Source organism: Manacus candei, unplaced genomic scaffold (assembly GCF_025592945.1).
Source record: "Manacus candei isolate 608988 ecotype Guabito, Panama unplaced genomic scaffold, ASM2559294v1 h1tg000053l, whole genome shotgun sequence".
In the NCBI taxonomy this organism is placed as follows: domain Eukaryota; kingdom Metazoa; phylum Chordata; class Aves; order Passeriformes; family Pipridae; genus Manacus; species Manacus candei.
This window is the reverse complement of record NW_026138101.1, coordinates 1,811,058-1,881,843: the sequence shown is the minus strand read 5'-3', so window position 1 is coordinate 1,881,843 and position 70,786 is coordinate 1,811,058. Positions and strand designations below refer to the sequence as shown.

Here is a 70,786-nt window from a genome sequence, read left to right as displayed (position 1 = left end):
TCTGCTTTGGGGGGAGTTTGTGCTCACTCAGTCTCCATGTTGGCTTTACTGGAGACCAGTGTCCATCTTCTAATTTGACTGTGGTTGCTCCCCTTCTCTAAATTCATTCTAGGTGATGCATTTCTTTTCAAGTGCTGAAAAATTAAAAGTGATCACATTCTGGGTTTTAAATGTAGATGAACACTTTTCCTTTCCTCTCTGAGCAACTTCTGTCATAATCCTAGTGGTGTGATGTCCTCTTGCAGCCAACTGGACAAAATCGCTATTTAATTTGCATTTATAGTGTTTATTCAGTCACCTTCCTGGGTCTTCTATATCAATGCAAGTCTCCTGTAAATGCACAGAGGATGCTCAGAGGGCTTGGGCCATCTTTTTAATCTTTGCCCCAGTGGGGAAATCCCCCTGTCCTGTACATTGTGTCACAATTACTGCTTTTGCTACTGAGGTTTATCACCAGGCAGCTTTGTATCAGTCCCCTGATTACAGACTTTTGCTTTCCTTTGGGGAAGTGTGACAAAAAATGTTTTAAACTCAGAAAATCTGGGACTATTTCTCTCTCTCTCTGCCAATTTCTTCCTTTATCTATTTCCCTAATTTTTTATGTGTCAGCAGAAAGGCTTAATTAAAAAGAAAATATTTAGTGACTGCATGGCTGTGACTCTTTCTGTCTTGTCTGACTCTTTGTCCTTTTTGAGAATCAGGGCTGCATTCCCTCCCTTCCTGGGCTGCCCTTGGTCCCAGAGCAGGAGAGCACTGAGGAGGAATGTGGTGGGAGCTTCTCCAGGGAAAAGAGCCAAGATGGCAATTGGTGCCCTGTTTTGGCAGGACATGATCTCAGCTGGCACAGGGGCAGCTTGTGAGCTGGAAGGAAAGGAGAGTGCCATAATGGGTGGCAACCTCTGAATTGTGGCTGCCTTTGGGTGAGGGAACTTGCTGGCTGTCAGCCTATCTCTGTCTCCATCCTGGATGGAGGTGGTTGTTTTTCTCTTCACACCCAATTTACGTGTAAATTCTGTGGGCTGTAATTTTGCCCTTAGGTGCATTTTACATTATACAACCAAAATTCTCTTAGCAGTCAGTTAGCTGTTTTGCCTACCAATCTTCATAACAATCTTTAATTGTTGCTTTGTTATCTGGCTGTGGTTATAAAATGTAATTTTTTTCTCTCCCCTTGACTTTCTTAATGGGAATATTATCTTGCACGTTTCAGACATATTAAACTAGGCATTTACTTGGAAGTTTTGACTTAATTTTATTTTTTTTTAACTTTTATTTCCCAAGAAATTTCTATCCGGAATAGTCATTTTATATCTCTTCACCTAACTACAAAGATATTTTAGCAAACCTCAAACAACTGTGGTATCAAAAATTGCTGTTAGTTTTTTCCTACAGGGAATCTTACTTTGTGTTTTAAAGATAATTCTGTTGTAACACATTATCGAATTATGTGTCATTTAATGGGCCATAGTATTAGAAGTAGATTTCTTTTACTGAGGGCTTGTATTGCAAACAATCCCAACTGTGAGACTGGGAGAACTGCAGAATAAATCACATGTGTTTGTGGCCAACAAGACCCTGTGGATTTTAGAGCTTGTGCTCTCGAGGACAAATGTCTGGGTGTTATGCTCTTTCTCTTACCATAAAGGCTGATCTAATGCAAAGGTATTTTAGGGGTGGGAAGAGAGGATATTTAGTTCTGGCAGTGGAAACTGATGTATTAAAAACCTCAGATTAACTGCCACGGTTTGGGCCTATTTTCAAAGATAACATTTCTAAAAAAATGCATATGGTGTGAAGGAAAGCACCTGAGAAATTAAAGAAATTGACTGTGGCCCTAAAAAAGGACTACTAAATAATACTGTAAACCATCACCTAATGCCCCACACCAATCAAGTGTGTATATATTAAAAACACACATGTGTATATTTAAAAGGGCTTATAAACTGTGGAAATCACGGTTAAAGAGCAGGTTTTATACACATCCCTCTGATCCAGCCTCTGGAATGCAGGTTTGACCAAGAAGTAAATGCTGTCAGATGCTTTTTACCAAGCAAATCCCTGGCTGGTGTCCTGGGGCTCCCACTCTCCTACTCTGCATTCATTGCTGTGCCTGACATAGGTTCTTACTTCATGTAAAGAATTGATTTTAAGACGTGCAGCTTTGGTGAGACAGAAGGTGAGATATAAAGCAATTTGGTTTTATAACTTTTTTTTTTTTATTCTGGCTCCATTTGCCCTCTTTATGGGGCCCCTGATGACAGCCATGCCTAATGTGTGCTGCTAGCATTGCAAGCTGGGGAAGAGAGGTAAAATATTGTGCATTTTTGAGGTTGTGTCACTGGCTGGCCACGATGGGGAAGTTTTGGTGGTCACTTGCTAAGGGATCATCTCTGCATTTTGAGAAGTGCTAATGTGTGGGACTGTCCATGTGGCTGGAGGTAAGGAAAAGGGTTGAGGAAATGAGAGCTCTGACGGGGGGGGGGCGGCTTGGGTTGGATAAAAGTGATGGTGTAGGGGAATGGAGAGCTCCAGGTCACTGAAGGTTATGGACTCATGCAGGGACAAGGATTAATCCTAAAACTGCTTTCAAGCTCTGTAGGAGGTTGGGCAGACCCATTTCTCACCAGCAGAGGCCAAAAACAGGGATAGGGAGGAAGGGAATAGTCACATTGTCTAATTTAATGAGCATAAACAGGAGTTTAGTTATTTCTAAACTAAAGTATTTTAGATTTTGCCAGTTTGAGTCTGTGCTGCCTTCAGAAGAGAGGGATTAACTTCCATGTTCCTGTGAGTGTGTGCCCTGGCATGTATGGGGGTTTTTTTTGTTTACAGTTGCGTATGAAAAGCCATTATAATTTTTGTGTGTATTCTTTGTATCAAGAGGATGCTTCCAGGAAACTTTCAGATGTCAATGATGTCAAAACACGCTGCTCTTGCTGTAGATTTACCACCCTGGGCACAGCATTGCACAGGTACAACCAAAATGGGTCACATTGCATTTGCTCGAATCCAAGAGTCCACATCTAGCCATCAGCATCCATCTGTGCACCAATGGTATTTGCACCATGCTTGGGACAAATATGTGAGTTTGGACATCTTTCCTGAAGAGATTGGGCTTGGGAAATTTTTTTGGGGGCACAGTGTTGCCTGGTTTACCCCGTTTATGTCTGTGGTTTGGAAGTCAGCTGGATTCCTAAAACGATGCAACAGCAAAGTGGGTTGTGCGTCACGGAGTCATCCTATTTCTAGGAACACTCAAAGAAATTCCTTTGAAATAAAACTCAGGCAAGCTTCAAAGGAAAAGCGTTCAAACAAAAGATCCTGGCACTTACAGGGAATTCGGGCGGGGTATTTTTTCGCTTCTCAAAACTCCGAGGATACATAAATGGAAAGTGTTGCCACTGCCAGGAAACACCCTGCACAGTGGATCCTGGGATGCCTGAGCTACAATTGTTCCTGCAAAAACTTGTCAGCTGGTGCAGTGCTCCCTGCTGTGCAGACACCATCACAGGCAGTATTTCAATAGCCAGTGCTTTTGTCACTCAAGCTGAACATCAGAGCTGATGCTGTTCAATTATAGATGTATTCTGGCAACCTTGAGGCAGTGGGCTCTTACCATAGTAAGAGAGGTAATTGCTTTTACTTTTAAAGCATGACCAGACCATAAATCAAGAATCACTGACATCTCATGAAAGGAGGTGAGTTCTAAATCCCTTTAATAGCATAAATGGGTTTTAAGCATGTTGTATAGGTCATTGTAACCTAAGCTAATGAATCTGACTTTAACAACCTGTATGAAAGTAATTACAGTGATATAAACAGTCTGCACAGGTTTAATGCTTGGAATATGTAGATTAAACAATCCAAGTTTATGTCCCTGGTCATCTTGTAGCCTTTAGCTGTGGAAAGAGAACTGAACAAGCTGGAAACTAAATCCATGAGGTAAGAATTTGGATCTTGCCATCTGCCATGGGTGAGAAAAGCAAGGACAGCTCAGTGGTCAAAGGATGGCTCTCAAATCCTGGTGGGGCCAGCTTGGCCTCTGCTACTAGTCTGATAAATCAGCAGAGCTCTAGGAGGTGCAGAGTGTGTTGCTCTTTCTACAGAGCCTTTCAAGTGACCACTTGATTACACTTTGCTTCTATGAGTTTTGTATTCTGGACATGTTTCCTCTATTTGGGACTTTCCTTTATGGTATCAAAGGACATGTTTCGAATTTCAAAACAAGAGCTGAAAGATGAAGCAAAGATCAAAGGGTGTGAGAATGAAAGATCTAAAGAAAACAAAATGACATGAGGATGATGCTCAGGAAATGGGTTTGGGCAGGTTCAGCTCTGTTGACATGTCCCACTCTGGGTCATGTTAATCTACCTACTGCCTTCCACACCTCCTCCACCACCTCCCTCAACACCTGACTTTAAAAGGTGTTATTTAAGAGACTGTGAACTGATAATTACATTGAAGCCTTACTCATGTTACTTGCTCTTGTAGCATCCCATCCCATGAAACCCACGGGGGGGATGTGTGACCTGTTCCAACGTGGGGTGTTGTTCTGAGGATGGGGGTGGATGCTCCAAGCTTGACCTACTTTCAGTGGCTTTGGGTGGTAATGGGAGACACAGATCTCATATTTCCACACCCCTGTGACTGGGGAGATGATGGTGGTGAGGCAGTGCACATCAGTGCTCCCACGCTAAGCCCACACAGGTCTGGCAGTGCTGACTTCTTTGCTCTTTTTCTTTGGGGCAAAGAATTACGGGGTGTACTTGGTTCCATAACAGAAAAAAGAAAATATTGGCCTTTGGCCATAGTGATTTACATATCAGCAATCTGTGAGAGTAGGCAGTGTTGTCTGTCTGGGTGTCCTGTGGGCATGCACTGTCAGCAGCAAGTGCCGACACACCGATCCCCCGGCGTGTGTGGAAATCTCTGATGTGTGGATGACACAGCGAACCAAGCACACAAGATGAAGATGATGTGCATCTGAGAATGGCCTGAGGGTGATTTATTCCCCTGCTGTTTGGGTTGGAAGGGACCTTAAAGCTCACCTAGTTCCACATTGCTGCCACGGGCAGGGACACCTTCCACTAGATCAGATTGCTCGGAGCCCAATCCAACCTGGCCCTGAATGCTTCCAGGGGTGGGGCATCCACAACTTCTCTGGAAAACCTGTTCCATTCCCTGCCTGAAGGACAAAATGCTAAAGGACTAATTTAATTAAAAAGATGAGCAGGGGAAAGAAGAGCAAACAGTCCTTATGTTTTAATGTCTATACACTGATGTAATCCTGTTGCACGCTCGGCATAGATGAATTAAGAGAATAATGGGCTTTAAAACCAGCATTTTGGAAAATGTTTTATCAAGTAGAAATGTGTTAAAAGTTCATGTTGGGAGCTGGTTGTTTCATACTGGGATTTGAATTGCATGTTCGTGCAATAATATACTGGGGTTTATATCTCTTTACCCCAAATGTTGCCACTATGGTTGCAAATATGTTGCTTTAGATGTTAGAGTGGGAAGCACTGCTCTTAAAGGTTCAAAAACCCCAAAGAACCAGCCAACCAACCCATGAATACATCCCGAAAAATGGATCCACTCACCAGCAGTGCCCCAAAAACATGACTTTGGGCCGTTTTTCAAGTGTTCTTAAGGACAGGAAAAGGCTGATAGTAATATTAAAAAAGGATTGATGTTAAAAACAAGAAGATAAATGATTCTGCTCAGCCTGCTGGCTTAACATATGGTATGGAGAAGCAAATGGGACGTGGTGACAGGCCCACGTGCACCGTAATGGATGGTTGTGTTCCAGAGCAGTGGCACAGCTGCCCAGCCCCTGTGGTGTCAGCTGAATTTGAGCACCAGAGAGGAAAGGGTGCTTAAGCACGAATGAGGGCAACGTGATGGATGTGCCACATACCAGGCAGAGCTTAAAGCTAAAATCTCTCAGGCTGGCTCTGTGCAGCAGAGATATAGGGAACACCTTACCTGGGAGAGGCTGTGTCCTTGCTGGTGCTGAGGAGCTGCTGTGGGGAGTCCTGAATGGAGGGACTCATTCAGCAGGGGCTGAATGAAGTGGATTTTCTGGGTTTGTTTGTTTCATTAATTAGCTTAAAGCCCCTTGAAAACATTGCTAAACATCAGAGATTTCCTCTGGCAGAAGGGAAGGGATTATGGACTTTGAACCTAAAGTTAATTGAGACTTTTAACTGTATTCTGTGACATTTTCACCCTACTGTCTGTCTTTTAGGGATTAATGGCTGGAGATGTGAATCTTTGTGACTATGAGGAAAAGCTTATGGGGATCTTTCCTGGCTCTGTGATCTGAGAGACAGCTCTTGAGACCTTTTGCGTATCTTACTCCAAAAAAAAAATACCCAATTCCACCAGAAAATAGTCAGTCCCAACCATTTTGAGAGAATTGGCTCAGAAGTGCCAAATGCCTCTGGAAGAGTTAATCTTCCCCACAAAGTTTGCACAATCTCGTGGTATCCACTGAATGTAGGCATTGCTTTTGTTTTTCTCTTCTTACTCCATAGTGCTTGCTAAGCTCGGAGGACACTCTGTTCTGGCAGTAAGTGTATCTGGGTAAGGAGGGAAAATGGGGCTGATGAAAGAGGGTTTGCCTGTGGTTGCCCATCTAAGGTCTGATTGTCTCATACTCCTGAGGTCACAGATGTCACCATGGAAACTGGTTCCCCAGAGCTGCTGCTTGGTCTTGATTTGGGCTGGTCTTGAAAAATCCTCGCCTCCTTTGCTGCTTGGTGTGCAGCTGTACATCTGGGGGAAGCAGGATTGCCATGGCTAATGTGAAGGGACAAAAGCCACTGTGAGGCTGATCCTGGCTCCACCACAGCCTGTCAGGGTCCTACCTGGGTGTGTTATATACCTACACAGGCCTTTTTCTTCCCTGAGTGACATTAATACTGTTTGCTCAAGCAGGACAACACTGGAACGTCAGAGCTGTGTTAGAGCTGCCTCCATCTGACAGCTCCCGAGTGTATTTATTGCTAGGAGTGGAGTCACTGGGAATGGAGATAAATGTTGGCTTTCCTCGGGGGAATGGGCAGTTGGATTATGTCCATCAGTATCACTAGGACATGTACAGCTCAGCAGGAATGCTGCCAGAGCACCAGTAATGCCTGCAGGGTCCCTGGGCACCTGCACCAGGACGGCCAGGGCAGCATCCAGTGCACTCTGCTCTTGCAGGAGCCTCTAGAGATAAAGCAAATGCTTCCACAGAGAAACAGAAGCTCCTCAGGCTTGGTTTCCTTAACCTTTTGAAGCCCTGTTGTAGATTGGGTTGTTCCTGGTTCTTAATGGATGTTTTTACATCTAACAAATTCCCGGTGCCGTAATTAGTCTTTCAATAGTGAAGCATTTAAACGTCTTAATTTTTACACTAATGAACTGGGATTCCCCACGGGTTGTCACACAAGCTGTTTCAGAAATTCTCTGTGCCAAATACTGCTGGTATCTTTTGGGAAGCAGCAGTGACAGTTGCTTCTCCTGTGACCCCTCCATGCCACTGAGCTGGCTGCTCTCTGCCTTTGTCCAGGGTGACTTGGACAACCCAATTCCCTTTAGGCAGCAGAGCTGGTCGCTGATTTTTTCCAATGAACAGCTTTCTACCAACTTCCAACCTAAACCAGCTCCTTTCTCCCTGACCTGGTTCATTCAGCAGCTGCAGTGTGACTTGGGGCCAGCAATAAAAGAGGAAAGTAGGTGTTGCTGGGGCATAACCCATCTCTTGTGTGCACTGTGTGGAGGAGTGTTGCTGGCACCTCTGTGCCAGTGCTCACAGGGGCCTGGGGGCAGGATTCATTGGTAAAATCCCCCTTCCCCTAAAATCCAGAGAGCAGAACATGCCACTGCCTGCTCAGCTGCAACCACTTGGAAAACTATTCAGGCAGCAATCAGAGTCTGCATCTCTCTGCCAGCATATTAACGAGAGATTTACCACCCTTTGCTAAATATTTACAGCATATTTACACCTGAATTTTAGCAACAAATCCTCTCACATGCAGGGATGCTTTGGGCCGTGAGGAAAGAGGCAAAATACTGAAAAAATAATAATCCTAAGAATCCCTAAAATTCACTCCAGTTTTACCCAACAAAAACATCTCTTCTGCAATTGAGCTACGGTCTCTTTAACTCCAATAATGTAATTGTCATAAGATTTAACAGGAAGACAAGCAGATGGTTTAACTGCTTTTCTGTGGTAGATGAAGAGGAAAATCAGGCTGCAGTGGAATGGAGGTAGCACCTGGAAAATTTGAAGAAAAGCAGGGATTTCCATGGCTGAGCTACATTTGGGGAGACTGCTGTTTTGAGGATGTCACACGTTTTGATGTGTGCTACCAAGAGGGACAGGTGAAATGGATTCTCTGAATGCTAGAGCTGAAAATGATAAGAAGCAAGGCACTGTGTCCTGGTGTGTTGTGAGGTGTGAGCTAATGAGGCATCCCAAGCACCAGGCTCAGGAAATTCAGAGTCAGCTGCAGGACATCTCCCATCAAACCTGATGCTGCCTTTCCAAGGTGTCAGGAGATGGTCTCAGCCCCGTGAGCACAACCCATATAGGCAGGGGAACACCAAAGGCTTAGCCTGGTAATACTGAACTGTACCCAGCCCCAGAGCAGACTGGTTTTTACTGGTACATCTTGCAGCTCTAGAAGGCAGAGGAAGGACTCTGGACTTGGCAGCTTTGAGGTAATCTTGTAGAAATATTTTTTTTGCTTTTACAAAAACATTGTTACCCTCACGTGCATTTTTGGGACTGGCCATGTGGCCAGTTACTGATATTATGGTGTTAGACCTGCAACATGTAATTTTCACTGTCTAGTTGGGTCTATAGGAACCTGTTTGTAACAAGCAAGTCTGGGCTATTTTTTCTTGTTAAAAAAAATTATGTTTGTGCACTTCATGAACATAAATCTGGTGATAAAAACAGTGGGAGCCAATCTGAATGTACTAAGGAGGTGGATTGCAATGAGGAGCACAGTACATACTGTCCCAACTTAGAGACTTAATTACTTTGAACAGAAATTAACCGCAAATTTTCTTTCTGGGCTAAGGAGAGAAGTGCCAACCATTCAACCTCCTTGCAGACATAGTGTCCCCTCCTTTAACTCAACATACCAAACTGAGGCAACTGATATTCTCATTCTGAGTAAATGCTTACTGCCAGGAATATGTAGAGTGGGATTCACGGGACGTTCTCATTAAAATCTAGATCATTGTAAACAACAAAAACCAAGGGAGAAAAAAAAAACCAAAACAAACCCAGGGCTTGAATTTACAAAGGAAATCATATTTCATGCATAATTGAGGAGAAGTTGTGAAATATTCCCAGACATGGGAAGCACTGCAGTTTGATGAGGGTGCAGCTGGCTGTCCAGAGCCTTGCCAGGGCTCCCCTCTTGTTTATTCTAAACAAAAAGCCTTTAAGGCAGGAGCAAAGCCCCAACACCAGAAGTCTCTTTTCTTGTGGTCATCCATGTTCACCTGGGAAACACGAAATGTTTGAAGCCTGTCAACCCCTCACCAGGACTTAAGTCTTTGTTCATAGTGTCTTAATGGTTAAGATAGGTAGGAATTAACCAGAACCAAACCAAAACATGGAGAAATGAGAAAATTGCCTTAGCTTACTGACAGAAAACGAGAGAGAGCTCTCTCCTCCTTCTCACCTAATCCTTTCCTGACAGCAGGCTCTTGATTTCTTTCTATATGCCCATGATACCCCTCAGGCTGTATCTGGGTAGAGGTCCCCATCAGACAGTATTAATTAAAGTTCATCTCTCCCTCCAGAGCCCTTACACCCCTCTCTTGGGCCCATATAGGCAGATTCAATTTTTTACCTTGAAACTTCCTTTGTTACTTCTTTATCTGTTTGACTGCCTGGCTGTGCTTCTTAATTAGATGACTGACTTACATACTTTCAAATCTTACCCAGAAATAAAATTGTATCAATTCTGCAGAGATTCAGAGAAATACGAATGACAGTCTTCATATTCTATGATTTCACAGCAGCTGCCACCAAGAGCTTGTAAGATGCAGAAGGGCTTGTAAGAAGGGCAAGTAGTGCTGCAGTTAAACAAGAGATGCTATGGTTGAGTCACAATCTGCCACCTGCCATGAAAATACAGCCGAAAAGGCAGAAGGGGTGGAATTTGCAGCATGATTGCAGCTTTGCAGTGCCTGGTGTCCCCCTGTCCTGCAGAAATACCCCTTGGCTTCGAGGAGGTAAAGTTGTGGTTGGCTGAATGTCTGTGAGGATGGGTGTTGGCCACCTGTGGGTTAATGAACCCTATGGGATCTTCCTGAAGTTACTCCCCAGTGGCAGTGGGAGAGGCTCAGCCTTTCTGTGTCTGGCTGTGCATGATCCTGCCATGGATCAGATGGGCACGGTGTGAAGGAAAAGGAGAGCTGAAGAGAGCACCAAGATAATCCTGTCAGAGTTATTCCTGCAAAGCCAGCCCAGCCACTGTTTTGAGGAAGTGTCTTGAACTTCAGAGCAAAGTAATCTTTGCTTTGTCTCATGCAGAGACCCTCAGCTGGATCAGGGGTGTAAATTTTGGGTATCAACAGACACTTCTGAAACACATCCTTAGAAAAACCAGAAACAGGAAAGCTCCTAGAAGTCCTTGCAGAGCCCAGTTATGTTTCCTATCCTGGATGTGAGATCCAGAAAAGTGAATATCAGCTCTGGCATTTCCCTCACAAGGTGCTGGGAGTGGGGTTTGTTTTCTTTCTGGGACTTCCTGGGCAGCTGAAGGGGTGGCCTGACCATGCTACACACATTTGCACTGGGGCACACATGGGCCATTTGTACCTGATCTTCTAAAGTGGTCCTCTAATTAAATTTAAGATCCAATTAATTTAAAGGTCTGTGCATGCCAAAGTTTTGATATATATTACAGTGAGAGCCTGCAATGCAGCACTTCAGCGTGGCAAATGCCCTCCATGAGCTCCTGCCCACGAGTCCCATGGGTGCTGATCTGCATCATCAGGGAAGTGGCTGCTGCTAAAATCTGGTCTGTACAAGACGTACCTGAGCTCACACAATACCCCTCTCATGGGAGCTGCAACTGGGTGCCTCTCTCAAAGTCCTGTGCTAATGTCTCTACCACCAGGCTGTTCTCACCTCCAGCACAGCAATAATGCTGTTGTTTTAGCAGTCAGACTCACCTGCCTTTTCCAGCATGGAGTCAGAAGGAAGCTGGGTAATGCAGTCAATTTAAATGGACTGGTTCACTTAGAAAATCCTCTGCTAACTCCTGCTGTTTTCCAAGCTGCTGAAAAATTTAAAAAGACAATAATGTATGCCTCTGTAGACAAGTAAAATAGCACAATTAATTGCATTTTAATTTTTTTAAAAACTATTTTGTCTCACAAAACAGTGAGAAGGTTGAAAACTAGAGGAAGGATGTGAAAGAGAATAATCAAGAGTAATGAGTGGTAGGATTTGTGTCAGAACAGGTTTGCTGTGGGATGTCAGTTTTACAGTAGGATATATCAGACATCTGCATGTAGGAACATTTACTTTCTGCTTGTCTGGGATCAGCCCAAGCCTGTGTGGTTCCCCCCTGAGCCTTCACCTCCAGGTACAGCACTGTGGCACAGTACCTGTGTTTTGTACAAGCCAGCTCCAGCTGGAATGTGCAGGGAAAAGGAAAATATTGTTTTACCTGGCGATGGTTTCCCCAGCAAATCTGTCTCCTCGATGTAACTGGAAATCTGATGATGCACTTCAATTATTCAGCTAATTGGGAGATGAGTTAATTTTTGTGTCAAGCTGTGCAAATGAGTCAATGAGCTTAGAATCCTTCCAGCCCAATAAGGCTGTTTGACATGCCTTTGATAGCTTTTTCCTTCTCGTTCTTTCCTCTAGACTAAAAGGGAGGTTAACATTATTTATTCTTTTCAGAAAGTAAAAACAATATCAAGTGTTTTGAAAGCTGTGACCTGAAGGCTTTCTTTGTGCTGTGCAGTCAAGGGCAAGGCTTGTATTCAGAATTGCAGAGAGACAGACAACAACAGGGATCAACATAATAAAAGTTATTCAGCTGAAAGGGAAAAAAAAGACCTACACCAAAAACCCGGAGACCAGACATTTGCTGGTAAATGCAGTGAAACGGGTATAAAGAGGTGGTTGTGTTCAGAGTTTTAAAGGCCAAATTACCTTCCCAGCAAAAGGGCCACTAAGTGAGGTTTCCATCCCACCACCAGCTGCTTTCTGCTGAAGTCAGTGGCCTTTCTGTGAAATAATGGGGCAATTATGCCTTGTTGACCTCAGGAGTCATTGTAGGAAACAAGAAGAGAAGCACGACTTGGTCAGGGCATACTGGCACGGCAGCAGAGCATCACCCAGCAGCAGGAGCTCCAGGCTGTCTCTGGGACAAGAAACTTGAGTTTTAGTGTAATTTTTTTTCCTTGCAAATAATGCCTCCAGCTGCTCTGACTCTGCCTGTTGAAACATGCTCAGTCTCACACAATGGCTTTGACCCCTGCAAAATGAGCAAGCAGGTCCTCAGGCTGAGCTGGGCTGGTGGAGGCAGTTGTTATCCCTGTGCTGTGGAGCCAGGAGCTGCCAAATCTCCCTTTGCCAGCCTCGAAGGGCAGCCCAATGCAGGAGAGCTGCAGCAGCACAGATGGGCTGAGCTGCAGAAGGTAACAGAGCACTTCCCCAAATTTTCCCTCCAGTGCCTGAGCTTCTGAGGCTAATGAAGCTTTGAGGGATAATGTGAATTGCTGCATAAATTGATATCCTTTGCTAATTGCATCAGCATTTTGCTTTGATGAAAGCGTAGTATAAGGTGCCAAGAAACTAATAACCTACAACATCAATAGCTATTTTACAAAAAACAAACGTCGATGATGGATTGAACGTCTGATGATTCACGGAGCCGTGAGTCGGGTCACCAGGAAATGTTTTTAAAGGTTCAGTGGAAGAGTATTTCAACACGGTGAAGGATCATCCCTTTAAAAAAAAATCAAACCCCAAACACTGTCAGAACATCATTCAGGCTGCTGAGATGGAGGTCACCTTGTTGTGCTCGCTGAGATGAGACTTATCACCACTCACAAGTTGCTTCAATCCTCTCTCGCTTTTTCCCCTCCTTCACCATCACCGTCATCTTGTCCCAGTCGCAGAAAATCAGGGGCCAGAAACACTGTTGAAGGTCTTCAGAGCCAAATTGCTCTCAGGACAGGGCTGCTGTGAATGCCTGACAAGCATTTCCATGGCCAAATTGGATTGAGGCAGATTGTCTCTTTTTAGCTTGGGCTCTGACAGAAGGAAAAGCCCTGGTATTCCTGCATGGCGCTGCCAAGCACCTCTGTGTCAGATGGTTGGTAGCAAACAAATTGTTATTACCTGGCAGTTGGTTGGATACAGAAACTCACTCACTCAAGTTTTGTAAGGACAAAAAAAAAGCTCGGTGATGTGATGCCATTCCCAGAGAGCCGGGGGCTGCATCCTGCACAGCCATGACCTCCCTTGCTGCTGGCTGCCCGCTTGTTACCCCTACTCTGGACACTTCTAGCTTGACCTTGCTGCAACCTCCTCTTACTGCTGTGCTGTTGACAAATGCATTTCATATCTACAGCTTCTGTGCTCCAGCGAGGTCCCTCACCATCACTGCTACACAAACCAGAGATGTTTGCAGGGTCACGCAGTGTTACAGCAGGGACATGAAAGCCAAGAGCTGGTTTTGCTTTCCCACTGAGGGAAATGCAATAAGGATTCAACAATGCTGTTTTCTTAGGCATATTTTGTTGTGGAAACTGTTGGTGATGGCTGTGAGGAAGGGGTTGGCTGTCCACCACGGGTGTTCACCCAGCCAGCAGTGCAGGGACAAAACAAACACCCCAACAGATGCTGCAAACATGTAACTCCTGTAAACCACAGCCAGAAGTGGTGGCAGTGAAGTGTGAGACAGTTTGAGTAGAGAGTAGGAATGAACCCAGAGGTGCAGAGCCCTAGGACAGGGTTTTGGGGATGTGCAAACACCCACCTTCTCGTGGCAGCCAAGGGTTAAACGCGTGTCAGTGCTCCAGAAAAATACACTCAACTTGCATAAAAGCATTCCTCATGTTTGAATGAAGAGAGAACTGAAGAATTCCATTGAAACCACCTAAGGAACCACAGAGTGACATCCACCAGGTTTCCTCACCCTTCAGCTCCAGTGGTTCACCTACGTGACTTTTGTTCCCATGTATTCCCTTTTTCGTTGGTATGTTTCTAGAAAAGCTTATTGAAAGATATATAAATGTCTACAGGAAAACACATTGCTAAAGAGATTTCTGAGAGCAAAATATTTCAAGCCAGTCTAATTTATTTCGAAGATGGAGCTGCAGTATGCATTGATCTGCCTTGATCCTCACAGGACTTTTGTGACATTCCTTTAAACCAGCAGAGGAAATACAGGCTAAAAAAATTTACACTGAAGTGGATGTATTGAAACAGAAAGATTATTTTACAAAGAGTGGCAAGAAAAGGTTCAATTACTGCAGTGATTTAGAGGCAAAGATGTGTTGAGTCTTTTTGTGCATCATGAGGGAGGGGGTGCACTGAGGGGGAGAAAGAACCCCGGAGGAAAAATGACAAAAATAATTCAGACTTTCTAAAATAAATCCCTTATCAGACACTGTGGCTAAAACAGGGTTTGTTTAGTCCATGAGGGACACAGCTGAGGAAGGGCAGCAAACTTTTTGGCTGAGGTGACTGGAGGTGAATGATGGGGAGCAGGAGGGAGCTGGCATGGCAGAACCGGGGCTGGATGGGTGGGAGGTGCAGGGGTGAGGCAGGTCACTGCCTGCTCCTGCCAAAACTGGGATTTGCTGTTGCAATGTGCAGAATTTCTTTAATTCTTCTCCTACACAGTGCCTGTGTGTTCTATTTGAGTCTGCCCCAGTGCAGGGGCTGGGAGCCCATCTGCTCTTGCCATCCCGTATCCTGCATCCCTGCAACTCTCGTGACCTCAGCTCTTAATCCCTGAAAACTATCCGGGGAAAACTTCTGGATGTTTTGTCCTGGTGCTCAGGCTGTGAATTGTACTGGAAGAAGTCAGTTCTCACTTGCATAAAGGATAGGCTGATTAAACTAAGTGTATTTGAAGTTTCTGTGGTCCTGGGCAGTAGTGTCTAAATCACACTGAGAAGTGCCATTAAGTCCTGCCAAAGTGAAGAACTTGCCCTTGTTTAACCTGACTCCACTTTTCACATTAATTTAGCTAAATGAATGTAAGTTGCAGTGTATTGAGAGAGTGGCTCATTTTAATTAATCTTAAACCAGTTCCAGGTCAAATGCAATAACTAGGAAAAAGTCATGAAAACTGATATAAATGCATCTGTATAGGAATTTCCCCGATTAACTGAATGGGGTTTAAGTCATGCTTTTATTTAAAATGATGCAATTTTCATGTGCAAAGGTTTGGATCATTTAAGCGATCTTAAAAATTTAGCTCTAAACCCTTGCAAATTATTAAATAATCAGAGAAGCCAGCAGGAGAAGCATATGAGAGAGATGCAGGTATTTTCATTGTTCAGTTGGTTTACTTGTTGGTTTTGCCTGTGCCTGTCGGCCCTGCAAGCTGGGGCACTGTGGAGCTGCACGAGGTAGGTGTGAAGGAGCTGAAATCTGGTCTTCAGCTTCTCTTTTCCTCCACATTTCTGAAACATAATGGATTTCTCTTGCTTTTCAAAGAGCATGATGAAAGCCATGGCATTGCATGCCCTTGGATGGTCTGGATTTGGTCCAGCTGGGAGGGATGAGACTGATGTAAGTATGGAACACTGATGCACCATTTATTGACACAGGGTGGGTGCTTTGTGCCACAGGGATGCAACTCCCAAACGAAATCCAGGCCTTGTTCCCCCACAGCTAATTATAGAGCTCTTATCCACTTTATGGTTTGTTGTTTCCTTTTAAACCAACCCAAAGGAAGTGTGTATGTATGGGTGATAATTGCTAACAGCACCATTCATAACTCTTCCTCAGCTTTGTCGTCTTCTGGTTTATGCCTCAGCACTTGATGTTACCCATTATGCAGAGATCAATGTGTCAAAATGAAGTAGATTTATAGTGAGGATAATTCTGCTTCTGAGTTTGAAAAAAAGAGTGTGATATTTTCCCTGAGTTAATCAAAGGAATTCAAAGGGGTTTTAAATCTTCCAATTTTCTTTGGCTCGTGGAGAAGATGAAAAGTGTTTGACCTCCAGTAAACCAACTGAATTCATATGGTGGCTCTGTAGATAAATAAAATGTCCACCCAGACAGAATATTGATTACTTAGGTACTATTTGCTGAATCACAAATAGGACCATCAAACGCAACAGCAAGAAGGTATCATAAAATACATCAAGGCATCCAAAGTGTTGGGCCTAATGCAAATGGACAAGTTAAATAAGTTGTGTTAAACTAACAAGGCTGAGAAATGGCAAAGTGCATTGCTCCACAGTATCACTCATGGAAGCAGCAGGTCCTCTACCCCAGCCACCTCCCCAGCACCCATGGCTCACTCCGGCACTTGCTTTAGGGGAGGGCAACTTGTTAAAGGGACTGAGGGTGTTGTGGAAAATTTGGACCCTCCTGGCACTGAGACACCAGGTTTTTGGCTTGGTGATTTACTAGAGAAGGAACTGCCCATCTGTGCCATTTGCAGTTGTATTTTTTTAAGTGTTGGCTGTGAATCAGAGCTCACAGACTGAGGTGAGCATCTCCTGCTGACACTGGCAGTGCCATTGCCTGGGACAGAGTTTACCCTGGTGGTGGCCACTCTCACTGGTGGTGTGATCAGCATATGGGGAGGATCCATCACCTCTTGTTAGATATAAGGAATAAAATGGCAGGGTTTTTTTCACCTCTTAAGAAACCATAGCCCCGGAAGGACACGCCTGCCTGGTTTAAACAAACAGAAGAAAAAAAGAAAAAAAAAAAAAGGTAAATCTCAGTGCCCAAATCTGGGGATTTTGAGTGATGTCTGATTTCTGAGCAGAGGCCCTGTGACTCTGATTCTTTGAGGGGTTATCACAGGTGGGAGCTGTGTCTCTGGGTGGGCAGAGGGTATAGGTTCACCTTCCCCACCTGTCTATGCTGGCCAGGGTGGTGGGAGAAGCAAGAAAAGAGGATTATGGGAAACAGGGCAAGAAAGATAGAGAGGCACTTCTTTTTGTCTTCCTTATGGAAGTGAGCTCTGGCCAGTCCCACTGGGTATTATACAGGTTTTAGTATCATAACAAACCGAAGAGGTTTTGTCAAAGAAGGTAATTTGAAATTTAAATGAACTTCTTAATCCTAAAAGAGGGACACTTCCTTCTTTCTTAAGGAGAACCGGGAAATGAAAGATAACCTACATCAATTCCATAACCAGTAGCAGGGTACAAAGAGACAAAATTACAGATATTCTTGCATGAAAGCATTAAAATAAGCAACTTTTGCTCTTTTTATATTTGTGCAAGAAGTCACCATTAAATGCATATTCTGTTCCACCTTCTTCTCTACAGAAAATACACAAAGTGCAATTAATTCCAAGCAGCACTGCTGGAAGAAGTGATCATAAACCAAACCTCAGACAAATAACCTAAGTAGTAATACTTCTAAGTTGAGATAATTTTGGACTTGTCATCTTTGGCTGAAGGTCCAAGCCACACATATTTTCTTTTGTATTAGTTGTGTCATGAGGCAAAAATTAAAATAACTCTGGACCCAGTTAAAAAAGCTGTCTTCAGGCAGAGCTGTAAAGTCTGTTTTGTTTGACTTTTCTTGGAAGACAGCAGACATCAGATTGAAATAATATGTGCTGTAGGAAGGCTAGAATGATCCTTTAAGCAGATGTGTGCACCTCCAGTAATTATTGATGTGGGGTATAAACCTTCAGATCTGGGCAGAGAAATGGGAGGTATCTGGGGCTGGTGGGGGGGTATGGATACTTTCATCTTGCTATGGAAATCTTCAAGGAAATGTATTCAGGGAGACCCCTATTTACAGTAATTTGTGCCTTTCAGGTCTTATCCAAAGCCAGGCAGTCTCACAGGGGTCTGCTGAATTCTGTGAACTGAGGTTGGTATCTCAGTTCCTTTTGAAGAACTTTTATGTTGCTGGGCTTTGGGGTAAGTGAGGGGGATGGACTTGCACAAACATTTTGGACCCAAAGAAGCAAAACAACAGGACAAGGATGAGCTGGATGGAGAATTGAACAGCCAAAGAGGAATTGGCAGGCATTAGGGCTTGTGCTAGTATTTGGCATTATATACTGGCACAGGTGTGGAAATTGGGACACTGGATGAGGTTCCAGTGCTCACCCAGCCAGTAGCAGGCTGCCAAAATCCCACCTCTGCCTGGGGCTACCTTTCTGTGATTTTGTGCCTGTGAGGTGAGAGATAACGTGGATCCTCCTGGGGTTACAAACACAGTATCTAATCTTTATCCCCCAGATTATGAATGGTGTGGTTACAGGTTAATAATTAACAGTGAAGGTTAATGGAAATAAGTGTGTCAGCTGCACTGATCTTTTTTTTTGAAACTGCCCTTTGTTTTCCTATGGCTTCACACGTTTTGGAGACAGAGGAATTCCCAGAAGTGGCTTTGCTGATTTGTTTGTAGTTGAAACCATTTTGTCTACCTCATCCCCAAACATTCCCTTGATGCTGTTCTCCATTAGCTGCATCTCTCCAGGCAGGATTACCAAGTGGGGGAGGGATAGCTTTGCAGATAACAATGTTGGATAATTAAACAGGGGTCCCATAAACGCATTAACAAAAGTAACTTTTAGCCTGATGCCTCGCTGGAGAAACTCTATTTTTAATACCAAACTATCCTGCCAACAAGAGACAAAAGTCATATCCATGTGTACAGGTGCTCTGTGTAAATCCTCTTAGAGATGGGACACACAGAAGCAGGAGTCTGGGTCACTTCCCCCTTCTCCGAGCTCTGTGTTCATTGTAATAGGTGGATTTTTTTATTATTAATGATTACTTATTTACCTCTTATTTTCTTATGATCCCTGGCCGGGCATAGACTAGCAAGCAAGTAAAATCCTGGTGACATCTAGTGGCTGCTGGGAATCCACCGTGGCATTAGAGGTGAGAATGCTTTCCCTCTGCACATTTAAGCCTGCTGTGCATGAAACAGAGATGGAAATATTGAGCCTTTTGAGACCAGCAAACTTCCACAACCTGAATTTAGAGACCTCCCCATCTTGCTCAAGGACAATATTGCTGGAATTTCTTTGAATGGTGCAGCTGTCCAAGCAGTCCTGTCTCATGTTTCCTGTGATGCTTTGGAGACACCAAAAATAGGTGATGTCACCAAAGTGGCCTCTTGTACCCCAAAAGCCTGTTTTCCTTTAGAACAGCCTCCCACATCCCACTGCCTGGCTCTGAGGGGATGATGCACCCACAGTGTGCTGAAACCCATCACAGGAAGATTAGTTTGCAGATGTCTAGTGAGAGAAATTTAGGCCAATTACAGAAATGTTTTGAAAAGCCAAATTGCAAGGAACATTGCATTATGTGTTAATTACCAAATCCAAAAGGAAATACTCTGTGAAGCTGGGAGATATGGGGCGGGTGCTAGAACACAGGCTGATTTCATGCCAAGTAAAGCTGGTACTTAGACAAGGAACATTGATGTGATTTGAGTTTAGAGACATAGTTTGGGCAGCCTGCAAGAACAGGCTACTGCCAATGTGTGTTAGCAGTATGCAGTTAAGTATGGATGAAGAAAAGGTTTGAAAAAAACAAAATGCAGGAAGGAGGCAACACCTGTGTGTTGGAGGGCTCGTGGCAGCTGTTTCCCCCAGGGCAGGCTCAGGGCAGCACCCTCACCAAGGCTGAGCACAGATGCCACCTTGGTCTTTTCCCATTGCTCTATGCCTTGAACGGGGAAACATACTTTGGTTTTTGTAGTGATGAGTGAGTGAAATCATATTTGAGCGAATCAGCAGTAGTTTCAGAGTGACTGACCCATGGACAGGGCTGGCACGTGTGGCAGCGCCGTGTTCCTGCTGGTGTGCTCTCCACGCTTCAGCATGAAACCACAGCCTGTTGTTAGCTGGGCACTGCCTCACCCAGCCAGGATTTCTCAGATTAAAACACACAATAAGCACACACACACACAGACAAACAGTACCAATGAAATGTGGAGGAATAAAGAGATACCAGAGGTGTGTGTCCAGGCAGGTCATTCCTTCCCACGCACCATCTGCCTCTGCAGTCCCACACCTCCATGTGCTCCTGTGCTCATCCAGCTGGCTTGGCTCAGGGGCACTGGCAGCTGGGCAGCAGCTCACACGTGTCCTGCACTCGTGGTTTGCTGGGGCAGTTTGAAAGGGAGAACATTTGGGAAATTAGAAGGGAAACTGAGGCTCGTGAGGACGCTGTTGGCAGGTTTCAGCACGGCCAGTCAGCACAAGGTGTGGTCCAGTTCTTAATGGGGGAGGCCCATTATGGATAATTCATAAGGAAATGAGAGCTGCAATTATTATGTGTTTGCACAGCAATATGCCTGTAATTACTGGATATATTTACACCCATTACAGCCTAGTACAGAGAGAAGTGATCCCCTTCCCCTTTCTGGCTGGGGTGCTCCCAGCCATGGTGCACATCTTCTGCATAGTCAGGGCTCAGACCACCAGCACCTTTCTAGGAGGAAAAAGCAAATAGCCTTCTTTTTAACAGGAACTCGGGTGAACAGGGATGATTAGCTACCATCCAGACAGCAGATAGGCTATGTGGGAATACAAGAACCCTACAAATAAAGAGGTGGAAAGAAAATCCCTGAAGGGCTCAGGCTGCAGAGGTGGGAATGGTGCACATCCAAGGCAGCAGCAGCAGATGTGGCTGGAGAAGGCTCTTGCCCGCCTTCCCCTGGCTCTGCACTGCATGGCAGGAGTGGCACCTACTGATGGGAGCTTGTCTCCTTCCTCTGCTGCAAAGCAAGTGAAAATTGAACCTGCTGGAGGTGAGCGATGGGGACTCCCACAGCCTGTGTCAGCCTCAGCTGTGCAAAACACTTTGATAAGTGAGATCTGTTTATGGGGAATATGATTTCATTCAAGGCCACTTGCATAAAGTGCCAGTCAGAGTGAATTAAGGAGGCAAGATCTGACCATGAATAAAGGTTTTAAGACTGGGAATTCACTTTCGTTTATGAACACCTAATGTTATTTTTGCATTTAAGTCCAATTTTCAAAATGGAGTTGAGAGCAAGGCTCCCTGGAAGCCTTAACCTCAGGGCTTGTCTGCATGAGGAACTCTACCCGCATTTCTCCTGGAGTCAAAATATAAGTGAATTAAAATAAATCCAATTATGGCCACATTTTCTCTGATGGAGCGCATCCACACAGGCTCACCATCTGCTTTAACTAATCTATGTTATGAATTCATAGCCCTGTATTGTTCAAGTCAGTCTTCTGGGGTATTTCTGGGTAAACAAAGATTAAATCTGTTCAAAAATATGATTTACAGTAGTGTTTATGTGAGGGTGTTCCGCATAACTTTAGCCTTGTTTTGAACCGTTTTCCATGTAATACTAATCTGTTTTCCAACTGTTGAAATGAAATGTGTGCTAACTCTTAATATGCAATCCCTCACTTCGGATTGACAGCAGTTTATGTTGGGTTTTGTTGAAAGGGTTCCTGATTGAGCTGAATTACATTGAAGTAAGTCAATGACCTGGAGAGACATTCCTTGTGTAGAGGGTTGCCCATGTTTAAGTGGGGCTTAAAGTTGTCACACCTGTAATTGAAACTCTTTCAACACATTTTATATATGCACGATCAGGCTCCAAAGTAATTTATGGCCTTTCAAAACAAGTAAGAAAATTGATGCAATTCCTTAAGGGGAGCCTGCTATATCTGTGAAAACAGACCCAGGATGGTGTTTTCATCAGTTTATTGCTTTAGTCCTTTGGTTTCTCTGTCTCTCCTTGCCTTTTCTACCAGTTATCTTCAGGGAAGACCTGTCAGTGCTGTTCCTGGCAGAGGAAAGCAATGAGAGAGCTGGCATGAATCCGTGTGTCCATCACAGACATCATTTCTCATGGCCCTGAGCCAGACAAGTGGGTGCATGCAAAGCCATTTGCACCCCAAATCCACTTCTCCTGCCCCAGGCAAAGCACCAATGGCTCTACATTAGCTTTATCCCAGGAATAATGAGTGTCCAATTAACAAGGACTTCTGTGTACTGGGCAGTAACCTAATACAGGTGTGTTGTAATGTTATAACAAGATTCCAAGTAATGTTTTAGGGCCAGCAGCAGAATCCTAACATTTGTCTAAACTGAATGGCAAAACTTTTAATAGTCTCTTTATCTTCTAATTTGTCTGTTGCTGTTACTCCTCAGACTAAATGTGGTCTGTGCTGTTGGGTGAGAAGTGGAGGAGAGTTTCTAAAGAGGGAACTGCATTGCTTCAGCTAATTAACAGAACTCAGTGAAAATTTAGGACTTTCTAGGCTGTGGCTGACACGGAAGACAAGAGGTGTTTGACCTCATGGGAACCAACAAATCTCCACTGGTGTCTCCACAGAAAAACACAATGCTTGTCCATAAGCATTATTGTTCATTCAGGTTCTCTTTGATGAGTCCTGAACAGAAAGGCTCATCAAAAGCGAGATGGTTTTGATAGCAGAATGTAATGTATTAGAGCAGCCAATGTTGGGATTGAGGTGGGCAGGTTGTATAATTTGGGTAAAAGCAGCAAACCAGCAGGTGCCTTTATTTGTGGCATTACCCCCTGCCCAACTCTTGCTACAGCCTATAGGAGTGGCAGTACCCACAAGCCTTTAAAAACCTGCTGTCACCAGAACAGACGGCTACAGAGCCAAAGAGGGTGAGTTCAGAGGGAAATATGTTGTAACAGACATTTCAATTGGCTTCCACTGAGCTCACATCACCCCAGCATCCCTTGGACTGCTGTGGCTCCCTGTAACTGCTTCCCAGCAAAGGCATTTTCCCGGCTGCAAACCTCCCTTGGACGTGGCCAGGCTCTGCCACCCACCCCTCGGGGTGGAAGCAGCCGTGGCCCTTGGTCCTTTCTCCCTGCTCACCAAAAGGTGCCAGCAAAGAGCTTTGGTTCCTCGGGCTCAGCTGCCAGCACTGCACACCCGACAACTGATTTTTCTTGAACGACCTGATTTTGGCATATTCCCCAGTGGGACCGGAGTGCAGAGTGAAGTCTTATTCTGCTGATCTGGATAATGTCATCAGATGGAGACAGATGATTTTTTAAGCAGGTGTTTCTGCTAATTTCAGTGGTGAATTTTTCCAATTAAAAAAAAAAAAAGAAAGAAAAAAGAATAAATCCCATGTGTGCCTGTGCAGGAGTGTGGTCTATAATATTTAAATTGCTATATCCCAAAGGCTGAGTACAATGGAGAAATCAACAATTCAGGAAATAGGGAGTGTTGATTTGAGTTGGCCTTGAAGAAATATATTCTGTAAAATCTTTTAAGGCAAGGGAAAGAGGCAAGATACTTCTATGGAGTATTCTGAGTTCTAAAACCTGTGGGATTAACTGAATTTACAGGAGGAATGGGATGGCTGGATGAAAAGGAAGGAGATGGGAGTGCTTAGATGATGGTAAGGAATCCAGGCTGTGTGTTTGGGAGAAAAGTGCGGTGATTATTAAGGAACAACAACAAAATTTCAAGGGCATTTGGCCATTAAAGCTGCAGGGAAATCTGCAGAGGAACATTATAGATGTGCCAGGGCACTGTGGGGCCTCACACACAATTTGCTGCAGGCACACACCTGAGAGATTCAATAATTCAGCATAAAATTAACAAGACTTTCATGTGTTGAGCAGAAACCTGTGTGTTCAACCTGTCCTTCCCTCCCGCCCCAGGAAACCCTCTGTCTGGATGGCAGCTGGGTAGTTTTCTGATCACTAATAAATTCTTCAAAAGGATTTGAAAGCAAGCTCACTAGAGTCCAGGGATCAGGTTGGTTCAGTGGGGCTGGAGACAGAGTAAAATTACAGTGACATCTAGTGATCACTAATATTTCACAAAGGTGCTACCAGTGGAAAAAGTAAACCTGTATGTATTATTAGTTAGCATTTTAAACACATAACACAAAAACTCAGATCATTAATGGAGGCCAGGGAAAGAGGTGGGAAACAAATGAGAGTAGATTATGTGAATTAAAGTGCTTCAGGGCTGACAGAGAGCAAAGTGCTGGTGCTGTTGAAGGGCTGGGGGTGGATTTCCACAGGGATCTTTCCTAGGTCTGCATTTCTCACTGTTTCAGCAGAGTTTGCTGATGGTACTAAATTGCAGCACATTCATATAAAAGAAACTCGACGTTTTGGAGACTGGGAATAGAACTGATAAAATGATGTGCAGTGTTGAAAGTATGTGCTAGTCCCCAGGGAGGGAAGAGCAGAATTAACCCTGTTCCAAGGCTGGAATATGTGGTGTGGCAGCAGCTCTGCCTCAGCACTGGACAGACACTAAGGAAGAAGCAAATAAAGAGGGAATGCCAGCTGGGCATCAGAGCTATGATTCAGGTTTGCATCTTGAACCAAAGTGAGATTTGGGTTTGTACTTGGCAGCATTAGGAACTAACTGGTTTTGTGATGTTGATTGACTGTTTTCTACTCCAGGTCACTGATTGGCTCCTGACAGTTTAAAAAAAAAAAAAAAAGGATTTTTCTTCAGGTTCTGAGTCTGCCCACTTGGCCAGGCTGGGATTCACTTCTGCTGTCCTGACCAAGTACCCTTAGGTATGAAAAATGGTACATTAATGAGCAAAGGATTAAGAGAAACTCTTTCTCCGAGGAGGATGGGGCAGGGCATTGCCTATTTACGTCTTCATTGTGCAGAGTGAAGAAAACTGAATCAGAAGTGTTAGCTGGAGTAACAACAGAGAGAGAACCGATGCAGTTGGTGAATTGATTTTGCAGATTTAAACCGGGTATCTTTGTGGCCACATAAATATGCAGGCAAATTTTCCTGTGATGAAACATTCAGGAGCTGCTTTGACAAAAGTTGAGAAGGAAGCTCTCAGCCAATTTCCAAGCCCTTCCCTTGAGCCCCCAGCAGCCAGGCAGGTTTAGTCTCTCAATTATTAGCTGAGAGCAGAATATACATTCCCACCGTCTGATTTCAGGTGCCGCTGGAGAATTTCCCTCAGATAGATGCATAAGGGGAGAGACAGATCCAGGCACATCAGATGCTATGGCTGCCTCTGACTCTTGTGAGCAATAACCACAGAATGGGAGTTTATTAAAAATAGTAGCCCAAATTAACTACTGGGTTTCTATGACTAGGTACCCGATTTTCTGCGGGGAAAAAATGTGTAGTGGGACTTCAGGTGCTGCATTTCAGTAAAGATTTTGATACAATGCTGTCTGGAAAATTATTAGCTATGCTGGCATAGACAGGAATTAGAAGAATAATTGCAAATTGAGTAAGGACTTGGCAAAGACAGATGAGGGGACTGTTGATTGCTTTGGTGAGATTGTTTAGTGCTTTTGTGGGTGATGAAGGGGATAGGGTTCACTTGCTGAAGGATTTACAGACCTGCTCACCCCATCTTCCCTGCAGGGCTGGGGAGCACCTGGTGCCCCCCATGAAAGCTGGAAAGTGAGGAAAAAGGACATTGCAGCTGCTTTGTCGAGTCCTGCTACATCTGGGAAATTTCCCAAAGGGTTTGCAGAGCTCTGATATTTCAGCAGAAAGCTCTCCTGAGTTGAAGGTACTGTCCTCCACCACCATCCCAGGTTCAGGGTCCCAGACTCCAGCCCCAGTGACAGCACTGTATTTGTCATCATCACATTTGCTCTGGCCCAGGGGGATGTGATCTGTGCTGGGAGGAGCTGTGCTGGAACACGAGGTGCAGCGCCTGGCGCCGGCCGGGCTCCCAGCACAACTGCTGAGAAAGCAATTAAAAATAACATCACTGTGAACTGACAAATCTACTGTTGGGTTTGGTCTCAGAGGGACTTCATGGTGTGTGGCTGAACTGTAGGTTTTTCTCCATGACAGGTCTATTTATTTTAAATAGAGGAACAGAAGAGTTGTGTCTCCAGATGCTTGAAAAGCAAGTGGTTACTTTTCAAGGACTATTTGACCAGAATTTCATACTACAACTTCTATTAAATAAAGGTGTGGAAGGTGGGTGACAATATTCCAGTATGACAGCATCCTCAGCATCTGCCAGTGAGGAAACACTGACCTGGGTGTAGCATCTATTTGCAATGGTTTGATGAGGAAAAGAAAGTACCACTGCCATTGCACGGAAATTACTTGCCTTTTACCTTATGGGATGAAAATGCCCAGGGTTGATCTCAATTTAATCAAGTTCATCATTTCACAGCAAAGGCCATTCACTAGTTCATATGATCAAGGACCAAATTGCTCCTTGCTAGAAAAAAAAGTAATAATATTGTGGGTAACGTTTGAGTCAACACAGCAGGTGTGGAGCTGTTTTTTGGGAAAGGGCTGCTTTTTGGCATAGCTTGATTCATGGAAGATGATTAGATTCAGCAACTTGAAATTTTCTTTTTAAAAGGTTCACTCAGCTCCCAACCAAGCAATACAGAAGTGGATGTGATTTGAGATCCCACCAGCTACGACAATTTACCTGGAATTTCTTTCCCCGCTCTGCAATCCCCACACTGACCTAATCTAAACTCTGCTTCCCAGCTTTTGGTCCTTCCCAAAGCCTTGGAGGGCTGCATCCCTCCTTGGACGCTGCAGTGTGCAGGCTGCCAGCCAGCAAATCCACAGGTGATTCTTCCCAACTCCAACTGCTCCCTTCCTGCTCCAGGTGTGAATAGTCCATCTCTCTTCTTTCCCATACACTATACGTGGTGCACAGTAATTTGTGCTGTACATACCAGCTGTGGACATACCAGGGAGGCAGAAAGAAACATGTGGAAAGTGTATTTACATGTGCAGTGCCACTTGGAAGTCACACCTGTGTCCCACATGAGCACATTGCAGGGAGAAAAGCCAAAAAAATCCCAGTAAAGATAAGTCTGGGGAAGTGTTTTGAATCCAGAGCATCTCTTCTTTCTTTTCCCCAGTTGCAATCCAAAGTCAGCAGTGGAGTGGCAGCAATACATTGTCATCACAAACATATATTATTTCTGTGATGCATGTTAGTACATTGTAATGAAAATGTGTTTTCCAAAGGCACAGTTGCTTTTTTCCCCTTTGCTGTCACTGTAACGTTCTGTTTCCTACTCTTCACTGAGATAAAAGGTTTCCCTCCCACCTACCTCCAAAAAAAAAAAAAAAAATCTGAGTAATGGGAATGACAGAACTCGTGTAATTGTTCCTTCTTTGCATGCTTCCAGGCTGATTGCCTGAATTATTACTGATCCAAATTCCCACTGAACTCCATGAGAGTCTTTGCACTGGAACAGCAGTTTAGTGTTAGAGGAGCTTTTTGGAGGAGCAGGCTCAAAGCCAGGAGAGTGGAAGCAGCATTGCTCCGTGGCTGTTGTGAAATGAGGACAATTTAACCCTGCTGAGGATGGGGCCTGCTAGTTTCCCTGCTCATAAGTGGTGATTGTTGCTGCATTTAGGCACATGTAAAAAGATTTTTTTTTTTACAGCTTATAAATATATATATATATAAAAAAATATATACAGTATATATATATATATCACCAAAGAAATTTCAGAGGCTGAGTGAACGCTCATCACCCCCTTGTATTCATACACATATAACTCTCCTTTGGTCATTGTACCTTTTTATTATTAGGGAGTATTTTCCTCTTAAAATATCTTGCAACAATAATTTTTTGGTGCCACAATATGGTGCACAGGCTGGAATACTCAGCCATTTCTGGGCCTGACAGTGATGGAGACTGTTGACTTGCAAACCCTCTTTTTTTGGCAGCTCGTACCTAAATGGGTGGAATTATGTGTGCTCAGGTCACAGGCTACTTTATGTATTTGATTAGCAACTGTACAGGGTTTTTGCAGATGATCAGCTAATTAATTGTAACAGAATGTCTTAATTAATTGTAACAGGATGTCTTATGTTGACTTTTGGACTAGACCAACATAATATCTATATTTCAAATGAGGCCTTTTTTCCCCGCACAGGAGAATGCATTGCCCTGCAATTACCCAAGAGGTACCTGGGTAGCTCCTGGGCAATGGTAATCATGATGAGTGCTGGACAATAAAGGTGAAAATGTGGTGAAATTAAAGAGTTTTAAACAGTATTTCCCCACAGAACATCTGCTTTATTTGCAGGCTCTGCCATGGATGCCCATTTTGCCCGGCTGCAGCTCTGTAACAGCACTTCAGCCTTAAATTTTTCCAAACTTCTAAATTTTTCTCTTTGGAAAATATCCAGAGTAGGCTTTTGACAGCGTGATGGACAGTTCTGATCGGGATGTGTGAAATGAAACTGTCTCAGGGTCCAGCCAGCAATGCTGATGCCCCGTTACATATTACACTGTCATACTTTCATTAGGCAGTGACAATGTAACATGATGGTCATTATTAATTGGTTAATTATGGGAGCATTTACACCACCTTGCTCTCCTTCTCTTCTTCATCCTCCTCATCAGTGCTCTCCAACACTTTGTCTCCAAATGCCAGCAAAGCCATTGCTACCATGGCTTGGAGCCTCCCCAGCTGCTCGCCAGCTCTCACAGACCCAGCTACCAGCACGTTCAGTGAAACCAGTACAGCTTTCCTTTCCAGCCTTCAGAACTTTCTCCTCAGCATTTTCATGGTTTGACAACACCGCTGGCATCTTCCAGGAGAAGAGGCCCACGAGATGGAAACAGGAAGGGCACGTTGAGGGTGCAATTATTTCTTGTGAAATGGAAGTAACTTCTCCTTATTCCTAATAGGCAGATGCTTTTCACCAAAGCACTTACTTAAAATGTTCTATTTTTCCCTCAAAACTTATAGGAAATAAAGCCATTCATGCAGAAAAGCAGATTGTTCCCCCGTAATGGAATTTAACTGAATTACGACCATTTACATGTAAGACATTTACGCTGAAACCCTCAGGGATGGAAGGACCTGCAGACCAACATGGGCTCCTTGCTCTGCATTAACAGCCTCAGATTTGGCTTGTGTGAAAAACCTCATACTGGCAGGGCAAAATAAACAGAGGAGAAAACTTTTGACAGTCACCAGACCTCAGAAAGATGCCTCAGACAGCAGAAACACTAAAATTGAGATTTGGTCTCTTCTCCACTGAGAAAAAGCCAAGAAATGTCCAGCACAGCTGCTCCCTTCTGTAGTTCCATGAGCAAAAGATGCTGCTGTAGTTGCAGACTCATCCTTTGGCCAGTGGGATGGACAGGACCCAACTGCATGTGGTGGATGCTGCAGATACAAACATAGAAGGATATGTAGCCACAGCTATTTGATATCTAGAATTAAATAAGGAAGACGATGAATGTCAGCCATGAAGGAGTTTTGCCATTATGAATATGTTTATAAGCGTGAATATTGTTTACCAGTCTTGGACTAGGTCAGCCTGCTTCTGTTAAATTCCCTTTGGAAATTTAAGGCAAGAGCCAACCAGCCACTTGGTTCAGGGTATGCAGTGTTTCCCTTTCCAGGAGCTCAGTAGGATCTGACCTTGTGTAAGAATTTAAGATTTCATACTAATTCCATTTAAAGCACCTCAATTGCTTTATTACTTTGGAAGTCTCTTTTTTTAATCTTCCCATCAAAACCAGATAGTGAAGTAGCATACCAGATAATTTGTATATTAAGAATTCTGGTTATAATATGACATAATCCAATATACCTTGCTTTGTTATACAGTGTACCAGAGAGGTGATCATAGAAGGGAGCAGACCCTTGACTTTTACCCCAAATAGGGAATCTAATGCTTTTATTTCCCCAGGCAAATATTGCAGCATATAATACTCCATTAAAGCGGGGAGGGAGGGATATTTGATGAGGCCTCTCAGGAGAGTTAGGATGAGAGGAGGATTTCAGTATTAAATTAAATGCTGTCAGCAGTTTAAATTTATAAATAAATAAAATTGAGTGCAATTACATTGAGGATCTTCTAGAAAAAGCTCAGGCAGCTTCAGCTCCTGCCACGGGAAATGGCATCTCAGTGTCCAGGTGGACAGCAACGTCCTTTCCAAGGACATTCCCATTTGCACATTCTCTCTGTGGTCATGTTCTCCACAATCCAGTGCTGAAAGGCAAAGAGACTTCATCAAGGCTTTGGGATCAAGATCAGTCTTTCCTTCCCTTCAGTGCTCCCTGACAGAGCTTTGCCCTGAGATGGCCTTAGCCATGCCTGGGGAGGGTGGTTTTAATGGCCTGAGGACCAAAATGTGCAGGATGGGAAGAAAAAGCAGAGTGATATGCAGGAATAATGGCATAGGGTAGTGAGTTGGGATGAGGATTTGAAAGACATGGAAGAAAATGCTCAATATCATGTAGGTTTTAGGGAGAGGAATTGAGAAAAGCTGAGTATCCAAGCACTGGGGGAAATGGGTTTCGCTCCTACTTGGTTAGAAAACACTTGTGACTTATGGGACCCCAAAATTAGCTGGAACAGATCCCCAGCCACTTCACCTGAGGGAGCACAGCACGTGTCCACATTTGGCACCATCTGTAGTCCCAAAAGACTCTGGGAAGGAGCACAGCCAGGTCTGCTCACACACCACACAGTGATGGGTATCAGGGCTTCTTTCAGTGCAGTTCCCACCAGCACTGGGGTCTGGTTGCTCAGCTTTTGGCTTCTCTCTGTCAAAACGAGGGGCTCCTAGATTGTGGGATGACAAGGGATTACTCCATGTACAGCATCTGCCCAAAGGAGCCTGACAAGGGCAGGTCAAACACTGGCCACTGATGGGATGATAAAGAGCCAATTTTTGATATGGGAGTGGAGCTGTGTAATGGGTTACCACAGATATCTCCATTTCATCTGATTTATTGTGTCTGCTTCATCTGATTTATTATCTCTGCTAATTATCCCAATAAATCAGTGTTTGAATGGAACTTGCCATTGATACTAAATGTGACGGACTGGCATTACTTTTGGAGAACTAACAGGAAAAAATCCAGCTGTGTATGTCAGAGAATGAATAAGACTTCTCTTGGCAAAATGCAAGCAAAATTGGTGGATACAAAAGCAACAATAAACATGGTAAAAGATTGGATCTCCCTGATGGCACTTCCTAGCCATCACTTTGCCAAAAACATCTTCGTCACCATGGCATCCACAGGTGATACCTGTGGGCAAAGACCAAAGAAGAGACACTGCTGTCCCAGTGCTTCCTTATATTCTATGAAATTTACAGTAATCAAAAAATATATGTAAATCACAGAGAGTAAACAAAGCAAAGGCAGTGCTGAAGTTCTTGTGCTGCTGACTGGGGCAAGGGGGTTGCAGGTGCAAGTTACTGCACCGAAATCTTGCTGATTTTCAGAAACAGTGCAAAATCCTTCTCAGGTTGAACACGTGCAAGATTTATTCCCCACGTTTCCAAACAAACAGTAACCTAATACCTGGCAGAAATAAAAAAAGTGTCACCTGAGTGCATCCAGCAAGCTACTGGAACAAAAACACACCCTTCTGGTGACTGCCTGAGCTGGCCCCCACAGAGAGAAACAGGTGAAAATGTGAAGCAGCCTCTGCTCTGACTGCCAGGTTTGCACGTGTGTCGAGCCACTGCTGCTGGCTTTGCTGGCTCACTCCAGCTCTCATGCTCCACCCTTTGAGGTTGTTTGGTTTGTTGCCTTTTTTTTTTTTTTTTTTTTTCAGCTTTTGCAATCTGACAGAGGCGGGTGAAAGCAAGTTCAGGGAAAAGACATTCCCCTGAAGAGCAGCTGGAGAGCAGTCCTAGCCCTGCCTGTGCTAGGCAGAGCACAGACAGCCACTCCACTTGCTTTAGCCTAGAACCACCCCCCCAAAATCCCGGAGGTATCCTGGTGCTTGAACTGATTTTCCAGGTAAGCCTTTATTTTAACCCCTGGATCTTTGTAGCTGAGCGCTGTCTAACCAGGAAGTTAAATCTGGCTGGAGACAAAACACAGCAGAAATGGTGTAAGGGCAGAGCAGGGAGAGCTCAGCTGCTCAGTGTCGTAGATACACTGGTTTATTTACTCAGCTGTCTGCCTGAGGCAACTCGGGCATTTGTGCCATCTGCCTTATTTCAGTTAAAACAGCCTTATAAACACCTGCAAGACACAGACAGACAGACAGACAGACAAAGCCCACAGCAACATTCTCCCTGCAAGTAAAAGTTACTACATGTGTTCTGCCTGCTGTGGTAAAGGGAAAGGAAGGTAGAAAGAAAGGGAAAAACAGCTCATTGCTGGTGATGCTGGTTTAAAATTCACACGGCAACAACTAAGCTTATGCCAAGTTCTCAGAAATGAATAGAGTTGTAGTTCTGGGGCTTTGGGGAAAATCTTGGGAACAGGCAAGAGCTGAACAAAGAGAATGCCCTAAATCTGATGCTCTTAACCCCACAGTGGATCACTCAGGCCTGCTTGTAGGATGTTGAAACACGGGAGTGGCCATGATGATGCAACAGTTAAGAGTTCTGTAAGGCTTCTGTCTTAAAGGGTGTGGGGAGGCAAACCAAAACACCCGTTGCTTCTGCCAGGGTATTGGACCAAATGGGAATTTTTATTTGCTTTGTTTATGTACTGAAAGTATCATTCCAAACTTCCCATACAATTTTGGCTGTGCCATTTTTCATCAGATCGAGAATATAATCCTGTTGGAACTGTTGGAGTTTATCTTATGATTTTACTTTGAGAGTTGTATACAGGAACTTAAGAACATTTTAGGACCTCTTGGGTCAACAATCTGAACAATATTACTGCATACTTACAGTTGCCTGAATTTTTGCAGTGCCTGGGGAGGAACAACAAAAGTACTTGGCTCCATCAAAATCCCATTTCTTCCACGGAGGGCTGGGAGGGTTTGAGCTGCTTTCCACCCCCATATTTATGAAACAGCCTCACACTGAGCCCTCTGCCATCCCAGGGTGGGGCAGTGCCTGTTCCCTTACCCATGAGCAGACACTCACTGCTGGGGTGACCATGAGTAGAAGGAGCAAATGCATCCCAAAAAATGATGCCAGAAAATCTGAGAGCCCCTGAAACTTGTAGTTTTGGCCCAAACCTTGGACTCCTCCTGCTGCTGGCATGGGGCTGTGATTAGCAGAGCTGGGGAGCTAAGCTGTGCTTGTGGGGAGGCAGCTCACAGCAGATGCAGCAAAAAATCTCCCACAGCCTTTTCTGCCCTAAAGCAGCCTTTTGCACTCCAGGTCACATCTGCTACTGCCAGCACAGAGAGCAGGAGCAAGTGAGACCAGCTTGTGCTAGGCTGCCTAAATAATGAAGAAATACCACAGCAGGACAGATTTGTTTCATGTTTGGTTGCAGAGGAGGCTCTGGATTGCTCTGCAAGAGTGGGAGGGTTTGTTTTCTGCTTCTGCTTCAATGAGTCAGACCACGAGCAGTTCAGATCTGGAGAGTCTCAGTTCCTATCATTTCTAGCAGGGAAACATCTCTGCTACTGCTTTTGTTCCTTCCTACGGAGATTTGTAGCTTTGCTGGGCAGGAACTCTGCTGAAATGTGCTTAGCACAGCTGGAGCCTCTCATCACAGCTGTAAAAGAAGCAAATAAAAATAACATTTGTGCTCATCAGCAGCATCCCATTGGCCTCTCTCAGCGCTAATACTCAGCTGCCTTTGAGACAGACATTAGTCAAATCCTGCTCCTCTTCCGAGCGCCCCATTATAAGGAATGGGAAGAGCCTTCCATCACTTCTGACACAACCTATTATTTTTTCCCACCCTTCTCTCAGAGGCAGAATGGACATCAAGGAATATTTTGCCAGAATTTCTTACCGGAGCTCCCACAATAAGCCAGACCTGGGTACCATGTCAGATATATTCCGGCACCACATCCAAGCTGTCCCTTTTGAAAACCTCAGCATCCACTGTGGGGAAACGATTGAGCTGGACCTGGAAGCGACCTACAACAAGATAGTGAGGAAGAAACGTGGGGGCTGGTGCATGGAAAACAACTACCTTTTGTCTTGGGTCCTGAAAACTCTGGGCTATGACGTCACCCTTCTGGGAGCAAAAGTTTTTGTTCCGGAGCACGACGCCTACCCAGAGGAAATGGATCACCTGCTGCTAAAAGTGGTGCTTGATGGCAAATCCTACATCGTGGATGGGGGGTTTGGGATGGCCTACCAGCTGTGGCAGCCAATGGAGCTGATTTCAGGGACAGATCAGCCGCAGACTCCCGGGGTCTTTCGCTTCCTGGAGGAGAGTGGGACCTGGTACCTCGAGAAGGTGAAAAGGAAGCAGTGGGTTCCTAACCAAGGTGCCTCCACTTCCCATAACGTGGAAGGTGAAGTTTGCCGTCGGATTTACCTCTTTACCCTTCAGCCACGAGACATTGAAGAGTTCAGAGGCTGCAATGCCCACCTGCAGACAGCGCCCGACTCGCTCTTCGTGACCAAGTCTATCTGCAGCCTGCAGACTGCCGACGGCATCCGGGCACTGGTGGGGTGGAAACTCACTGAGATGAAGTACAATTATAGGGACAATATGGATCTTGTGGAAATCAGAATGCTTGCAGATGAAGAAATAGAGAAAACACTGAAAGAGAAATTCAATATAACGCTAGACAAGAAATTTGTACCCGTCAATACAAGCAGGTTGTCTCTGTTCTAAGTCACTGCCTGAATTATAATTCAATTCAAGGGGCATTACAGGCAATTCCTCCCCCTCTAAAGGTTGAGCTTTTCCCTTCCATCTACACCAGTGTAAAGCAGAACATACTAGCACGAATCTGGAAAAGAAATGGATTTTCACAACTATTCCTACATCTCTTTTTGATTTGGGTACAAATAACTCCTTTCCAGCTCAATCAAATCACTGTCCTCTATTTGTGCTTAGCGGGGAGCACACTCTGCCCATTCCCTACTCCTTTCATCTCTTAAAAGCTTCTCTAAACACACCCAGAACAGCTGGGCAGAACGCTGGAACTGCATGGCTCTTTCTTTATTACCTGGTGCTGCCACCTGGGGAAAATCATATCCACCTCTTAAATGAACACTATATTATTTTGGGAATTTAACAGCCAGAAAAACAAAGACATCCTGTGCTGAGTTTGCTCCTCAAGCCTGTCTTTTTTGCTCCTGCATCCACAACACCCTCTCACGTGGCAGTCAGATGGTGTTACACCTGTGCTGCACCGTGAGAATACTTAAGGACAGGTTATTTATGGCCTGAAACAGATGATAAGAAATATTAGCGACAATTCTGCCTTGTTTCAGACTTTACCCGACTCCTGTTCTCTGAGTGACATAACCAAAAAGCAGTATTTCTTTGAACTTAAAGCATTTCCTGAGCATTTTGTTTGCTACCACCCAGCAGCAGACTGCTGGGAATACATGTTCCTCTCGTCACTCTGAGTGTTATTGCACATTAATTATTATGGCTGAACCCAAAAACAGGCACAGAATTATTTATCTGAAATATATCTGTTCTACTGAGGATGTGTTTGCAGTGATACAAATTATATTGATAAAAGGAGAAACGATGAATCTTAATCACATACCTAAAGGCTAAGATTTCTAGTAGGAGAAATTACTCAAATGTGATCACTTTGCCCTTTGAGAAGATACTTGATGTTCCTTCATGTACAAATCTTGGAAGCATTACAACTATGCACTTATAATTTAGTAAATTATATAAGTGATTTACAGTTAAATAAAAAAAAAATAAATAAAGCATTGTGTGGTAGAATTACTCAGACATTTCCCCCCCCAAATTACAGCATGTATTCCCAAAGTAAAAAATGTCATTAATCACTGCAGTTGTCCTGATTATTTTTATGTGCTAATATTTTGCAGCAAAGGCTTTTAAAAACACAATAACTCACTGAACCTTTTTTACTTGGTATGCAGTATGTGCAGCTTTCTATAACTAGCAATTTATGGTGAATAAAAGCTGCTGCTATTCTGCACGTTCAAAGTGTATTTCATAGAGACACAGCGAGCTCCCCAAATCCCCATCTCCCCAGAGTTCAAACTCATCTGTATGTGCTTGGCTGTGGGTGTGCAATAGTCCTTCATAGCATATGAGGCTCTCCCACCCCACAGGGAAATGAAATGTTAATGACATCCTGTAGTGGGTTGCAGAAGAAAAAGGGGTTTCTTATGGTGTGGACCAGCAGCTTGCAACACACATGATCAGAAGGAATTGTCCCAGGATATGGCTTGTTTGTGGTCTGTGTCTTTCTGTGGTCCCTGCAATAGTGGAAGAGCTAAAGGAGCTAAACTTAGGAGGTTTGTCCTTGTAGCAGCCTGGCATTGGGATGCAGGCAAAAGTCCAAGCAGGTCTTGCAAAGTTGTGGGACAGGAGAAGATCCATGCAGAGCCAAGAAGCTCCATCCTTTGTGGGAACAGACATAGGAAACACCTAGAAGGGGCTGTGCCCGCTCCTCTCCCTGTACCTGGAGTTCCATAGACTCAGAGCAAGGACTACAGAACCATAAAATCACAGACCTTTAAGATCAGAGTAGAGCATCACATCCATTGCCCCAGAGATTCGGCATGGGAAGGGCAATAACAGGGAAAACCACTTTCTTTCTGCTGACACATCTCCTGGCCCACGTGCCCTGGCCACTGCCAGGGCTGCTGCCCCTCCATGGCACAGCTCAGCACTCCTGGCCCCTGCTCAGCACATCCACAGAGGCAGATTTTATTGCTGAGCAACCAAATGAAACTTACTGTTAGAAGGGGAAAAAAAAAAAAAAAAAGAGGCTCTTCCTCTCCAATTGCACTGGTTTGTTTTTTCCTTGTCACTAACTTTGGAGGCAAATCCTTAAAGGCACAGCAGGTTCAGGGAGCACAGACTTCTCTGGGAGCAGTGTCCTTGGTGCTGGAGAACAGGGCTTCTTTTTGAACCCAAGAGGATTTAAACAGCTACCTGACTTAGCAAATCTGATCTTCTTGCCTTGGGGAGGGCTGGTACCAGCCACGAGGAATATGTGTGATTAATTCAACAGCTGCCATTCCTATCAATGAAATAGTGACTTCTTGCCTTGGATAGCTATCACTAGTCACTTCCAGCAGGAATCCAGACTACATGAGTGTCAACAATATAAAATCTGTATCAAAATTTGCACTATTTCTTTGCTGCTGTAGCTTGGGAGCACCCATAAGGTGCCCCATGGACTGAAGCCCCTGCAGGGTCAGGGATGGGTTTATAGGTTATAACCACTTACAAAAGTTGGTCATGATACTCATACTACTTTTTTCCTTTGTACTTCTGCAGGGTTTCAGTTCTCATTCAGTAATGTGGAAGGTTAAAATCTACTCAATATTGTAAGCAATCTGGGGGCTGGATCATTTTCAGGCCCTCCATCATGACAAGGCTATCTACACATATGCCAGTATAAATAAACCAATAAAACAATTAGAATATAAACTGTTATAAAACAAGAAATTCTCACCTCTTTTACTGCTGTGAATAACACTGAAAATAACACAGAGAATAACACTGTCCCTGGCAGGCAGTAAAGGCAGCCTGGACCTTTAAGGGCAGCAGTTCCCAGAGCAGCTCTTCCTGGGAACTTTGGAGCAAACCAGCGTGGAAAGCCTGAGCTGACTGCCTGAGAGGTAAGCACTGAGTGCCTGATCTTTAACTTCACCCTGTAGCCTTGGGTCAGCCCAGAAGTTCAGTTTGGGAAAGCCCACCCCTGTGGCTCTGCATACCATGTGCTAGGCACTGTAGGCATATTAGCAAAGCACAAATTACAGGAACACAGGGGCCAATGGCGTGTTGCACGGCAAGGGCGTTTTCCAAGTACAGCAATTCTTTGAGAGTTAAACTAACCCCTTTATGCTGAGCCAGCTACTGACTCACATCGTGACTTAAAAATCAAACAAATAGCACAGGCACGTGCAGGAGGATCCAGCCTTGGAAGTCCCTCATGATTTTTAGCAGAGAAGAACTGTTGCTAATACTCACCCTAATTATGGAAGGACACAGCGATCCCCAGGGGCTCTTCCAGGCAGGCAGAACTAATGCCTGAATCTCACTACCCCCCAAGCTGCATGAATGCTGAGTGAAGCTCAGCTGCTGCACGAGCAGAAGTAAACAAGGCTGAACTGAGGCTTGGGATATTTGGCAACTCAGTTTTGGAACAAAAACTCTCCCCTGGGCGAGGGCTTGCTCACTGCTGCAGCCTCAGCGCTCGCACAGTGGGAATGGTGGTGCCAAGAAAAAAAATCTGCCCTTGGGAAGGCGAGGGAGTAAACACTGATTTATGTGGGTGCTCCCTGATGTCCCTGATGATGTAGTGCAGCTTTATTATACTTAAACCTCTTTAAGTATTCATTGAGATCAGAGCACGTTTTGTCAGCCACCAAAGGCTGTCTCTGATCCAGCCTTTACACTGACGAGGCCAGAGAAGGGGTAGCTGGGGAAACTGAGGCACAGGCTGAGAATTTCCCAAAATATGTTTTCCTAAAGCCTCACTGCCAGCCCCCCACGGAGGCTCTCCATGGGGAGGTTGCTCATGGATAGAAGAGGGGAACTGGTTATTTGCTGAGCTCTCAGTGGAGCAGTGGGAACACCCAGACCCAGGAGATGGGTTGTAGGGAGGGCATCAGGTCTTCTGCTGCTGGACCAGGGCAGGGACTCATCAGGTTTTTGCTTGAAGGCAAATTTCAATCGTATCACACCCACCAGGCTAATTAATGGATTCTCCTGGAGCCCTCTTGGTCACAGAGATTCAGCTCAACACCATCACAGGGAAAAGATGTTTCTATCTTGCTATGCAAAATTGCTGAAAGTGGGAATAGAAAGAAAAATAAACCAGAAGACCACAGGATGAACCTGCCAGCATACTTGTGCACTGTGTGTTGGGGAGGGAATAGCTTCCTACAAGTGTTTCAAAGCATATCCTGCCAGAGATGAGTGCCTTTGTCCTAAAAAAAGGGATGGAAAAAACCCATAAAATGCAGTATCAAAGAGACATTACTGTTTTTTCATGTAGCCTCCTCAGGTCCTTTTGAAATGAAAATGTTTGTTTCTTATTCCCTTATTGGGATGGGCCTCTATTCTATCATATTTTCCTGTGGCTTTGCATCAGCCAGTCTGAATCCTGATACCAGTGCAAATCAGGAGCAATACAACTAATTCATGTGAGTTGTGCTGCTGGCATCAAGGTTGGGGTTAAAGTCTGGAGATCAGGTCACCTGATGTGCTCACCTGCTGGGGCGGGGGCGTTTCCACCCATGGGTTTGAGGTGGGATTTTCACAAGCTCCCGGCACTCCCTTGAGTGCTGCCATGGGCACGGGGTCAAACTGCTGGGGGGAGCAGTTGGACCAAAGCTGAGAATAGTCACCAGAAGGGAGTTTCTTCCATCTCATCCACATCAACTGATTTTCGGAAAATCTTCCCAGGGAACACGTGATGGACTTGGAGCAAGAAATCTCAGACTTTTTAGAAATTACTACAGCCCTTAGCAGATTGTGAATTGTTCTGGAAGACAAATATCCTTCCGTGGAAAAAAAGCCAAATTAAATCTAAACTAAAGGCAAGAGAAATCCTTGCAGAGACCGGATGAGTCAGTGGGTTAGAAGTGTTACAGGGAGCCTTTTGCACCTTGACCACACAGCCAGTACCAATGACAGCATCTTTCTCATAATGACAGGAAAGGGGATCAAAGACCTAAAGACACAAAATATTTCCAATAATTCGAGCTGAGAGAAAAGGTTTTTGTTTGTACAAGATGGTAAAAAAACCCCAAAAGATGATGAATACACCTTGTATGTATTCTTAGTAATTACCAGTTCCTCTAATCCTTAGGTCAGAAAAATTAACAGTTCCTTCCTTTCACAGGCAGGGCCAAAGCCCTGTCTAAACTCCACAGGGAAATTTAAGAGATTACGAAAACAACAATCTACTTCACATGGAAGCCTGTCTAAAATGGTGACACACTGAGATGTTAATCCCAGTTAAATGAAGCCATGAATGTAAAACCTTCTGGTTAAATTACCTGTGGGATAAAGAAAGAATTGCTTACCTGGTAAAAGAAACAGTGGGAACTTGCTGTGACTTTTATGCTGGTATGGTCTAACAGCTTTTCTGCAAACCTGTTGTTTGCCAATTTTAGAAAACTTGTCATGTGGGATCCTCATCTGTGGCCAGAGACTCTGTGGTGTGTCTTCCCATAGGAAAGATATCCATCTGGTTTGAAGGCAACATCTGAGAGAGGGAAAGCATTATTGTCACCTGCTCCCATCCTTGTCTCTTTTTCAAGAAATACAAACGGCAAAGGCAGGTCTAGCCTGCATTTGTCTCATATCAGGGGCAAAAGTTTCTTTCAAATCCTCAATAAAATGGCCCAGGCTATGTTTGCAGGCTGGTTAACCAGTGTTACAGAAATAGGAGTGAAGCCCTTGACAGCTGCACAGCAGTAACTGGCTGTTTTTCTGCTCACACAGGCAAAATGAACATTCAGGAGTATTTCGGAAGAATATCTTACAACAAGCCCCATAAGGATGCAGACTTGCAAACCTTAAAAGCCGTCTTCCAGCATCACATCCAGGCCATTCCTTTTGAGAACCTCAGCATGCATTGCGGGGAGACCATCGAACTGGATTTACAGTCCATTTACAATAAGATCGTGCGAAAGAAACGTGGTGGATGGTGCCTGGAAACCAACTACCTTTTATTTTGGGCCTTGCAAGAATTAGGGTATGACGTCTGCATTCTTGGTGGGAATAGCTATGACCCAGCAGAGAGGGCCTACGCTGCTGAGATGAACCATATCCTGCTGAAGGTGGTGATCCAGGGAAATTCCTACATCGTGGATGCCGGTTTTGGTGGTGCCTACCAGATGTGGCAGCCACTGAGGCTGATTTCTGGGAGGGATCAACCCCAGGTCCCTGGAATCTTCCGCTTCGTGGAAGACAATGGCACCTGGTACTTTGAGAAAGTCAAAAGGAAGCATTATATTCCTGAGCAAAGTGAGACTCCTTACTTCACTGACACTCCAGGATTGGGGAACATCAGAAAAATACACAGATTCACTCTTGAGCCACGACATATAAATGACTTTCAGGAGTTAAACACATACCTACAAGTGTCTCCAGATAACATACTTCGGAAGAAGTCACTCTGCAGTCTCCAGACCACTGAAGGGCTCATTGGCTTAGTTGGATGGACCTTGACTGAGATGAAGTATAATTACATAGAGGACATGGACCTGGTGCACATCACAACTCTTACAGATGAAGAGCTTGAGAAGACACTGAAAGATAAATTCAATATAGTGCTGGAGAACAAACTTGTACCAGTAAATGTCCGTGGCTTGCCACCTAATTTAGTGGATAAGATCTAATTCTAGCACTGTGCTAGATGGAGCAAGTATCCAATAGAAAAGTTCTAAAATTAACATTAATTACATTAATTGATTCTGAAGTTGAACTAGACACAAAGCTTGGTAAATTCAAGTACCTTGCTAGTTAACTGCCTGTACTTTTTGCATAAGTTTTCTTAAGCTTCTCCCTCTTTGGAAACTAAGAGTCTTACTACCTCTGATTTGCTCATATGGAAATTGCTTTTTGACTCCTTAACATTTTGTTCCACCTCTCTGGAACTCATTTTATTGCAGGTATATTTTGCATCAAAGGAGACCAAAATGATGCAGAAGGAGAAGCTGTTACCATTTTACACAGAAGACCTCTAACCCTCTTTGCTGTTATTTCCAATCTTCTCAGCAGAGTTTTACAAATTATTCACTTCCTTTAAAAGTCTGAAAGTTGAGCTGAATTTGGCTTTCAAAGACTTACTAGAAAAAAAGAAAGGTTAAGAGTTTCTCAAAACAAGACACCATTAGGTGCTGATTAGCTTCTGATGAGATAAATGGAAAGACTTGATCCTATTCTTTTACTAGGAATTGACTTAAAGTGAGCTATTTATACAAGGGCATCTAAAACTCCTCAGAAGATGTTTAATTTTGAGCATCCCATTTTTTCTGAGTCTGATATTTCTATGTCTCTAAATCTGAAGGAAAATTCATAGAAAGCAAGATGACTCAACAGTTCTCAAAAATCAGGCTTTTGCTACCAAACCTGGGGGAAAAAAAAAATCAAAGTTAGATCACCCTTTGCAAAATATAATCTAGACTTTTAGGACCAAACCCTCTTGTGATGTCAAGAGGGCATGACAGTATTATAGATAGAAGAGCATTGGTCTTGAGCCAAGGAAAAGACTTTGATGCTTGTTTCAGTCAACCACACAAGACCCACGGAGCACCTGATGTGCCTAAAACTCAGGTGCTTTCCCAGGTGCAGCCTAATGTGCTCTTTGCCTTCCCAAAAAGGACCTGCTCTGACATTCCACCTCCATCAAATGAAGAGGGGACGTGCTTGGCAGGGAGAGAATTAAATAAGCAGCACTGCAACGCTTTAAGGATGCAGGAGGAGGAAATGCATTACTTTGTGCAAATAAGTATTTGTGGTGGTATTTGTTAGGTGTGGCAGCTCCAAAATAACTCCCTGCTGCAGCTGAAGGTTTGAACAGATTAAAAAGGGCAAAGAAGTGTCATTTTGTGCATCCATGGAGCATGGGAACACCCAGCCTGCAATGCCTCAGCAATTCAGTGGACCCACCAGGACACAGATACCATCCTCCACCACAAAGTACTGGTTTGCAAAATAACCATAATTTAATTTTAAAAAGTTACAAAGCCGTTTGCAACTGCCCACTGTAATTATTTTATCTGGAAAACAAGTTCATTCTGGTCTTAACCAGGGGAAGGCATAAACATCTACTAATAGAGAAGAAACAAAGTTTAATTTGCTCATGGATCAGTGAAGTCCAAAAATGTGCATTCGTTTTGGGTGGACTCTGCCCTTTCTTGGAATTTAAGATTCAGGAGCGAGGGCCAGCAGAGCTTAGAAAGACAACCCTCACAATCTGCATCCACTCCTGGCTTCACTGACTGTAACAAACCACCCAGAAACTGAATACCTCAATAAATAAAAAGGGATCTCTTAAGAGGTAAGTTTATTTTCTTAAAAATCCCTCCAAACAAAGCAACAAAACCCCTGCTTGCTTTATGACGGTAAAGGTCATGGGCAATAACATAAGCAATATTCTTTAGGAAAAATGTTCTAAAAATATGTGGATATAGAGCTAAAATATCACCTGCTAAATAGGAACTCTTAAAGAGGGCAAAAAAGTGACATGCAATTTCAATTCTTCTACCTTTTACTCTTCAGGAGAGGCTTCAATTGACTATGAGATATGGATTCTTTTGTTTAGATACAATACTAGATATAAATACTAGATACAAATTTAGAACTGCAACCTCTTGATGGAAGTGATGCTTTGAGATTTTTAAATTTATTTAAAAGTATTGCAAGTGCAAAGGAAGCAAAAGTGCAATCTAATAATCAATAGATTCTGCTTTATGGGAATAAAAACAACTTTAAAAAAAAATTACAAACTGCAGGTTGTGTAACCCAGAAAATCCATGTGCTGAGATATTAAGATAAAGGAAGACAAATAACATGTTTTTAAACAATGGAATTGCTGACAGTGTGTATAGTCCTGGTAAGGAATATTTTTGCATGAGCACCTTCATTTGCACATTTAGAAACAGCTCTTTAAAGTTCTTCTGCTGATGTTTTTCTCTGCATAAATCACAGCCACATTTGGGGGGCTACCTTTTCAGCACCTGCCTTTGCAGTATCCTGCCCTTTCAGTACCTGCCTTTTCATCTGACCTGCTCATAATTCAAAAGAACAGTAGCTTTCATCATCTCCAGTCCAGATCTAATGCTGATCAATCACATCATGGAGCTGCAGGCAGAAATTACAAATAATATGAACTCCAGAACCAGCTTTATGCAGGTGTGATCTGTTTAGCATCCACAATAAGAGCGAGTAGGATCAGATATACTTGGATTCTGCAAATCAAAAATGCCCTGAATCATATGTTATACTTAGCAAATAGTACAACAATACACTGAGATATCACTGGAAGCTAAATTCCTTTCTGCAGCAGATAAGTGTAGATTTGATGGTGCTCTCCATGCACTTTGGACAGCTGCCTCTGCACCAGCTACAGGCACAGCACGAATCTGCCACTGAGAGTCATCTTGAGAAATTCCAGCTCGCAGTAAACCTTCAATGGTTCACTGCTGAATTTATCTGAATACAATAGTCTTCCTGAGTCACTAAGACGTGTCTAAACCTCAGCTTACTGTGTATGCACAAAAGATCTCCAAGTAGCTTCGTGTGTTGGCAAGAAGCTAAAGTTTTGCACTAGTTCTGAACTGCTGAAATGCTCAGTGCTCTCTTTGCAAAGGCTCAAGCCTTCAAAACATTCTGTGCCCAGCTCCAGACCCAAGCAGATGATCTACAGTGTATTTTACAAACAGCATCTACCAGATACCTACCAAGGATCCAGCTCATGACAGTGGCCAGAGACTGTGATGGGCCATTGCAAAAGCCAGATGAATGTGAGTGGCTTTCACTGTATTAGAAGGCAGGAATGAAGCTGAGTATTTCCTCATCCAGAAATCTTGTTCATGAGGAGTCTTACCAAGGCAGGTCAGGAGTCAGCACAGGCTGAGGTTGCACTGTCTGAGGCTTGGGTAATTCTCGGTCATGCCTTCTCTGGAAGGATTAAAGTGAGTTTCAAGAAAGGCCTAGAGAGGTGTAAAACAGCCCATGTCCATTTTCAGGGCACCCTGTGAGATGCAGGGCAGATGTGCTCTTTGTCTTTGGGGTCACTCACTTCCATTAGGATTCATTATTCCAACACCAAAATGAGCTTCTACAATACTCATTTCTACAATAGACCAGATCAGTGGTCTGTGACTCTTTCAGAGGTCAGAGTTTTTCCAGTCAAAGTTATCTGAATAAAACTTGACACTTTACAAAATGTGCAGGAGTATCATCTTAACTTTTTGTAAGTGGTGGAAGAGCGACGTGCACTGAACAAGCAATTTACTGTCATGTCGATCAGTGGCAGACTCATGTAAAGAGCTCAAATTATCCTCCCTCCAGCTGGCAGACAACACTGCTTCCCCCACTGACACTCCTTGCATTGAACAGAGGATTTAAACCATTTTTCATGAACCCCTGTACGTACTCCCTAGCGTGATCTTTTATTTTTTTCTTAACCCTGCTGTTACAATGCAAATACAGCAAATCCCCATTTCACAAGCACCACATAGGAAGCTGAAAAGGCATCAGCTGTTTGCTATAGGGATGCCCCTCAGACAAAAGCAAACTCTCACATGCACTGCTCTTTGCCTGGGGAGCCATTTGATATGAATACTTGGTACCTTTAAGAGCTGCTCTGATGAGGTTCAGTAGATTAAAGCATCTTTGCTGGCAGAGCCAGGGCAGCTTTTCACAGCATCATAAATCACTGAAGTAAAAAAACCAAACCAAAACGCAATTCCTTCCTTTACAGGTGACATGAACCTTGAAGAGTATTTTGCAAGAACTGGCTATAAAGGCTCCCTTGAAAAGCAAGATTTGGAAACCTTAACTGATATATTCCAGCACCACATCCGCGCTGTTCCCTTTGAAAACCTCAGCATCCACTGCGGCGAGAAAATTACTTTGGAACTGGAGCATGTTTACAACAAAATCGTGCAGAGGAAGCGGGGGGGCTGGTGCATGGAAAACAACCAGCTGCTGGGTTGGGTCCTGAAGTGCCTGGGGTACGACACCAGCTTCCTGGGAGCATATGTGTTCAACCCCCACCAAAACACGTATGCCACCCTCATGACCCACCTCCTGGTAAAGGTAGTCATTGACGGCAAAGCCTACATCGTTGACGGAGGCTTTGGTGTGTCCTATCAGATGTGGCAGCCCATGGAGCTCGTGTCAGGGAAAGACCAGCCCCAGGCTCCCGGCGTCTTCCGCTTCACGGAAAAAAACGCCGTCTGGTACCTGGAGAAAATGAGACGGAAACAGTGTATCCCCAACCAGAACTTCTCTAATTCTGACCTGCTGGAGAAAAAAGAGTGTCGGAAGGTTTATATGTTCAGCCTTGAGCCACGGACAGTGGAAGATTTCCGTTTCCAGTGCACCTACCTTCAGACCTCTCCAGATTCCCTCTTTACAAAGAAGTCCATCTGCACCCTCCAGACCACCGACGGCTTCCGAGCGCTAATTGGGTGGACGTTCACTGAGACCACGTACAACTACAAGGAAAACATGGATCTGGTGGAGTTTGTAACCCTTGAAGATGAAGAGGTGGAAAAAACCCTCAAAGAGAAATTCAACATTACCCTAGATAGAAAACTCGTCCCAATTAATGTTAAAGGATCTTACACAATCTAGATGATCAGGAAAACCTACAACAATGCTACGTAGGTACAGTACCTTCCACTGTCTGTGCAATCCCTTCTGCAAGGCTATGGGATTCACTTACAGGTGACTGAAAGACAAATACATTAATATGGGATTAAAGTGAATTTCACTTCGGGAAAAATTAGGAATTTAAGACTCTTGAGTCAGTCAGTCAGAATTATTTGCTGTGAGATGACTGCCGTTCAATTTTTGGCACAAACGTAGGATCTGATTTGAATCTGGTTATAAGCTTGGGTAAGAAATATGTCTGGGGTATATTGGACTGCCTGTAGCACACAAATAGGAGTATGGATTATTGATTGTGATGTGCTGCCAACACATTTTCTGTGGTTATTATAGGGAGACAAGTCATCTGTGAGCATTTAGACAATGAAGTACACATTTAAAACTTCATTTTTCATAAGATCCAACCACTCACCACTCATGTCATTTCTCTACCTTTGTCATCTTTGAAAGGAGCATTGGGAGGCATAATTCTTTCGCCATCATCCTTAGACAAAACATAGTACAAAATGAAAATTATCATCATGTGCATCCTTTTGGCCATTACTGCAGTAAACCAAACTACCAAAAAGTAACTTTTGGTATGTACAGATTTTTCTGGTGATGAAAATTCTATATATTGCAGTGTTATTGTGGCTGATGGGCTCTAAGGAGATAACTACAAGCTTTGCTTCTGATAAGTAATCATCCTATAAATGGTGATTAAACGTCACAGCTGGCTTAGATTTACTTTTGTCCCAAAAGGGGTAGAAATGTTGTATTTTTAGTATTTCATTTTATTTGTACAACAAAGGTAGAACAATGAAGCTAAGCCCACTATATCCTTAATTCTCTACTCTCTGTGTATAGGAAACATAAGAGTCCATGTAGCTGTCCTGCATGGGAACTGCTTAGCACAGGAGCTTAAATGTCACAAGGGAGTTTGCTCATCTGTATCAAAGTGAAAACAAAACCAGGAGCCAGCCAAATCTAAAAGAAACTCTTTCTTCTGAATTATTTCACAATCACATTTCCTCATTTTTTAAAAAATATTGTTCCTCCTACCATGCTTCTCTGCAAAAAGCCCAACCAAGGGGAAACATTCTTAAATACATACAAAAATAGCAGAAGCAGTGAAAAACACTCTTTCTCCCCAGTCTATGATAAGCCTGAGTATTGGTCAAATGTTGATTCCTCCCACTGATAGTGTATTTTTGCTCAAAGGCATCACCTGATCGTTAATCTCACAAATGCTGTAAGTGTATACCAGAAAATAAATAAAAGGAAAATAAAACCATTAAGAGTTGTTTTAAGTACAGCTGCCCCCAGCTGCATGACTCCTGCACACACCATCTGCTAAGAGGGATCTGTTCACTCCTGATACCGACCTGCAACCCTTCCCACCTCAAACTTCCTTGGATCATTAAGGTTGGAAAAGACCTTTACAATCATCGAGTCCAATCCTCAAACCCAGCACCAGGTTCACCATTAAACCCTGATCTCAAGTGCCACATCCACATGTTTTTTGAACTCTTCCAGGGATGGTGACTCCACCACTTCCCTGGGCAGACTGTTCCAATCCTTTACGACCGTGGTGGCAGCTGATGGCCTGGGTGCACTTGTCATTGCCCAGGGATGAGGAACTGAGGACCAAGCAAGAGGTGATAGGGGACACAGAGATCTTACTGAGGTGAGAACACAGCTTTTCTATTAATAATGAAACTATGGGATTTGTTGGGTAATTTGTATTCATATTATTCTCTTATATTAAGGTCCCATTAAGGAGGTTTACCCTTTTCTAAGTGATTGATAATTACAAGGTGTTCCCTGAGACCTCAGGGAACATTACAAGCTTCAAAACACTCACCACCTCCATTCTAACCGATGGAAATTCCCATCTGCACTCACCCAGGTAACCAAACCATATTTCTGTATGCAGTGAACTACAGCTGTTTTCTGGTGCTGCTCCCTCTTGAGGACAGTCATTAACAGAGTGGTTATTCTGCCTCCCAGCTTCTCTAGAGGTGTTCCTGCTGTTGCTCCCAGATAATTGCTTGGGTTGTGATAATACAAAGGTTTCTTGAGCAGAGGTCTGTGGACTAATATCAGCATTTTTAACTGTGCCTCCAATAATGGGATTCAACTCCCTTCTGCTGTTCAGTTCATATTAAAAATCTATGGTGACTGAAGCTTCAACCCTCTCTTTGACTGTTGATAACCACACTGAGTGGGACTTCTCCTCTCGATGTGACAATTATAACCAGGTCCTCACTGTGCCAACATCAAATCACACAACTAAATGCCAACACATACAGCTAAGAAACAGGTTCACAGTTTAACCAAAGCTGCCCAAAAGCTGAGGAAAGCAGGTTATTGAGGTGTGAATGCCAGACCCAAAGTGCCTCAAAGGTGTGAGATGAGAATGTCATAAAACCAAACAAAACCAAACAAACCCGGGGGGCTCATGCTGGGGTCCCATTAGCAAGGCATTATTGTACAAGCTGATGTTATCCCATCCTGAAAAGAAACACTCAATCCTTAAAACATCAGCTCTCACAGAAACTTGCATTCACATGCGGAAGGAACTGTGGGATGTGTTACATCTTTCACTACCACTCTGCTTTATTAACACTCTCTGAGAAGGGTTTAATAAGAGCCTAAATGATTTTGCAGTTTTAGTTGTGGACTGTTGTTGAAATGAAGCAAAACAAATGCTTAGAAACCTCCCCTGTGCCCCCAGACTTGTCTAATTCCAAATACAATTTAAAAGTATGGTATTCCAATTAAGAGAAAGACAAGACAATTTCTTTTCTAAGTCTGAATGCTGGATTAAGTCCCAGAATCCCAGCCCAGCTGCCCATTACACACACACGCAGTGCCCAGTGGCAATGACAGCCATTGTAGCATTGCATAATGGAGTGTTTGATTAGAAAACAAGACACAGGACAGAAGAAACACGGTTCAAACTCCATGGCACCGCTGAACATCCTGCCCCTCCCCAAAGAACCAAAGTTTAATCAGCTCATGCATTACTAAAGGGAGGACACAGGATGGCTCACTTCAATTGGACTCTGGTCCTGGACTTTTTAAGATCCAACACTAAGCAGAATAAAAGTAAAATGAGAAACATCAGCAAGAAAGACAACGTTTTACTGTTCAGTACTTCCATGGTTCCAACCCCAGAAATAAACACCATGAGCCTGCCAAAGGACCAAACTTCACCTGTCAAGGGACAGACAACACTGTGAGCACCAACTACACCCACACTTTGCTTTGTTCACCCCAACAGGTGCCTCGGTGTCACAGGCACAAACACTTCTGGTGCCTGGTAACAGTTTACCAGCTACGTTTTGCAGGGAGCCACTTTCCTTCATAAAAACACTACTTACCCAACTTTTCTTCTCACTTTTCATTTAGAAACGTGACCACGTGGGAAGGTTCTACAGCTTAGGAACTTGCACATGAAAATGCATTTGAGTCTGTGTCAGAGCCAAGAAAGCTGGAATTACTGTAGGTTCTCTTTATGAATATTTCACTGCTACACTTACATCTTTATCAAGAGTACTTAAGCACAGATTTTGTACAGCAGAATGTTTCCACCTTGGGTAGGAAGCTAGAGTCAGACTTATATAAATACATATATATATGTATTTATACAATTGGAAATGTATTTCAGAAGATCCCATTATAATACACCTGCTTGTAACTTTGGGCACCTAAAGTACATTTCAAGTCATGTAGGGCTGATTTTTGGTTTTGTCTTGCTCCCAGTAGTGCACTATGGATGGTGTTTTTAAAGGCACATTTTACAAACTCCCCATGAATAAAAGATTGTGCTAAAAATGAGTAGCTGCTCTTACTGTAGCGTTTCAGTAGCTCACTGAGCCACCAGCTAAATGTGAACAGCAAAGCCCCCAGATTTAAAGATAATAAACTGAAATCTACCATTTCTTCACAGTTGGTGCTGAACATATTTAGGAAACAGCAGAACTACCCTCCCCCTCTCCTGATTCCAAAATCATGGATTTTCTGGGAAGCTGTTTAGTGTTCACTCACGTGCTTATTCAGGCACCGTGCCACTCACCTTTCCAGCTACCCCTAGGGAAATGACAGGAAATTAAGGACCAACATATGGCAGAATGCCCTTTAAGTGCTCATAATTACCCCCCATTGGACTGGACAGGATACTGCAATCCAGGAGAGCTCTTTGCACGAAGCCTTGGCAAAGGCAGACTTCACGTGGAGTTCATCTGAGCCACTATTGTTATCAAAATAACCCAAAAACTCCTTTATGTTGCACCACCAGGAACTTCTCCAGTGCCCTGTCTCTCAGGACATGCACTCACAGTGACATCTCCTGGTTGGTGGTGGTTCACTAGAACATACTTTACCCCTCAACTATCCAGCACAGCCATGCAGAAATTCACTCTCCATTCAAGAAATGATTCCTCTCTCTCACTGAGCACATTTTCCTACTAATAAGCAAGAAAGAATAATGGGATATATTCCAAGTTTTTCTTGTGACGACCAACAATAAATCATTTCTTAGCTCAGGTCACATCTTGCATGGGAAGAAAAATGTCTTGCCATCATTAACTTCTTTTCAGCTAGCAATAATATATGATCAGGTTTTAAGTAATTGAACCAGTAGCATTTAATTAGCTCCGAAAAACTATCTCAGATCATGAATCACAGCCTTTCCACCTGCATGAGGTCCCCTTTCTAGGTTAAAAGTATATTTCTCTTGCCATGTGTGATCCATCTTGAATATCTAATGAGGTGCTCCTGATATATAGATTATAGTTCATATATCACATGCAAAATACAGCAGGACACGGTGTCTCCTTCCTTAAATAATTGAGTTTCGTGTCCTGCTTCACTGAGCTGCTAAAAAAAGAAGAAAAAAAAAAAAAGCCTCTTGTGTCCATGACAGAATGGCCACTCCTCACTTCAGTTTAACCCATTCCTCTTTCTCCACAGAGTCAGCATTAAGGATGAGTAACTCAGACATCCTGAGCAAATGCAGTAATAGCAATATTTTATGCTGAAAGGCATTTCACAGACAACTGCTATTATTTTAGGCAAGACCATGCTGACATTTTTCAGAGCACTGACTGACCAAAGGACATGATGTTTCCTCCTACTATTACTTCAGATGGCTTCATCACATGCTGAACAAATCAGTGCACTCAACTAGTATTTGGGACATCTGTGGCCAGCACAAAACAGGATCACTTCTTATATCAGACTGTATTAAGCATCTTTTTTTTTTTTACATTAAATAAGCTAAACCACAATCATAAACCACAAAAAAATCACAGTTTTTATTCAGCTTTCAAGCATGTTTCTGAAGCCGTTATTACGCTTTTATGACAAGACTTGGATAATTATAAGATTGGATTTTTTTGCAAGGCAAGATGGCAAGATGAGCAAACTTCTTTTGGAAGACAGAAACTAAGACTCACAATCTGCTCAAATGTCAAGTTGTAAACGTTGCCCAATATTTGGCTTGCTCTATAAAAAAAAAGTTGCACTACAAAATCCTCTATTTTAAATAAACTTTATAAAAAATAAAATTCAATAAAGTGGATTTTATCTCTCTGTTCTTCTCCTATCTTATTTTTAGCACAGTAAAAAACCAAAAATAAATCACAAGACAAACATGCTTCTGCTGACTTTTTTCAATTTGAAGACAGCAAAAGTTTTCATTTTCATAATAAAGAAAGCAGGGGAAGCTGAGCTGCCTTACTGAATTGGACACAGCTCATCTTTACTCTGAATACTTCTTTCAGATGTTATCTTAAATTGTAAAAAACATGGCTCTCCATTGCATGTGACACTTGATCTAGTTATGCACAACATTTAAAGAGACTGGTGGGATTAGTGCCCCACGTTAAAAGCTGCTGAGGGAGGAAAGGATGTATGACATCCATCATAGACACATCCACTTTGAAAAATGTCTGTCGTGGATGGCTGAAATTTCAGTGAGAACAGAACAGATTTACAAATCCACCCTTTACATTAAATAGCAAAATCTCCAAACAGTCTCCAGTCCGTGATACTCTGTTTGGTAGGCAATAGGTAACATTTCTATTGGCTCCACTTGTGCAGTTGACATTAATCCTGAGGTTTTAAGAACATTTTCTTAGCTTTTTTCCTAGGTATTATGGTACTATTCCTATCTTCATCAACTTCCTCATCTTCATCATCATCCTTGAGTACACGTTGGTCTCTCTTTCTCAAAAATTTCTTCCCTATTGTTCCCACTAATGTTTCGTATCTGGAAAGAGAATAAAAAATTTTACACCTTTTATTAAAATCAGAAAAAAAATATTCAATGGAACAAATCAGAAATCTAATCAACAATTTAAGTGGTGTAAAAAACCTGGTCATTAGAAGCCTGAGAAGCACAAGTATTACATGAGGGCTTATTAGATTATTCATTCTGACAATCTGAATTGTTAGCAATTGGTAACAAGGAGGAAAGTAGCATAAAATACCTGGATATCAAAGGGCAGAAGTTATTTTATCCCCAAAAGTGATGGAGATTCCACTGAAAATAAATCAGCATTCCTGGAAACTCAGTTCTGTACAGTCTGTTTTTTTTTTTTTTTTGTTTTGTTTTGTTTGTTTTTTTTTTGTTTTTTTTTTTTTTTGTTTGTTTTATTTTGTTTGTTAGTTTCTTGGGTTTTATTTCCCCACACATAATACAGTAACATATCACATTCCCAGCTAGTGTTCATTATGTCATAAAATATAACTTACCTTCTGGCCATTTCTTCATCTGACACATCAGCTTCCATTTTATCATCCACTTCAATTTCTTCTTCCTTGCACTTGGAGTTCATTTGGATCATTAACTTCTGAAAATGAAGTAAGAAACATCTTAAATATGTAACCATGTCACAGTGGCAACTGTGCTGAAATTCACAGGTAGGAGAAACACACAAAAGGCAAGAATCAAATTTAATAATTATTTGCTGTGCCTGGCCAGGTTTGAGCATATTGTAATGAAAACTCATGAAGAAAAGGCAACGTGCCTGTCTCTTGCTAAGCTGAGCTTACAGTTTGCCTTTGGGAAAAGAGACCACACAGAGAGAGTGTTTTCAGTGTATTGATACTCAAACATCCTAAGGGGCATTCCAAACATCTTCAGGAGACCAGAGAATTAGACCATAATTAATTTTTCATTGTGAAGTTACCACATAGCCCTTGAAATAGTTTTGTTAAGAGGGAAGAATATCTGCAAGGATTCACAGTTGCAGCCAGGAAGCAATCAGATGCTGAGTCACAGGGACAGCAAGTTCAAAATAACTAAAAGAATCCCCTAAGTAAATCATCTTGCATAGCCTTCTGCAAACCTCTTAGTCTTTACACCTTCATCCTCTTGCTTCAGTTCAGGGGTAACCTTTTTATTACTGTCCCTGTGCAGTTCTATCAGTGTGAATCATGCCAGAAAGAAATTAAAGACTCTCTTTCCCAGCACTTTTACTTTGGAACTCTAAGACCTCACACAAGTAAGCGTTGAATAAATAGGGCTGAATGTTTGTAGGTTGGACTCTGCATTAAATGTCAGGAGGAAAAGTGAGCTTTTGTTTTGGTGAGCAGCATGTGGGATGGTTTCCTCACTTCAGGGAGAGAAAATCTGCAGGAGTCATGCAATTACTGACTACCAGCACAGGGAGATAAAAAGCTTCTATTTACCAGATGCTGCATTGATCCAACATTTTGGATTGAATCACGGAGTTCCTGCACATGAGAGGATTTATGGAAGGTGCTGCAAAGGCCAAACAGGATGCAGTGTGAACACTCAAATCCCCACCCCCAAGGGCTTTTCAATCCTAATGTGAGACCACCTCAAACCAGGACATTTAAACAGTACCTCAATTTCTGGATTGAATCCTTTGAAGGACATTCTGCCATAAACCAGATCCTCACACCGCACAAAGCTTCTCTCTTCAATTATACAGCTCCTGCACGAAACCCCAAATCCAGCATTTTGTCAAAAGGTGCACTTTAAAATAATCAAATTAAACAAATGCAAAAAGGATTTGCTGCCTTCCCCCCCACACAAATAAACAAAACCACAGTGTATTTTATACCATCAACCACTTTCCGAAGCTTAATTGCTCTGATAAATCTGTCACTACAAGGAGCTTGGAGTGCAAAGGAAGACTTTTTGCCAGCAAGACTGTGCCAGTTCCACATGCAAAATTAACTCTCCTGACAAAAAGCACTCTTTGCTGATATGATTCCACCTACATTAATACTTTTGCCAGAATAAAAATACCACATAAATATCACTCTCCAGGTGGCATTACTATACTAGCAAAAGCTTCTAATTAATTTTTCATTGTGCTGTTAGACCTGGCATTAGTTTGAGTCTGCCAGGACATAAAACACTGTGTCATTCTCTGTTCAGCAGGGACAGATTTCCCCCTTCTCTCTCCTTTTTTCCCTCCTCTAATGAGCATGGAGTGAGAAAAGAAACATGACCCTGAGGTGTTCACAATACACGTGCTAGATAAAAGTATTTCCATGAATTGTTCCTTCCTTCTTTTCCTCACACACGTATGTACCTGTTCCCTCATCCTCTTCATCTCCCATGTGAAACAAACTCTCAGGACCATAGGAAGAGATTAAGCTCATTCTCCTACCTCAAGGCAGTATCAGTTAAACATGTACCAGGAGCAGCAGAGGTCCACCTAACCTGTCCTCAAAAGACTTCCAATGAGGAAGAATCCAGTGTCTCCTCAGGCAATCTATTCCAGAGCTTCAATAGCCTTATTGTTAGAAAAATTCTCCCAATGTCCAGCTTGAACCTGCCTTGCTGCAACTGAAGCTCAAATACCTTTTTGTCATATCCAGCGAGAGCAATGGAAAAGAGTTTATCAATGACCTTATTCAGCTACAGTTAATTCCTTGGGTCCCAGCTTTTTCAAAATTATGTATGTTCTCCCTCAATGGAATTTTTTTACACTTGTGAAAGGATGAAACCCAAGCAGTTTTAAAAGTGGTTTTCCTGCTATTTAAAGCATGTTTCTAAAGAGTAGGACATTTTCTTCCTTGTTAGCTAAGCCTTCCTTTCTTTTTGCCATTATCTCTCCTGTTTCAAAAACAGGATTTGAAGTGAGCTGGACACAAGAGGACAGAACTGTCCTGAATGAACTTAACCGTGTGACTGGAGCTGAATTTACAAACACAAAGTTTCGAACTTCTTTTTTTTCAAATGAAGGGAAAAAGCAGCAGTGAATGAATAGGTCTCTGATTGAAAGAAACTAATTATATGCATCTAGAACAATGTGTGAGTGAAAGAAAACAACACACACAAGAATTGAAAGTAGGTCAAACTACACTAGGCAACCTTGAGAACAGCCCTGAAAGTAAGTAATAAAGTTGTAATGCCAGTCTCTTACTAGTTTGGCTTCTGTTAACTGTTCATTAGCAATATTTATTTTATAGAAAAAAATAAGAATATACTATTTCCATTTCAAAACAATCCAATGATGATAAGAAGTACAAAAGGTTACAGCTTACTCTTTTTCCTTTAGATCTGGTACATCAAGATACCAGTGTTCATCGCTAATTATCTTCTTTTCTTCCTCTTCAAGTTGTTTTTTAGTTTGTGAATCCAAACCCCTTTGCATGAACTACAAAAAAAGACACATAAACACACAGCGTCAGTTTTTTTCATCATGAGTATGTTCTGAACATGCAATAATTACATGATGGCAATTATCCATTACATAACATTTAGCAGTTGATAAAAAGTAAGTGCTTTTTTAATTTTTCTCTGAGTTTGGTCTAAGTCTGGGCAAACAGGCCATGGAAAATTAAACAGCTGCTGATTGCAGCAAGTCAACAGTGAGTCACATCTGTACTCACACATAAAGAAACATCTTTCCTGGTTAGTTTTGATGGATTTGAGTTGTCACAACTCTGTAACTTTGCTAAGGTTTTTCTAATGTTTCAACAAAGGCCAAAGAGAACATAATGGTGTTGAAGTTATTGCTGCACATCAGAAGCCAACTCCACCCACACAACTCAGAGCTAGAGGTAGGTCATACCAGGCTGTCCTTTTTTTTGAAACACCTGTACTTTTAACCATCCTCTTCTTTTCTCAGACTTAATTTAATGAACTGGATTGCATTTGTAGCTCTGAAGGCGCAAATCTGCTTTTGAAAGTGGAAAAAAAGTAACTGAGACTTTGAAACCAGACTATGAAAAAAAGTCTTCTGCGTCCAGCTGTGCTAAAGGATGATGTTACCAGCTCTTCACTTCCCACTGATGACCCACCAAAGCACCAGTTGAGTGGTGTATATATAAGCACCTGTGAACACACTGCAGGAACAGTCTGCCAAAATAGCTGAGACCAATAATTAAGTTTAGGGCAAGACTGCTACTTTTGCCTAATACAAGGACATTGCTGTCAATCCCTTCCTCGGTGCTAACCCCTGTCAGAGGATGGGAACAGGCAGGGAGGGACAGTAACCTCACAACAGCTGGGAGTAGAAGACATCTGTCACAGCCTTTGGAAAAGTGCTGAGAGCACAGAACTACACACCTGAGGTCTGTGAAACATCACTGTAATTTCCATTTGTCTCAAGCCAGGTGCCCTGAACTGAGTGACAATTAAGTTTCAACAATGTCAAAGAAACAAGTTGGAAAAAATAGAACTCTTCACAATGTTACAGAAATACTCCCTGTATTCCCACACCCCTAGAAGCTGGGACCTCCCTTAGGATCTACAGAAAATGTTTGAGTAACTGTACCTGTCACAGGTCTACATTTATAGGAATGTAATTCTCAGATTGAGTACAGTTTACATGCAGTCCTATAAGAACTGTTTTGTGGCTATCAAAGCATACCTGTATGTGCACCACTGCAGAGGAATCTTATGTCAATTAATTTTACCCCTCTCATTTAGAGCTGCACCATTGTTATGTTCAGATAAGCCTGCAGGCTAACAGGTAACATGTCAGTGGGAACACTACACTTGAACATAGTTTAGGTCCCAGCTAAAATGGGCTTGGTTGGAGAAAAAGCCCCAGAATGCATCACAAAACACTTTCCTCCCACAAAACCCTGCACTGCTGAGTTTATTTAAAATATATAGGTAATACAGATGTGTAATATATGTATTATATATGCCCCACACATCTTTTCAGTCCTTACAAAATGCCCAAGCTAACCAAACCAAACTCTGAAGTAAAAGCCAGTAGAGCTAGTGTCTCATTTTGCATTTATATTTCTATTTGCATCCACTGTGCAAGATCTTTAATGCAAGAAAAATTGACTTTTGCTTTCTGAGTCGATTCAGAATATGTCAAAGCTTTCCAATTAAAATTACAGTATCTTCTCAAGGAAAATAAGTGAATCTATCATGTGGAAAACCACATTGCTCAAGGAAATTGGTTAGCCAGTCAGAAATCTCAACAGGAGAAATTCTGCTACAAGCACCCAATTAAATAATCATTTCACATTACATTTTAAAGATTATGTTCCTAAAGATTGCTACAGGAATAACTAGATAAAAATTATGTAGTCACGTTTATCTAAAAAGTAAACACACAGAGATGAATTAAATATATAGTCATTGTGGTAGACACAAAGTCAGTAACTGAGTGGTTGGTTGGATTAGTTTCCCTAAGCAACAGGACCTGGATCAAATGGTGTAAGATGTAAAAGTGGGAGCCATCCTTATGTGGTGGGTACCTGTGGCCCAATCCTTAGTGCAAATGGTCCTCACAACACTACCACTGACCACATGTCACCTCTGGGTGCCACTTCACCCATCCTAGCAGTACCTGCAGAGGCAGCTGCTAAAGGCTTAATTAAAACATTTGTAAACAAGAAGATCTGCACAAGGAAAGTGCTAAATGCAAGGTCTGTCTATGACCTTTTCAAAACCTACTCATCTCTTCAAAGCTGGTTACTCCTGCCCAGACTGTAAACCTAAAAATGTCACAGGCTGGTTCATCACAGCCTTTCATGGAAGAAAGTCTAAAAACCTGCTTTTGAAATCTCCAGGGGGTTAATAAAGGAGAGGAGCAACAGGAGTAAAAATTTTAAGGAGAGTATTATATAAAAATAAGAAAAAATAATGATGCTGCAATCCAGGTTATGAGTCTGAGTGTCACACTATTGGCTAACTCAACATCTACTCTCTTCTGAGAGGAGGCAAGATGTGTTCCATCCCCTCTGCGTACAAGTCTTCATCTTTCATGAGTGGCAGCATCTATTAATTGGGGTAAATATTCCATCATTTTACTGCAACAGAGTACACTTTATGTTAAAGATTGAACTGATGTTAGCCAAACTCTTTTCAGCTAGAATGTGAAATACAGCCCCATATATATATGTGTGGGGGAAAAAATGGTTAAATAAAACACCACAAAAAACACCACTACAAGCAAAAAGGCACAAAGGCCCCATCATATTCAGTTATAAAAATTGAATGGATATTAACAAAAAAAATAAATAATGGGAACTCCAATTGTACTGGTTGTTTTCCAGCAATAAAGAACTATCAATCACAGGGGAATGTACTCTACTGAATTAGGAATTGTAGTATGCCATGTGAAGCAGAATCCATTAGCCAGCAAGCAGAGACTAATTTCACATTGGTGACACGAGATTCACAATTCCAAGAGTAAGAGGCACGCCAAGATGTTACCAAGCTCCCTGACATTTATAAATCGGGAAAGGAGGTTAACGCTGCCATTCAGGCTGGGGATTTCATTAGCCAGCTATGTAAACAGTGAGAAAAATGGACACAAGAAAAAAGAAACTTCCCCCGCTCTATATTAAGGGCCCCACCCCCAAGTAAAGCAACCAGCATTAGCATTTTAATTTCCACGTGGTGGTGGGGCAAGTCTTATAATTTATATTCACAAAAAGCAACCCAGAGGAGCCAGATGGAAGAAAAGCTCCCTCGAAAGGGGCACTGCAGTTGGCTCCTGAAGAAGCACTTTCGCTGGAATCACGAAGCTGCTCTGCTGGACCGAACCCCGCAGTTTATAACCAACCCCCTGAGAGCGTTTAAAGCAGCGAGTTCTTGCTGGGGAAGCTGGAGAGGAGCAGCCCAGAATCCTGGGGAGGTGTGGGGGGGGCAGGGCCCAGTCACCATCGATAAACTGGATTTCAAACGTGGAGGCACCGATGGCCGCCTGGCACAGCCGGGGCTGGGCACGGGAAATGCTCCAAACCAGGGCACTTCGCCCGGGGGACACCCACCCACCCACCTCCTCCCCGGGGCCGCCGCCGACCACCGGCTGCCGGCACGGCCCCGGCCCCGGCCGGGCGGCCCCATCCTGCCGCTCCCAGCCTCCCCTCACCCCCGCGCGGGGCTCAGGCACCCCCTGCCCCCGCTTCCCCCCTCACCTTCATGCGCAGCAGGTTCTTGGACAGCTTGGATTTCACCTCGGCGGCCATGGCGGCCCGCAGGCCGCGGCGGATCCCCGCGCTCGCGTAGCGCCCAGGCCGCGGCAGGGGCGGGGGGAGCGGGGAGGCTCCACCTCCGGCCGGGGAGCGGGGCCTGCCCACGGCACGGGGGAGGCACAAACAGCCGTAAAAGGGACAACTTTGCGGCTGTGTGGGGTGAGGGACGCCCGGGGGTGTGAGCGGGGCGTAAATCCGCCCCGGTGTGAATTGGTGAATTAGAAAGGAAACCCCGATGTGTTTTCTCAACGCTTGTGGTGCTGCCAGTTTATGGCTTCACCCATGATTTTCTGATACTTCAAAGAGAAGGAAAAAGAGTATATAAGGTCAATCTTGCATTGGCATTTGGAGACTGCTCGACTTCTTTAGCTTTCGTTTTTTTACAATCAGCACCGGCTTTGACTTGCAATAAAATCCCACCAATCACAAAGTGGTCAAATGCGATTAAAACTGGAAAGCACATAAATTCAAAGATATTATAAATCGCCTCAAAGCTTTGTTAGCCCTGAATCATGATCTGTGAATTCACTGTCTTTGGGCTGCCGGGCTGGGCCCTGGGAGCCGAGGAGGAAATCCTGATAGGAAATTACCGACTGACTCCCAGTCACAAGCAGGGTACCACAATTTCTCTACATACACTCATAAATCAGATTTCTGACGCCTGTTTTGACATTTGGCACATGAACTGGGTGATAGAGCTGTAAGAGTGAGGGTTCAGTGTTCAAAACTTTAATGAACTAGTGTGCTCCAAAAGACAATCTAGGGAGAAGAGTTCCTGTATTTGCAAGATGTAGGTCAAAAGCTTGAGGAACTCTGTCAAGATTTATGTTCTAATAGAGTCCACAGAAAGGTATAATGAAGGGCAAAACCTGATTGCAGAGGGAAAGAAGGAAGAATTATCCCCATGCAGACATCCTTATTATACAGTTAAGCTCGGTGGGTTAAAATGACCAGAAATGTGAGTGAAACATGAGTAACAAATGCTTCAAGGCAAAGTCATAACACTGCAAGAAAATATTTAATTTTCATATAGGGAAGGCATCTTCATTCCCAGGCTCTGTAAATGAGTTGAAGCTGCTCTGAAATTCAAGGCCCCAGTGAGAAAGTGTCTTTGTGTGTGTGGGAACTATCCTGTTTAGCTCCTTCTCTGTTCCCTTTCTCATTAACAGCTATCAACCCTTCCCAACAAAAGAAAGCTAGAAAGAAATTTGCCGTTTTCTGAATACAAATGTTCTTCAGAGAATGAGTATGTTTGAATCTTAGTGAACAAACCAATAGGGAAAAGCTGTTAATTATTATAATGGCACAGTACAGTCATAATCTGTCCATTTTTGGTATTATTTTCTATTTGCCATGCATTCTAATAATGTATTTGCTTTTTGTTGATCATTGCAAATCAGAGGCCTGTTTTTAATTGCATGGCCTTCAATGTCACTCAGGGCTTCTCTGAGCAGTTTCACTTCATTTACAGTCCAGGAACGTACTTTGAATGATTCCTTCTAAATACATTACTGCAGGCTCCTCAGCACTTCTGCAGCCACTGAGCTACGGCGTTGCCTGGCTTTGCTTGGTGCCCTTTGCAAAAGCTGTTCCTGTCCCTCCTTCCTGCCCACAGGACATCCCAGCTCAACAATTCCTCCACAGGCACTGCCTACAGCCCGTTTGGGCTGAGGCCATAGCACATGTCAGCTGCCTGATGTCTTTGTTGGGAAGGAGCATCACACCAGCAGCTCTCTGGGAGCTGACTCTAATAATTTATGGCACCATGCAGTGTCTAACTGGGAGGGGGAGAGTGCGAGGGGTTTTCAACCCATCTAACCATGAGAGCTATTCCTGGTGCTCCCTGGTGAGTGAGAACTCAAAATCCACAGCCTGAGCCCCCTTGCACCCCATGTCTTGATGCCTCACCACGGGTTTGCACAGAGATGCTGCCACTGTTTGTCTTGTGTGTTGGCACATCAGCCAACAACCTGCCTCGATACAGGCAGGGAGAAGTGCTTTGCAGTAAAGGCACTATAGGCTCTGTGATGTTTATTTAGAAAAGTGGAGATTGTAAAAAGGCTGCCACGGAATTTGATCTATTTTGGCAGTAAAAAAGTCCAAAGGAAATTTTTGGATTACATCTCCCATCACTTGAATTGGATGGGGAGGTTATAGATAACAATCAGCTGTCTGGTGGACCAGATTATACTGTCTGGTAAATCTGAAGACACTCCATTGATTATAGGAGATATTTTCATGATTTACTGGTGGTGGTGGAGGCAACTCAGAAGAGAATCCAGCCCTGTAAATACTCCTGCTTGTGAGGCAGAGCGAGGGTGAGGAGGAGACGTAGGTTTAGAGAAGAATTGAGGGTCATTATAAATGGCAATTAGACACCTCTCCTGCAGCTCTGACTTCTGCACAGCAGCTCCACTTTCAACCTGGAAATCCATTTCTTTTTCAAAACAAAAATACTCAGGGAAATAACTCGAGGGAAAGGAGATCCATCTCATCAAAGGTTGTACATTAAACAAGCAGATAAAAGATTTTTCTTCCTAGGAAATGTGGTCCCTTCTCCCTCTAGTAATTAGAGAAGTCAAATCAAAGTTGTCATTAACATTACTTAAGGCATAATCTCTCTTGGAGCAACACAAGTTACAGCTGTGAACTAATTTCACGCCAATGGGATCTAATTTAGGGGGAACTCACGTCTTACTTTTTCTGTAACCTCCTACTTATTCATATTCTCATAGTATTATGATTTTAGTGCAAAATGGGTATCTCAAACCTTACACCAAGCGATCATTTGATTTGATGTGAGCTGTCTTTGAATTCTGAAGCAGCTTTTTACAGCTCTCAGAATACCTGAAGCCTTTCCCCCCCACCCCCACAAATGTAAAAATTCTTAAAGTATGACAGGTGAGTCATTAATTTGTGTCAAACTCCTCCACTGTGTTTTAAGTAAGGATATTATGTGTTTTTCTCTATGAATGAGGAAAAGAAAATGAGAGGTAGAGCCGCCGGAGGTCTGTTTGCAAACCTGAAAGGAAAGTGTTGAAGTGCTGTGTACGACTGGGTGGGATCAGGAAAGCAGTTTTGTACCCTCTGCTCCCTACAGAGATGGTGTGAAATCCTCCAAGTGGCAGAGGCGCCGTTTTGAAGTGGAGGACTCGTTTTTTCCCCTCTCCTGCTCCCGCCAAGCTCTGAGCTGCTAATGCATGCGGCGTTTCGAGAAGAGCTCGGGTCCCGATGGCTGGGGATTTGTTACACTGTTCCTCACCCTTTGATGCGGGCGTGTGGAACCCGCTGGCCCCGCACTGCTCATCCCGCTTTGTACCTAATCCACGGAGGATTCGGGTTAGCGACAGCTCTCGACTCAGCCTGCGCTGACTCATCCTCTCAGCTTCTGAAGTCCCCTTTTCTGGCATTGACACCGGGTTAAGTGGCAGCTGACACACACACACACACACAACGTTTTAAATCCCTGCCCCGCGTTCCTCGGTGGACCCCAAGTCTTCCCGTGGGCGGGGACGATGCGGAAAGGATGAAGCAGAAGCCCAGCTCCTATAATTTGGGTGACGTGGATCTGCAAACACAGTTCGTGTTGCTGATGCTTTCTTTTAATAGCCTTAGGTGGTTCACAATCTGTGCAGGCTAAAAAACGTGTTTGTAGCAAAACAGAGTTACAAAATCTCCAAGAACAACCAAGATGTGTCTTCGGAGAAATGTCTGTTGTCAGGTTAGGAGAAGACAGTTCATTCTGAGTGCTTTTGGCTGTCCCCGGGGCAGGGCGGGCGATCTTTGTGTGAATAAATACAGTAGTTCCTTTTTGATTACAGAAAGAACCAGCTTTCATAATGGTAGCTCCCTGTCTTTTGCCCAGACCCAAAGTGGTGGTGGGAACACACGCCAGTCTGTCATTCTGCTGGCATGCAGATAAGCTTCAAAACTTGAGCTTAAAAATTTGATCTTGGTTTGCAATGATTTGATATATCCCCACACCAGGAGTCAGAACACAGAGAATGACTGAAGAACACAGTGGAACGTCCTCCTCTTTGCTTTCCTTTAAAAATCAGGAGGCTTTTAACTTTTTGGATTTGACGGAATCACAATTAGAAGAGAAAAGGAAAATATCGCCTTCCATTTGGTAACTGTAAAAATGCAATCCAGCAGTGCTGCTGGTGCTTTGCTGTTTCTCAGGTCAATAAATGGCTCCCCTGACTTTAATAAACATTGATGCTCCAGGCTTGTTCTACAGTGATTGAACCTTTTTATAGTTTCAACCACTTGCATTGCATGAAAGACTTAAGATTTTTTTCCTTTTCTCCCCCCCCCCACCTTTTCAGGAGCATTGGTTCTGATTGATTAAATTGTCATTTTTGGAGTTGGTTGTTGAATTATAAGGTGGCATTTTTAACCATGCTATTTGTTTAAAGAGACAGCGTTTTTGATATAGCAAACCAGCTGAGGATTTTTAAGCAGTAAAAGGAAATTTTGTTCACTTTGTTCTCAGCCTTTCATCACTGCCTGACAGAAATGCTCCTGAAAACAACATACAGCCTATGATATGAAGAGAAGGTACTTAGATCCACTCTCACTTTTTCTTTATTCCACCATGAAGCTGATTTGTGTAGCACTATATTGCTTTCGATTAGTAGTCAGATAACTCGTTGTTGTTCACATGTTTATCTTTCCAAGGAGAAGGGAGGGGAGGGGGAATTAGGGACATAAATGTGAGTCCTACCCAAGGTGAAATTAAGAGTAAGTGGCAGCACTGTACTTTGGACCAACTGATTTACCCCTTAATACACACAATGGATTTCTGTGCAGTGACATGATGGGCTGTGAACACAACAGTGTCAAATAACTGCAGGGTTTTCACCTAAATCCAGACTGAGCCTGGTTCAATGGGACAAAGACCTTGTAATTCTTTAGAAACTGAGAAAATCACATCCACATGATGATGCATTAATTTTTTTTAACCACCCACCACATTCCTTCTCTGCGTATAGCTGCTTGCTTTTAAGGTCTGATTTTTTTTTACTTTCCTTCACTTCCCCCCAATTTAAACCTGTATTCGAGACAGTAAAGCTGAAGTAAATGAGACTCACATAAAAAACATGTGTGTTCAGAATGTGTTTGGAAAGAAAGGCCAACAAAACTGTCTTGTAGAACATAACAGGGTGTCTGTTGCTTTTGATTTACAGTGCCTGCAGGGGAAACAGAATAATCTAATGGCCTGAATATGGGAGATCTTACACTGCAGTGTTACCCTGGTCAGACTCTGAAACAGTGCTTAGCAGTGGAAGTCTCAGGGTGTCAATATGAAATACTGAAGTCCAATTATACTTCTGCTTGTACACTTTCCCCTCTCTGGCCATTTCAGTTTCTGCTCTGAAATAATAACTTACAACAGCGCAGAGCTGAATTTCAGCAGTGAATTATATCCCTGGCCTCTAAATTTAATTGCATGGTGCTGCAAATAACCCACTATCTCTCTTGGTCCCTCGAATTCTTTTTGCCTCTTTTCTTCTGTTTCTATAGCATTCATTCAAGACCTTTAAAAAGCACAAAGTAGGTGCCCAGGAAGAAGGCAAATTGTGAAGCAAATGTTTTAAGTTATTACCTGCCACCAGTTCCTGACGGTCTCTAACTGAAAGGGTGGGTAGAGTTCACCAACGCTGGGGTCAGAATGAAGTGCTGCAGGCTCTGGCTGTTCTCCTGCAGTGCTGCTGGATACCTGGGGTCAGGAGCATTATTTACAAGCATCAGTTTGGATATGATCCAGCTGGCCAGGTGCTTTACAGGATGCCCATTTCCCCCCCATAGTGCCTGGAAACAGGGCCAGTAGAAGTCACATCAGTGCTCTGACTCACCATGAAAAATCTGGTGTTCCTACCACCGCTGTTCCAATCAGCTGAAGATTTCACAGCAAGATGTTAATGCATGAGCAAACCTTTAATAACAAAAGCAAAAAGATATTCTTCTGCAGTTATCGTAAATACAATATGGTGACATTTTTAGGGCAGTTAGTCATGTTCATTTCAAAATCATCTTAAGCCCATTTTGTAGGTTGGGAAATAAGCTGTAACATGGAAAAAGTAAAATATTCATTAATGCTGTAATGATTTATATCATAACATTATGAGCTAGCACACTTTACCTCAGTACGGTTCCTCAATGGATGTTTTTCTAATTTCCATAAGTAATTGACCTCTCATTAGCAACTCATTAGAAAAATTGAGGTGATGTGACAAAAGCAAACCCACTGCGACAGAAACCCGACATGTGAATAAATTATTGAAAACTCTAATGGATTCAAAATGAAGGACCACAAGAGCCTTGCTTTCTCTGACTGAAAAAGGATTTTGTTTATATCTGTGAAGTGAAACACTTTCCTCTGAATATACACGTAGCTGCACATGCAGCAGTCCTTCAATCCATTCTTTGGCTCACGGCTGATTTTCAACACAGTGAACATTCACTTCTTCTCCTTGCAAGTAACTTCGTAGGACAAGAGCCAAATGTTTCAGACACAAATGGAAGATCCTGGTACAACTACAGACACTAAAGCTGGAAAAATGGAATCCAGATTTTCAACATGGACTACATACATAACTTCATTTTTGAGGGGACTAAACATCAACCAATGTTTCCTCATGACTCCAGCCTGGATGTAGATACCCTTCAGAAGACATAGTGCTGAATTCTTGTCTGTGAGCAGTTGTTTCAGAGGGGAGGTGTCTGCCTTGTCCTTCTTATATCCACTGTTAACCAACACATGAGTGCTAACAAGCTCAAATAATAGATTTTGCACATATTGGCGTATCAACTTAATAACCTCATATATCTGTCTTTTTAGGATCAATAAATCAATTTTGAACTAGTTCTTCATCACTGCAATGTTCTAAAAAGTGAAGCTGATATTTAATATAGTTTTATGAGTCCTAGATGCTACTGGACAAACCCAGAAAAAAATCCATTTCTTTTTTAATATGCCCCTTAAAGTCCTGATGCCCATCTGAAACTTATTTGAAAGTAACTGGATTTATGGGTTCCAAGTTAATGTTTCATTACAAAACTACTTGAGTAAGAGAAAGGAAAAAAAAAAATCACTGTCTGAAAGTCTCGTAGAGCAGAGAAAAGCTGACCCTATGAACCTCCCTGACCTTATGCAATTCTGGCCAAGAAACTGCAGGGTCTAAAAGGAGGATAAAAGCAGTGGAGTAATATTGTAAAACAATGGGAAAAACTACTGGCTTAGAGCTGCCCTGGGAAAAAGTCCAGTGAGAATCTCACTTTTCCTCATTTTGGAAGTATATCTGTTATCTGGTTACCTTTCTTACAGGTTGTTTTTTTAAAATTTTCTTCCTGAATTCTCTTGCAATGGACCATTGCATGGCACTCCTTTGATATGGGTGAATATCTCTTTTGTTTTGCCAACTAAGCTGTAGAAGGAGGGAAGCACGGGAGCGATCATGAGAAATTTCCTATTAGGGAAGAAAAACGTATTTTTAAAAGCTCACCCAGGAAAACCAGGCTGCTTAGCTTTCCATGACACTTAAAAAGAAAATATTGAAAGGAAATGGTGGTCAAACAGTGGAGTTTCACGGTGTATTGACTGCTTCATGCCATGGGTCTATAGCAAGTGATTAGTTTTGTGACATTGCTCCCGTGTCTGGTTTTGTTGTGCTGTTGCAGAAAACATGCTTGCATAGTTAAACCCTGATGGGTTCAGTCCAAATTTACCCTAAAATCTGACCTCTAATGGCTTTTAGCAGCAGAGAGCACCTCTTCCTACAGCCATGACTGAGCTGAGTTGCAGGGCTAGTTAAATGACCAAACATGGTACAACACCAGAGGGCTGAGGCTCCATTACCCAAACATCTGTTTTATGTTCAACATCTCCTCTAGGATTTCCAGAACTGCTATAGAAATGAAGCTTTTAAAGTCCTGGACAACCATTAGGTTGGAGCAAACCATCATCATCAAGTTTATTGTTGCATCTCTCTGCACAGGACTGTCTGCTCCTCATTAGAGCCCACCCTTTCCCCCAGTTACACACTCCCACACTGCACTACCAGGATTTCTTTAGGATTTAGGAACACTTCTGGATTTCAGCCAGGTGTGGAAGATATACATACTTCCTCTTATACCCACGCACATTCTCAATATATTTCTTTACATATGGGATCTGAGTCAGTAATGCTAAAAGCCTGAAGTTGAAGGAAGGACAAATGCATTTATAACCATGTTCCTTCATGAGGTGTTTTTTTAAAAAATCATTTATTCAGTCATTTTGTGTATCAGTGAGATACCTGATACATTGCAAGGTGGGAATAACACACACAAAAAGAGGTAATTCTCCTTATATGGGTTGACTTTAAAGAAGTCGTAGTTCTAGTCTTAAAATTAATAATTTAACCAAACTAGTTAAAAACGCTTCCCCTCCTTTCCATGAAATTTAAGAAAAAAAGCTCACCTTTAGCAAATGCATATGTTTTGGAAGATTTTGGGGGTACCCCTGTACTGCCTGTTAGTGGGCCCTCAGGTTATCCCCCTAAGACTGGCTGAATTTTGCTGCTTTATACTGAAAATGGGAAATCTAAATCTTTTTGCTTTATGCTAATGGGAAAAATTGAGTGTTTCTGGTCCAAACTCAATTTCCAAACCTGCAATATCATATCAGTATCTCCTGGGGTTGGAAAACATGCAGATATTCAGGAACCCACCAAAATATCTAGAAGGGGCATCCTTAATGACACCAGCAGAAGAAAACAGCTATTTTTTTGTTGCAGCATGCTTTTGGTTGTTGTATCTGAAGTGGTTTAATATCACCTTAATCTCAGCCTGCCATGTGAAAAATGACCATGTAAATTTGATACAGAAGTAGAATATCAAGAAGTGGAACATTTTGTCTAACAGGGAAGAGCTGACAAAGACAGACTGAGTAACACTTAACTGGATAAAACCGACTTGATTGCGAATTTGAAGTGAAATTAAAAATATTACCCTAGATTTACAGGGTTTGTTTTCTGTCTGCTTTTTTCTGCCTGTGTTTGCTGGGCTTTGCTTGCATCACCAATATTTCAGTTTAGCAGCACCATTATATTCTGTATCGACAAAAGCCAAAGGCTAAATATTGCAAGACATTTGGCAATGCCAATATAAATGAGAACTCTCAGTTGTGTGCAGCCCAGTTATTGATGTTTTCATTAGCAATCTTTATAAGGGCACATTCTGCTTTCCCTCTCACTGCCATAACATGGAATGAGGAAAATGCCTGTTGGACTTAGCTCTGAGTGTAAGTTTTGACTGAGCACATCAGTGTCCTGTGACCAGCCCTGTAAATACCTGTGAGCACAGGGCCAGGGTGTCACAGCAATGTGACCTTTTGCATCTTTGCCCATCCATGACTCTTCTCCTCTCCTGGATATGGGAACAGAGCAGATTAATCTTCATCAAGGCAGCATCTGATGTAGAAATTATCCAGCTGCTTAAAAGAGCTCTCCACAACCCACTGAGTTCTTGCAATATGTATTATCATATCTATTCAGGGCAAGGCTTGGGTGTGAGGACACTACAGGGAAATTCTTTGAGAAAATGATTTTTTTAGAATTTTCAGTAGCCACTAAACTTTTATCTGTGTTATTTTTTCTCCCACTCTACTTTATAAACAAACATGACACTTTATTCTACAAAGTGATTTCTTTCTGAATTATAGAACCACAGAAAAAGGCGTATAAAACCCACAAACCTTATTATTTTTGGATTGTTGAAACTCAAAATTGATTTAAACCGAGTTCAGCCAGCAATATTTCCTCCCCGTATGAGAAACTGTATCCTGGGCCTCAGACTAAAGTAAATTTTTATAGGCATGTTGTAATTATAAACCTTTGAGAAGTGGATTTTGTAGCAGGGACACTGGCACAAAGCTTCACTGTAGTTACTCTGCTGAGCGCTGGTGCAGAGAGGCTGAAAATCCATTCTCCCAAGAAGGAGCTTATTAAAAGACTGCAGCAGTTTTAATGACATTTCTTGTGACATCAAAATTATTTCACTCAGAATCACAGAGCATTTCTGCTTCTGCAGTTTGGAAGGTCCAAGGAGAAGAGACTGCTGCAAGCAGTGACTGAGGGAAGCGATCCAGAGAGAGAAATCTGCTCTGGTATTCCTATCCTCTTGTGATGGGAGATGTAAATTAAGCTGTTTAATTAGAACAGCATATAATAATCAGCACCACAAAGGCAGAAGTGTTTGGAAATACCATACAGATTTTGAAAACAATCTGGGTTCAGCTTTTCCTCCTAAATTGATGAATAATAGCAGAAAGGTCAGTGATAGCTGAACTCAAGAGGAGGAGGTTTGACTTACATCAGATGTATTTGGTAACTTGTGTTCTTATTCAGATCTGTAGAGATCCTGGATTGATTTTCCTGCAATATTTCAAGCCAAATGGGTATTTTCAAGCTGTATACATTTCTGATTGGACTGATTCTTTGTACTATTTATGTCATGTCATTTGTAGACGTGAATTCAGATTAAATGATGGCAGGGGGCTTTGGCCCAGTTGTACCACACCATAAGAGATAGAATCCTTCTCACTTGATCAACCTTAAATTACACTTCTCAGCTATACTTTCCAAAGATGGATAAATAGCTTTACTGTCATTTTAGAGGTGTTCAAAGACAGCAGTTGTCCCCAAAACATGTACTATCTCAGAGGCAGAGGTCTGAACTGCAGCCTTCCTAAACCATCACATGTAGGCTCATCCTACATCCACTGAAGCCAGCACCAAAATTTTCCACTTCCATCAAAGCAGAATATCCAACCTCTGGACAGCAAGTTTGCTTGGCTTTCTTCTGATTTCACTGGGGTTACTCACAGGACAAAGGGGCTAAAATCTTACATGTTCTCAAATGAGATGTATAAAAAAAAAAGTGGTGGCAACAGAATACAGGGAAGGAGGAGAGTTTGGTAAAGCAGATGGACTGTTGCAGGCTGTTGAATGTGAAATGGCACAGGTTGTGTTAAAGCC

General features: G+C 43.0%; 5 protein-coding genes across 7 annotated transcripts in view; 4 read left to right on the top strand and 1 right to left on the bottom strand.

Moving 5' to 3' along the window:
* The window catches only part of HSD17B2 (hydroxysteroid 17-beta dehydrogenase 2), a 16,308-nt gene extending 15,647 nt beyond the window's left edge, over nucleotides 1-661 (top strand). Inside the window, exon 7 of the mRNA XM_051801788.1 lies at nucleotides 1-661. This exon is cut by the window's left edge and continues 1,297 nt beyond it. The gene's annotated coding sequence lies outside the window, so the exon portion shown is untranslated.
* A 31,094-nt stretch (nucleotides 662-31,755) lies between these two features.
* LOC127477449 (arylamine N-acetyltransferase, pineal gland isozyme NAT-3) lies at nucleotides 31,756-35,926 on the top strand. The gene is made up of 2 exons (XM_051801807.1): nucleotides 31,756-31,904; nucleotides 33,776-35,926. The coding sequence occupies exon 2, from the start codon at nucleotides 33,783-33,785 to the stop codon at nucleotides 34,653-34,655; it is 873 nt and encodes a 290-aa protein (XP_051657767.1). The 5' UTR covers nucleotides 31,756-31,904; nucleotides 33,776-33,782; the 3' UTR covers nucleotides 34,656-35,926.
* On the top strand, nucleotides 31,760-42,657 carry LOC127477446 (arylamine N-acetyltransferase, liver isozyme-like). Of its 2 annotated transcripts, XM_051801802.1 has the most exons (3): nucleotides 31,784-31,904; nucleotides 37,504-37,609; nucleotides 40,446-42,657. In XM_051801802.1, exon 3 carries the CDS (start codon nucleotides 40,451-40,453, stop codon nucleotides 41,342-41,344), a length of 894 nt encoding a protein of 297 aa, XP_051657762.1. In that variant the 5' UTR covers nucleotides 31,784-31,904; nucleotides 37,504-37,609; nucleotides 40,446-40,450; the 3' UTR covers nucleotides 41,345-42,657. The 2 variants fall into 2 exon arrangements, with proteins under 2 accessions (XP_051657763.1, XP_051657762.1); XM_051801803.1 differs by lacking the exon at nucleotides 37,504-37,609 and having other exon boundaries at nucleotides 31,760-31,904.
* Nucleotides 42,658-42,848: 191 nt separating this feature from the next.
* On the top strand, nucleotides 42,849-48,521 carry LOC127477448 (arylamine N-acetyltransferase, pineal gland isozyme NAT-10). Of its 2 annotated transcripts, XR_007906946.1 has the most exons (3): nucleotides 42,849-43,008; nucleotides 45,436-48,015; nucleotides 48,238-48,521. XR_007906946.1 is itself a non-coding variant. In XM_051801805.1 (2 exons), exon 2 carries the CDS (start codon nucleotides 45,441-45,443, stop codon nucleotides 46,311-46,313), a length of 873 nt encoding a protein of 290 aa, XP_051657765.1. In that variant the 5' UTR covers nucleotides 42,849-43,008; nucleotides 45,436-45,440; the 3' UTR covers nucleotides 46,314-48,521. The 2 variants fall into 2 exon arrangements, 1 of the variants encoding a protein (XP_051657765.1); XM_051801805.1 differs by having other exon boundaries at nucleotides 45,436-48,521.
* A 1,304-nt stretch (nucleotides 48,522-49,825) lies between these two features.
* On the bottom strand, nucleotides 49,826-59,837 carry MPHOSPH6 (M-phase phosphoprotein 6). The gene is made up of 5 exons (XM_051801816.1): nucleotides 59,709-59,837; nucleotides 55,863-55,975; nucleotides 54,208-54,298; nucleotides 53,091-53,188; nucleotides 49,826-52,605 (listed from the first exon to the last, which is right to left on the bottom strand). The coding sequence occupies exons 1-5, from the start codon at nucleotides 59,757-59,759 to the stop codon at nucleotides 52,443-52,445; spliced, it is 516 nt and encodes a 171-aa protein (XP_051657776.1). The 5' UTR covers nucleotides 59,760-59,837; the 3' UTR covers nucleotides 49,826-52,442.
* Nucleotides 59,838-70,786: the final 10,949 nt, after the last annotated feature.

Coding starts and splice junctions, on each gene's coding strand:
- MPHOSPH6 (XM_051801816.1), bottom strand. CDS start 59,759: ATGGCCGCCGAGGTGAAATCCAAGCTGTCCAAGAACCTGCTGCGCATG. Junction 54,299..55,862: donor CCAGATCTAAAGGAAAAAGA/GTAAGCTGTAAC, acceptor GGTTTCGTGCAG/GAGCTGTATAATTGAAGAGA. Junction 53,189..54,207: donor GATTCAATCCAGAAATTGAG/GTACTGTTTAAA, acceptor CTTCATTTTCAG/AAGTTAATGATCCAAATGAA.
- LOC127477448 (XM_051801805.1), top strand. CDS start 45,441: ATGAACCTTGAAGAGTATTTTGCAAGAACTGGCTATAAAGGCTCCCTT.
- LOC127477446 (XM_051801803.1), top strand. CDS start 40,451: ATGAACATTCAGGAGTATTTCGGAAGAATATCTTACAACAAGCCCCAT.
- LOC127477449 (XM_051801807.1), top strand. CDS start 33,783: ATGGACATCAAGGAATATTTTGCCAGAATTTCTTACCGGAGCTCCCAC.